A 72,089-nucleotide genomic window follows, 5' to 3' on the forward strand; every position below is an offset into this window, starting at 1 on the left:
TCATTTCATTCATTATTATATTGTTGATTGAAATTTGAACAGAAAAACATGCAAAATCTGATGAACATGGTTGTCAGTTTACGGTTGCCATGGCAACCAGCAATATCAGACATAGCTAAATTATATATCAAAATGTTCGCAATAAGATTTTAGGAAAAGTCACCAAATTTGGTTGAAATCGGGTAAAGGGTGTAGGAGTGGCGAACGAAAATTTGGTAGGGGGGCACAATGTGCCCCCCCCCCCCCTTGGGCTTTATAGGGTTAAAGAAGCATTTGTCGATATTTTTTACGGGTATTCATCTTTATACTCGATTCCTTCCCCCATTGCATTTTAAAACACATGACATAAAATTTTTATCAAGGATAGCTGTTGAGAGGGAAAATTCAGATTTGTGTCACATAATTATCCATTCACTACCTTCATGAATCAGAATGTTGAGCACTGACCATTGTTATTGGGCCACCATGGCATGGTAGGCGAACTAATCTTGAATTCCGTTGAATGGGCCTCTTCTTGGTAAGACAGAGGGTCAGAAGATTGGTTTAATTATAAACATAAATCTAATTTAGTCACAACGTAAAATGTTTTGTGAAAGAAAATGTATACACTATGTACATGCAACTTGAAGCTGTAATTCATGTGATTGTGATTTTCAGATGCAGATTTGCGACAGGCTGGAGAAGGTCAAGATCAAAATATCGAGAGTGATAACAGACAGTCAAACACTAGTCTTATCCTGTTATAAATGAAGACACAAAAGGTACACATCTTTCAACAAATGATACACAAAAACCTACATTAGAATAGTGAACTACAAGCTAGGGTATTCCCATACAGGTATCGCTCAGCAGATAGTAGAAACCGTTATTGTGAAAAAATGTCCCGCATTTTTACTTATCTTTATTAAAAAATCAAATAAATCTCGAAAAATGATTGCTTTTTCCCTAAACGAGCTGTTGCAGAGGAGACTCAGTGAAAACTTGCTGACGTTTCAAAATAAGTGTCTCTCTCTCTCTCTCACGCATATTTTCGTCATTCATAGCGCCTTTTATTATAGCGAGCAAGTATTCCAGAAAAATTATCAGTAAATATTTTCCAGTGGATTCACCCTCCCCCCCCCCCCCCCCCCCCCCCCCCGTACTTGCTGATGTGTTCCTATTTCTGCCTTGATCAACAGTTGCTCGGCAACTTAATTTGTAAAAAAAGAAATCCAATGTCAAACGACATTGACATACATGCATTTAAACTTGGGCACACATGCAGCACTACCGCTGGCCTTGCCTAGACGACTTAAAAACATAACACAAACTATAGCTTTGTATAACAAAATGCCCTGTCCTGATGCTGTAGCATGTGAATCGCTGCCCCTCCTCCCCCCCCCCCCCCCCTCCAAAAAAAAAAAAAATACACGGGTAAACCTTTCAGGTGAATGGTATATCTATTTCAGTTTCAGAAGACACAAGTTCAGAAGCTGCAGATGCTGATCTCGACATATCTGACGAAGATTACGCACCAGACGTAGAAGATGTCAGTGATGGGGGTAGTTCCTCTTCTGATAATGATGCCAGACAACCGTCTCAAAACTCAATGACATAGAACAGGCGTGATGAATAAATAGAGCATAGACAATGATTCTGCATTTCATTCTTAAAGTGATGTACAGTTTGCCGATACATTAGGCAAACTCTGTTGTTGTGATCACAGTCGGTGTGATTCTGTAAGCAAATTTGTGACTCCAAAAATGATTATGTTTTTGCTGATCACTTTGATACCTTCTTGGAAGAACAGGAATATATCGGGGGTGTTTCATCTAAGTTTGTCGGTGCTGACAAGTTGTTATCACTGACAATTTTAGTGAAATCCTTCATTTTGATTGGCTGAAAATACTGGTCACTGACAGTTACTATGGTAACCGTCAGTGAAAGACAATTTGTCAGCGACGACAAACTTTGATGAGACATCCCCCTGAACAATAAAATGCATTGAATTTAAAGGGATGGTACAGTATTGGTGGAGATGAGAATTAGGCTTTTAACTTTTTGCAAGATACGAAGAAAACAGTTATGATATAGTACAGAGCATATTATTTTAAGAGGAATTCAAAGTTTAACTCTTTATGTGCCATGGTGGAAACCCCCTGTGTGCCACGTTATTCCGAGACACGAAGGTAGTCATGCTTTGAGAAAGAATTCCGTTTTTCTAATTTGTATAACCTCTTCAAATTTCTGTTAGGATGGGCGTAATAGTACTTAGTAGGCAAAGTTAAAGAGGAATGTCAAACTTTGTTTCGATATAAATTGTATGACGAATCTATTCTAAATTTCTCTTTCGAATGACCAGTTGCTACATTACTGTAAAGGCATGACTTCTGCACATAAAACCGTGACAGAAACTTAGAATGTACGAGCAAATCTAGTTGGGAACACCGCTTGATAGTCAATCATTATAGAATGCAAGCCGTGTATGAGAGAAACAAAAGCACGAAAAACGCTTTCATTGTGCCGCGGGATTAGCAGTGATTAGGGATTTATCGATCGGTTTTGGCGGCTTTGGTTGTTAAGCAGAATATGCGAAGTTGGCACGCCGTCGACTGAGCCGGACGTGCGAACGTGGCACATAAAGAGTTAAAGGTTCTGTTTACCTTTGGGAACAGTGATTTAAAAAAATTTCAAGATATGACATTTAATGTATATGTGTAGGTCTGTTGTACCACAAAACATCCTATCATACATGTATAAAATTTTTGCGATAAAGCCTGAAAATTAAGGAGATATTTGTATTTTTGCCAATAAACCGTAAATGTAGACAGTCTAGTCTGGAAACATTTTTATTATAACTATTGTTCACATTTTGTATATTTACAATACTTAACATCAATTTTACCGATTCAAATTTTGACAGTCATTGTTTCTATCCCTTACTCACATTTTAGAACTATTTTAAAGCACTAATGCTGTTTTTGTTGTTTCATCTGCAAATGGTAAATTACGTCTTTAATTGATGAAAATCGGGTTCGGAATGACTGAAACATCCAAAAACAAAGGAAAACAAAGCGATCGTAAAAAAAAAAAGGTGTGGGTCCCACACTTTATTAGAATCACTCTTTCTTGGATATCTCAGCCATTTCAAAAACAATTTTTATCAAATAAACGTTGAATTCCTCATACAATTACATGCTCTTTCATATTTCATGAGAGGTTTCTCATTATCTTACCAAAAATGTTAGAAACCTAAAATTAGGTCTCAACCAAAACTATACGATCCCTTTGAATTAATTCGATTAATAATTTCAGATTCTATTTAACATTGAATCGATTTTCTAAGACTATGAATTTTCAAGAATTCTTAACAAATCCATTTTGATATGTTGGGAATGCGTTGCTTGGATTTTGGATTGAATTGAATGAAATAAAATTTATCTGGCGATTTAAATGATAAATTGTGATTATCTCATTTGTTTTGTCTTAACAATAATCATCAATGCAATCATTAATTTCATCTATAATGTTTTTTTCACTATGGATATGTGCCGTCAATGTCTGTTTTGGGAGATGGGCGTGTGAACGATGGTTCTGTTTTGAAGTTACCGATGAACCGTGTAAAGGAGAAAATTGATATTAGAATGTTGACAAGATTGCAATAATCTTCATAATCACCATGAACATCAATTATCATAACAACGACTCAGCAAAATCCTCGTAACTCATTCAGAGTTGAAACTAAGAGCTCGTATCTCAATTTGAATAAAAGGTAAAAAACTCGGATCTCAATTTCGATAAAAGTCAAAACCTCGTAACTCAATTTCAAAAATCAAAATAACCATTTTATGATATTTCAATAATGATATTTGAAAAATAAGAAATATTCCACTTTTAAAAAGAAAGAACGTTATCACAGCACGTAATTTGTTGAAACAGGAATGTTTTTTCCCTCTCCTGAAAATTCGTGATTTTTGAGATACGAGGTTTTGTCACCCCACCGACGATATATTCATAGTTTTGTACAGTTGTAAATGTCGGGTTAATGTACATTATGTTGTTATGGTGCATACGTTATTATAATGAGTGAGTTTCATTCATATTCTGTGTTATGTCTGTGGTGTACCTGTGATGTATTGAACGTTTATTTTGTTGTGATATCCGATGTACATAGAATTTCCGGAGTGGACAAAACAAGTAATCACTCACTCACTCACTCAATCAATCAATCAATCAATTACTTACTCAATCAATCAATCAATCAAGCAATCAATCAATCAATCATTTAACTGACATCCTGACACAAAAGAAACTAACTAGGATTCTAGTTTTTTTTTTTATATTAGGAAATGGAACTAAACTTACACATCTGCATTCTTTCCCTCCTTTTCTTTTCTTCTTCTGTTTCTTCTTCTCCTTTTAATTGCAATTTTGATCTTGCCGAGTGTCCTCGATCAACTAGCTGTTTGTTTATACGTCACATAAAGCCGCAAAGGTCGGCATCGCACATTGCAGTAAATTACTGTGTTCTTTTTTAATAAAGTCCACAAGATGATCTAACATTGTAGTAAACTGTATTCCCCACTCTAAAGCAATTGCTTACACCTAGGAAAAAAAGTACTCATTTTTTTTAAACAATGTTTCTGGTTATTTGCAAGGTGGATCAACTGAACTGATATCATATCAGTGATATTTGTTAAGGTGTGCAGACAAATAATTCCACAAATAAGAGGGTAAATGTTTAGGGTCTAGATCTATAACGTTACGGGTTGCGGCAAAAGTTACTTCTATATTTACTCATTAAATTACTGACATTACTTAATACTTTAGGCCTAGGGTCCTACTAACTGTTAGACTAGATTTAGCTCTAGATCTAGGGGCGCTAGTGTACTTTCGCACCTGTTTGTCAAATGACCTCCAAACATGCACACACTCACCCTAGTTATTCAGTAACCTAAATACTTGCATGTGAGTGAGATTCAAGTCCAATAGAATTTCACCATTTTTGTCACTTATCTACTTCTCGGAATAATCTCAATCTAGTAGAGCGGTTAAGCCCTCAAAATCACGAGAATTGTGCAAAATTTGACTAAAGCATGAAACTTTCACCAGTGTTAGTACATACCATAAGATTTATTTTAAGATCGGGAGGTAAGTCTGATTTGACCTCATGACCTCCAGAGGTAAATGGTAAACATTGTTAAGATGTACAAAACAAGCATATCTGTTTCACAATGAAATTGTCTTCATATTCTAAAGAGCAAACAGGTTTCTACCTTTGATGACCTTGAGAGGTCAATAACCTCAGAATATCAGAATATTGAACCATGACATCATTGGTTGGTAATAAACATGGTAAAGATGTACAAAACAAGCATATCTGTTTTTACAATGACATTGTCTTCATATTCCAAGGCAAACAGACGAGTTTCTACCTTTGACCTCTGATGATCTCGAATGTATCAGAATAGTATCAGAATAGTTTGGCATCAATGGTAAACATGATGTTCTAGAGAGCACTCGTAGGCCCTGCTTATTAACGAGCCATTACCTTTCACTTATGAAAATCACACAAGGTCAAAGATCTCTAATGAAATGTGATGATATTGATATTGATATTGCGATAGTTAATAGTTAATTGTTTATAATGTAGGGCTTACAAACCATGCATTTCTGTTACCAAAAAAGTGGCTACTCATTCTGCAGAACTTTTCAGGTAATCACCTACATCGGGTATGTTCACAGAGCAAGTGGTGTCGATCTGTTTTCACATGGGGGGACGTGGAAAATATGTGTAAGCATAAGTCCATGGTGCAAAGGAGTGGAGCGGAGGGGGAGGGGAGGGTGTGGATGGGGATTGGATCTTTGCAGTTTTAGACCTGAAATCAGTTATCTAGTGCAGCTCTTGTTTAACATGTGCGTCATCACTTATATGAAAGTTGATGGGGTGTGGGCGCATCTCACCCCCCCCCCCCCTCCCCGAAGACGAAGTTTTTGAATTTTTAGAATCTGATACGTTTTGGGGAACTGATTTGGAAAATTATGGATCGCAAAAGTGTACCAAGTTTATATGGATGGGAACCCAACAAGGACAGCGTTGGCGAGGGTAGGATATTCCACTCCCATTCGAGAGAGCTCTTGTATTTTGAGAAATGAGATTCAACGATCTGGCACACATGCACTTTTGAAGGAATATCTCGAAATTTGTCTCAGAGAGGTGTAGTAAGTCAGCCATCTATGGAAGGAGACCAATTGAGGGAAGGATGTGGGTGGAGGTATCTCCCTCCCACATTATGGAGCTTTTGCATTCTTTTGTTTGCAATTCAATGATCTCGTGCCACTCTTGGTTGAACTACCATTTTGAAAAAACAAATGTCCATGCCCAAATCTGTAGCCATAATCAATGCATGGAGGGGAGGTTGATATAGCAAGAGGAGGGTATGAAAGGGGCCATCCCCAACCCTTCCCATGCGAGGGAGCTTTTGCATTAAGAATAGAAATAAAACAAAAATCTTGTATACACATTTATGATGGAATATTTGGGAAATTATCAGTAAAAGGAGTTTACTGAATCTACGGGTAGAAACCGAGGAGGGAACAGTTTATTTAAAGAGGATACCCTACCCCCTCCAACAAGAGGGATTTTCTTTAATTCGTTGGAACTGAAATTAAAGATCTAGTACATACTTTTTGATGATATAGAAACAAAAATGGTTAATCTCAAAAGCACTAAGTGTATATGGAAGGGGACCTAACGGAGGATAATGTGGGGGAGGGGGTATGCAAAGGAAATTTAGCATTTTAATCTGGTGCATGCTATAGGTGAAATGTTCAGACAATTTATTTTCTATCAAAAAAAGTATTAAAAAAAAAGTCCGCATCTCAGGAAATACTTGGAGGCAAAGTCATGTCTCCACCACTCCCCCTCCCATATTTTCTCGGAAGGCGAGGCAACTGCCTCTTGCCCTCAAAGATGAACATTCGTGCATACATAGGGAAATTATCAATCCCCAAGAAGGAGATATCCCCTCTCACAGAAGGGAGATTTTGCATTTCAGAATTAAATTTCAACAATCTGATGCACACTTAAAGTGAAAAACTTGGGTAGTTTTCAGTCTAAAAAGCAAAAAAAACAAAACAAAACAAAACAAAACAAAGTTCACATCTCACAATTTATTAGGGTGGGGGTCAACTACCCCTGCCACCACCCCACCCCTCCTCCAAACTGATTCCCCGGTATATGCATGTGTTTTATTCCACTTGTTGAAAAGAAGAGAGAATTGTAAGAAACAATATTGTTCCGTGGTTGCTATCCCAGTCAAGTAAATTGTTCATTAATAAGGTGATTTCCTTCACCTGTATACCTTAGGTTTGGTGTAAAAATGGCAGAGGTAAAAATGGCAGGTGTAAAAATGGCAGAGGTAAAAATGGCAGGGGTAAAAATGGCAGAGGTAAAAATGGCAGAGGTAAAAATGGCAGGGGTAAAAATGGCAGGGGCAAAAATGGCAGAGGTAAAAATGGCAGAGGTAAAAATGGCAGGGGTAAAAATGGCAGAGGTAAAAATGGCAGAGGTAAAAATGGCAGAGGTAAAAATGGCAGGGGTAAAAATGGCCCATTTTTTCCTGGTCTCCCCTATTTTACTTTCCGGCATTTTTTTTTCCTCCCGGATACCCTCTGCGTTTTAATGGAAAGGACCAAACCTCCCACCCAGCCCCCAACGTCTCTAAACTATTGCCAATGGAGCATGTACAAAAATTGTCCAGAATGAAAACTGCAATCCTTCACGACCAATAGGGCTTACGTGCATGCACAAAATATTCCCCTCGTTTTCCTCACTTAAACAGGTAGAATGCATATCGCCTCACCTGACCTCTTTCTGGTTTATCCGAAACATTTTCTTGGGGCTATGAGATGAGAGTGCATAAACCGTGACGTAAAACGATGTATACGTTATTATAAACATTAAAACGGCAAAAAAAAAGGTATACATGCGCGAAAAAAAACACGCGTAAAGGTTTGAAATTCTCGGATCACCACAAAAATTTAATCGTTTGTTACTTGTGCCATTCTCAACCTTTCCTGCAAGTTTCATCTCAAACCGTTAACTACTTTTTGACTTATTTTACACACGGACAAACTAACTAACTAACTAACGAACGAACAAACCAACGGTAACGAAAACATAACCTCCTCCCTTGGCGGAGGTAACTAACAAACTAAAAAAGCACTCTCAGAGCGCAGACCTCCGTAAAGCATGCAGCTCATTTCCACCATTGATCATGTTCTTCGATAGAACATTAAAAAAGAAAGGATTGTGAAATTATCTTGTGTAAATTAAATATGGCGGGGTCTAAGACTCTTCATATGGCTGCGTACTACAGGCCTCATGAAAATGACGAAGAGAGTCTTGCAGAGCTTCAGCGATCCCTGTCTAAATTAAATCGCGATCATATGGTAGTCATCGAGGCGGTGATTTCATTCTACCTGGATGGGATTGGATTGGATTTTCTTACTGTTGTTGTATAACGAGAAAACAACATCATTTTCGGTGGCTGAATCTACCAATCTTTAGCAACACACCATGTTGATAGATTTACTACGTTAAATATAATGGAATCTGACTTCGGGAGCAACAGCTAAGTTTGAAAGGCATCAAACATTTACATTTTTTCGCCTGCGGATTCGTTCGACAATGATTGAAAAAATCCCATGGCAAACTATCGGTTTTTACTCTCACTTGAACAGTTTATTGCAAAAGTTCGTCTCCAGTTTTAATAAGCATAAGTTTGTTAAGTGACCACAAAGTGTTCATTAAACTTCGAGATATTTGTTTTTGCGCCATGTGATACTTGAACAATGATATAAAATATTTTGCAAGAGCTTACTTATGTCTGCCGATACATCTGCTGTAATAGTTTGTTATTTTTGCGTTTTGTATCTTTATTTCTACATTATGTCGTGATCAGGCCTTGTGAAATAAATAGCCTCCTACGAAACCTGAATGTGAGAAAATAACATAGAACAGGTGAAAAATTAGCAGTTTGCTTTGACTACTGAAGATATCTCGTTTACTTCTTTACACTAAACAGTGAAAAAATGAAAAATAATGACAATATACTAGCCTGGACGTGAGCGGAATTCGTTTGTGTAAGAGTGTGTATGTGAGAGTATGTATATCTGCGTATAGAAGTATATATGTTTATACCAAAAGTGGGTTCGTGAGTGTGTGTGTGTGTGTGATAACTTCATTGGGCGAAACAATATAGGATTATACTGTTTAAGGGTTTTGCAGCATTGTTGGAACCCCCTTATAATGATAGATAATAGTAATAAAGATAAAAATAATAATAATAATAATAATAATAATAATAATAATAATAATAATAATAACAATAATAACAATAATGATAATAATAATAATAATAATAATAATAATAAAATTTTCCCATAGGCCTACTAGGCTCTTAGCTGGTTTATTATTCCTCTGAACGGACAGATTACGCCACTGCACTTGAACCAAACTCAGAATAATGAGAGTGCTCTAATCTTTTTAAAACATAATTCAATAAATATTCTTCAAACCTGCAGTTGGAATTTGATAATTCGATACAGTTTGCTCTGGCTAGGTTATCAATCAAAACCTCTTCATACGTTTATCTCTGACGAAATCACTCTCATTAATTCTGACATTTTACCTCTGACATTTTTACCTCTGCCATTTTTACCGCTGACATTATTACCTCTGTCATTTTTACCTCTGCCATTTTTACCTCTGTCATTTTTACCCCTGCCATTTTCACCCCTGCCATTTTTACCTCTGCCATTTTTATCTCTGCCATTTTTACCTCTGCCATTTTTACCCCTGCCATTTTTACCCCTGCCATTTTTACCTCTGCCATTTTTACCTCTGCCATTTTTACCTCTGCCATTTTTACCCCTGCCATTTTTACCTCTGCCATTTTTACCTCTGCCATTTTTACCTCTGCCATTTTTACCCCTGCCATTATTACCTCTGCCATTTTTACCTCTGCCATTTTTACCTCTGCCATTTTTACCTCTGCCATTTTTACCTCTGCCATTTTTACCCCTGCCATTTTTACCTGGCACCATACCTTAAGATGATGATGTAGGCCTGGTATTTGCTAATGCTATGCATGTTATTACATCTATTTCTTTTTCAGTATTTTTATTTATATTTTGATGTGAAAGTTGTTCACTTTGCCATGGTTTTATTTGTACACGTAGAAAAAAAAGATAATACAAGACTGAAAATGAAACTGATATATTACTAAACTAGCAGCACCCGTGGAAATCCACGGGTCTAAGGGCCCCATATTTTTCGTCCCGTTTTATTAGTTGAAGCGAAAGAACTTCCTGTTTGTTTATGTTTTTTTTTTTTCTGCACATGAGTCCTTTCTGGCCCCCAGAGACACACATCTTTTCTCTTCATTCGTAAGCTTGAAAGAAGCTTACATTGTATGTCATGATTCATACTTCTTTTACCACATTTTCATTAAAAAAAAAATATTTTCCCTCCCAACGCAATCCCATCTAATAAGTTGTCGTCTGTTCCTAATGTTGATACGCCTGTTTGATCGATCATTACACACGCATAATAACACACACACACACACCTTTTCGGTTCAATAAAAAGATGCAAATGGTTATATCATCATTTATATCTCTTTTCCGGCATTTTTATTTAAAAAACCCGTCTGTGCTCCTTCCACCCGATGACAATCTCATCTGAGGGTTATGACTTGTACCTGAAATGCACTTGATGGATCATTCATTGATTCCCCCCTTCTATCTCTCTCTCTCTCTCCCTCTCTCTCTCATTCTGATGTTCTTTAATTTCCTCTCGAGAACATGTGTCTATATAGACAAAGTCAGACTTTTCATTAAACCACCCCTTCATGTGACTCGGACTTTTGTGGTATTTTCTTACTTCATGTTTTATATATTTCATATGTGTTTTCATTAAAAAAAATTGTGGTGTTTTGTGTTTATAGAATATTGTCACTGGAAGTACGCTAAGAATTCCACTGCTCAGTTGTACAGGATATAAATAAGAGTGTGAGAGAGGGTGAGAGAGGGAGAGGAAGAGAGAGCTCGACAAATTTCCAGAAAATATTTTCTGCCCTCTTTCTCTGTCTTTATCTTTTTTTTTTCTCTTCATGAAAAAGCTAAAAAGTGGCGTATATCATGAATAATATTCAATTTACCACTTCATAAAAAAAACCCCACACAACGACAATATGTTTACATATCCTCGCCCGTTTATCTGCTTCAGACTGTACATTGTAATTATTATCATTATTATATGAATACTATTATTGTATCATCATTTAATAAATATTATTTTGGGAGGGGAGATGATAGTCATTATAGGTTTAATAAGTAGGCATCCGTGGGTATCCATGGGTCTCAGGGCCTCATACTTTTTCTTTAATATTTCTTTTCCCACGTTATGGGAGAAAGAAGAACATTTCTGTCGTCATTTGCTCCCTCTTTTTTATTTTTATCACCAAAACTTGGTTTGATGCACCATAGAACCACACATTTGATGTCCACTTGTAACTTCAAAAACTGGCGGTCAGCAAAGCGAGGGTTTCCCCCGCGTCCGCTCGTCTAATGAATATTTATGTTAACAGCAGCCATGCAGTAAACGAATGAACAGCGGCGCGTGTACTCTGATATGGAAGGGTACGATCGGCAAGGACAAAATTTAAGTAGATATTTAGCCGTTCTGAACAGTCTGAGTACAATGATACCCGACTTGAGAGTAAACTAAATGACGTACCTGAGCTGCATAGTATCCTGCAGTTGTGCAAAATACAATAAAATAACAGCATTCGTTCTTTTCATTTGGGCACGCGAACGTCGCTGTACGTAAATGCCCTTGTACTAACAATGACCGCGCCGTGTATTGTACCATATATGAGTGTCCATATCACGCGCACGCAGATAGAATTTCGTGTAAGCATCGTCAATACATACACAGGCGCAGGCCACGCACTGGCATACCGTACCCGAGAGTACATTGTGTGCGTGCGTGCGTGTCCGCCGGAATATGACAGAGATTTCGCTGCACGCCATCATCTTTTTAACTTTAGTATCCCCACTGTCTCTGCAAGCTAAAAGATGGACGATCGAGAAAGCAGGAGTCCAGCGCAGGATCGGTGAATATTTAAACGCTCGGCTCTGTCGTCACGCACAGAAATGCATTATGCATCTATCTAATTAATTTCTCTTTTTCGTCCTCGACATCGACACGGAGGCGGAGCGCGGACGAAACCCGGTCGAAGGCACGTAAGAGACCCTCCCGCTGCCGACGGCACCGGTCTCGGGGGCCCGGAGCCGACGGCTCGGGAGGAGATAGACAAACCAGCAACGCCGGAATAAAACAGGAAATACATAAGGCCCCAACAACAACAACTTCGCCTTTTACTGTTATAGATGATTGGCATGATGCACATATTGTGTATTTCTATAGCATTAAAAGTGAGCAACTCAAAAGGTGTGTACATGTACTCATTTCACATGAACATTAGCGATTATCCTCTGACCTCTGGAGGATATTGAAAGATATGCATCGAAATATAAGAATATTGATGTCTGGTCTCATTGGTTTGTAATGGCTAACTGTTTATGAAATAATCTGCCGAAAAAATGCATTTGTGTGTGTGTGTCCAAAATTGTATGCAGAGTACTCCACACATTGTTCAATTTTGACTTCCATCTAGGACAATGAGAGTTTTTTTTGTTTTTTTTCTCTCTCAACTACACTGTAATATCAAAATCTATTGAAAAAACACGGTGGTGGCTGGGTCTAACACATTATCATTCTTTTGTGTTGGAGATCCATGCCAGATGGTCAAAACAAACATAAAAAACCCAGATATCTCAGACCTAATTGTTATAACAAAGCATCATATCCTCATAGACCCAACCCAACCCTCTATGCTCAGACAAATTAAACCACCCCAAGGACTTACTTGGAGCTTTAGAATATCCTTTGCCAACAGAGACATCCGAACCTCTGCAGCGCCGGCTAAGATCTACCATGGAACTGATTGGTATTGGCTCTGCATCATTGACAGCAGATCTCTTTTCCTCTTCTCTTTCTTCTACTATACTTCATCGTCTTCTTCTTTACTGTACTGTGTAATCTTGTAATATTTTGCCATGGAGCCTTTTCTTTCTTGGTTAAGAAAAGGTCACCAAAGAGCTATATGCAGCAAAAAAACAACAACAAACAAAAACAAAAAGACAGACATCTGTATCTTTAATAACGTAGCTGATTATTGAGTACCTCTCTCCTGTTCAGTGTTTCAAAGAGATACAAGAGACAGTGGCCTAGGGTAGCGACTTAAACCCTCACCCCCCCCACCCCCCCCCACCCCCCCCCCCCAAAAAAAAAAAAAAAAATGAAAAAAACTTCTTTGGGAGTAGGCCTACTTTGTGTTCTTGCAAATGATGCCTGACATTTCTGGTCATTGGCCCTTTTTGAAGAATGCAGCAATGGAGCCACAACTTCCTGCGGAGGGGATGTTGTGGAGTTCTTGATGCAGAACATCATCGCTGAATTTGCCTGTGCTGTACTTTCTTACGGGGATTGCCATTGTAGTTTTGTTTTGTTTTGTTTTTTTAAGTGTGGCTGTAACACTGCTTGTTTTGCATGTGATGGTCATTGCAGCTGAAGAGTGCATATCTTCTCTGGATCATTCCAAACTTCATGATGTTTGCCTGGGTGAATAGATCCCAGATGATGCATGCATATTCCAGGACAGTCCTGAGCAGTGTGGGGTAGTAAAACACCTGAACTTTATGATATCTTCGTCTGGAGACAGTCTTTGGTTGAAGTATAGCCTTTTTAAGCTGCTGTGGTGATGTGATTCCAGCTGAGCTTCCTATGGCAGTAGACTCCAAAATATTTTGCACAATCCGTTTTCTCCATGGTTTGCCATGAATTCTTATCTATTCCCTCGGTAGGTCTCGGATGGCAATAGCTAGTTGCAAAACACAGGATTGCTTCATGTGGAATGCATGTTGAGCCTCACAGTATGTCAAAGTTTTCACGATGGTCCATGATGTCGCAGCTGTGGACTGTATACCCCAGGACCATGAGTCATTCATTGCAGTCATACTGTAACAACCCACAAGCTTGACACTGGCCGATACAGGTCCACCAGCTGGAAACTGTGCAAATATTGCCCATGAGCTTGACACTATAGGCAAACCAGTCCCATAATGAGTCCGACACATGGGGGAAAAAGGTCTATGAGACCTATACACTGAATAGATTAAACGCTCTGATGTATATCAGTCTCGTGGGCCTTGTTTTCCCCGAGTGTCGAGATAATGGTCATATTTGCCTATATTTGCTAGTCTGCATTCATAACTAACCCAAACATAAAATTTATATTTCAGGTCACTGCCATCACTGAAGACACTTAAAAGCTTTATTTCTGAAGTAATTGACCTCTCACATTCCAGAGACCTGTTACTAGTACTATAAACCAATGCTCTGTGGAATAAGCATACATACTTACTGATCAAAACGTTAAGGTGGGATTTGTACATGATTAAGCATTTACGATTAAACCAATGAAGCCAAACATCAATACAGGTAAGCCTACACAAATTCTGATATTCTAAAAGGTCAGTGACCTCTCATTGTCGGGAGAGATCACAGTTGGATATGATGCATAGGGTAATGACCAATGTTCCATGGAATGACAAGATTCTTCTATAGTATTATAGCATAAATGCTAATAGCATAATGCATGATTGTACAACGGGTATAAGTTGACCATTGACTATACATAAAATGTCAATATTCTGATATTTTGAGGTCATTGACCTCAGCGGTCAAAGGTAGAGACACGTGAGTAATTTCTCTTGCTCTGTGGAATAGGAAAACAATTCAATTGTAATACAAATGAATATGACATCTTAATATACAAATGATGCACAGGATAGAGTGCGTTAGTGGAGGCGTAGCGCACTCGAGGGTATTTACAATTGTGAAACATGCACTACATTGTAAATACCCGAGAGTGAGCTGCGTCTCCACTTACGCCACAAAATAATCCTGTGCATCATTTGTTTTATAAAATGGGTCGAGAACTAACAACATTTTTCACGTACCTTTGTGGATCAAGATGTCCGAAGATGTTCGTCCCAAACACGTCACACTCGGAAATCCCGCACATAAGTAGGCCTACTGTACGTATAAGAGTATACGTACGCCACACAGGTTATGCACACAAGAAAGGCCGGCCGGCAGCCCGAACTAGAAGTTGTTTACAGGATTGACAGCGCGTATAGTAGCGCACGACGCACTTGTAACAACTGATTGAGTGCGCACTGCTAGCGCAAACATTGTGACGTACGTCGGCGGTGGATCCGGATGTTAGTGAGAAATTAATACAAGCACACGTGACTCATTTCAGCGCTTCCAATTGGCTACATTCTTGAACCCATTTTAATAATCATGTTTATCATCAACCAATTGCACCAAATATCAATGTTCTGATATTTTGAGGTCATTGACCTCATCATAGGTCATCTGAGGTCATCAGAGGTCAAAGGTACATGTAGAAACCTGACTTGAAAGGCTCTGTATAACATTGAGGTAATTCCACTTATACAAAAATTAGTTTTTAAGTACAAAATTATTGCGTTTCAGTTGCCAGTGACGCATTGAAATATCAATTTTCTGACATTTTGAGGTCATTGACCTCTGGAGGTCATCAGAGATCAAAGGCAGAACCCTGTCAGGGCTCTGTGGAACATGGAAAAAATTCCACTGTGACAAAAATTAAGTTTTAGTACATCATTACTGCATGTGTTTACCATTAACCAATGACGCAAAATATCAATTTTCTTACATTTTGAGGTCATTGACCTCTGGAGGTCATCAGAGGTCAAAGGTAAAAACCTGTCAAGGCTCTGTTGAACATGAAGACAATTTCACAGTGACAAAAATTAAGTTTTAGTACATCATTACTGTAATACTGTGTTTATCATTAACCAATGACGAAAAATATCAATTTTCTTGCATTTTGAGGTCATTGACCTCTGGAGGTCATCAGAGGTCAATTCAGACTTACCTCCCGATCTTAAAATTAATCTTATAGCATGTACTAACAATGGTGAAAGTTTCATGCTTTAGTCAAATTTTGCACAATTCTTCGGCTTATCTGCTCTACTAATCGCAGCTACTCGCTCGGCGATAACTGCGTTGCACAGGAGCACTACCGAGCAGACAGCGCAGCACGATGTACAAAACACACGTACAGCAGCAAGCACCGCGATTGATCTGAAAGTAGCTATCTCACAGTGACCACGGCAAGTTCTTCTATGGTGTCTTTAAAAAGAAAATACTTTTTCCACCTTTCTCTTGGCTTAGTTCAAATGAGTCGCGGTATAGCGATTAGGATTGTGGTTGGTCATATCGTGTGTGTGTGTTTGTGTGTGTGCTTTGTGTTATATACAAAATTCTTGATTTACGTTAATTTACCGTGATGTTGAATCAAGGTAAATCAAGAATTTTGTATTTGATATTGACAATGTAGAATTTATGTTGCTATAAATTATTATAATTATTAGTGTTATTTTGCAAAGAAATAATTTGTATTGTAACAAAATTGACTTAAAACATAGATCATGCTTAGAGTTACTCCTTCCATAGGAGTGGAACACCCAGAGAACAGACCTACTATGCTGTACATGACTGTATACTCCCTGACCCAAAGCTAGAATGTACACTGTAGCAGTGTGTGTGTGTGTGTGTGGACAAGAGAGGGGTATCCTCCTTGCATGGTGAAGGGATGTTGGGCGTAGGCAGGGAGCACCTCCCTGGTGCAGGGCTGTGTACACTCAGGATTATGTAACTAACTAGATAGTAAGAGAGAGGGAGAGAGAGTGACAGAAGGAAAGAGAGAGAGGGGGTAAAAGTTGCATCGGTCACTATAAAAGTCCGAGTAACAGGTGAGTGGATACACTCTCTCTCTGGTTGTGGCACACACACTCTCTCTGGTTGTGGCCCTGGTGGAAGAAACCTATCTCCAGTGGACAAGTCTGTCTTTGTATTGTACTGCTGATCCTTGCCTGAATAAAATCAACAGCGAACGGTATGTACTTGTCTTGCGACCTACTTTATTAAGTCTCTTCTGAGATGACTTGGTTACTGGTGATGGTGATTTGAGTACATGACTGTGGGCGTGGTTATGGCATGATTGTCATGAATGTGCTGTGCAAGTTAGAATAAAGGGGGTGCCTTTTCAGCCATATACTTTGGCGAGCAACCCAAGCAGATTTTACATCGTGTTTCCTCGGGATAGTGTGCTTGTTGGAGAGAAGCATTTAGGCACAACTCTTTCAGGACACAAAAATACGCTACAAATGGTGGCAGCGGTGGGATATTGTGCACCAATCCCTTTCGATAAATTAAATTGTAGTGGAGGACGAAGATTTTGTGCACTTCACATTTTTTGTTGTGATGTTCATGTGCTGTGACTGTGGCAGACCCACAAAGGGAATGAATGCTCAGAATTGATGCATATTTCTACATGTATTTCGACCTACTATGATCCCATGATGACAAATGCTCAGATTTGATGCTTATTTCGATAGCCATGCATGAAGATAAATGCTCAGATTTGATGCATATATACCAAGTAACTTCTAGACATACAAATGCTCAGAATTGACGCATGATATGCCAACGAGGGAGGCAGGTGCTCTGTACTGACACACGATAAACCAATTTATGGAGGCAAATGCTCATAACTGATGCATAGAGCCACAGAACTACATGTACATGACCTGTAACAGGGAAATTAGCTTGGATGTAATACATCCTAATGTGTTTGTATTTATTGATTGAATGAACACGAGCCATGAACCAGAGCCACGAATCATGAGCCACAGAGCCACGAACCAGAGCCACGAACCATGAGCCACGAATCATGAGCCACGGAGCCACGAACCATGAGCCACGAACTATGAGCCACAAGCCACGAGCCATGAACCATGAGTCACGAGCCATGAGCCACTGATTTTTAGCTTCTCAGTGAAGTATGATAGTGACAGTTGTAATACTTAGACTACAACGAAGATGTTGATACAGTAGTATGTAGTGGATATTTATTATGACATACGAGTGGGAAGAGTAACAACTTTTTATTGGAGTAGTGACATTAGCAAGGCACTAGTGAAATTTGTTGGCATTGAAATAGAATTACCGATACAGACAGTATGGATAAGACAGGGGTGGAAGCATCAACGGAGAATGAACTACAGAAGCTGAGAGATGACTTGAACAGGTCAAGAATGGAGAAAGAAATGATGCAGTGGGAGAAGGATAGGTATCAGGCTAAGGTACAACAGTTGGAAGCAACTGTGGATGAGTTGAAACTCAGGAGCCAGGGTACGGATTCTCCCAACAAAGTTTCTCCAGAAGCAGCAAATAGGGTTGAACAAGTTGACCCTGAAATTCAGTTCAAATTGCCTCCACGGATGGAAGGCGCCGGTGAAATGTCGCTCGAGGGATTTCAATGAACCCATGGTGCCATCATATGCTAGTCCTGTAGCACAGAGTCAACAAGTAAATGTATCTTCTACTCCCAAGATGCCTGTAATTAATCCAGTACATGAGACTCCCTACGTGGACGTCGCTATGGCAACAGGAATCCAACAACGCCCTTACATCACCCCAGATCGCTACTATGGAAAGACACCATGGCTGGAGTATAGCCAACACTTTGAAGCATGTATGAATGTCAATAGATGGAATGAGGAACAAGCAGCCACCTACTTACTAGCAAGCTTGCAGGGTACAGCATTGAGGGTGATAGCGGATTTGAGCAAGGAACAAAGAACGTCATACAGAGACCTCATGAAGTTGCTACATCGGAGATTTGGACCAGGCCAACAGGCCGAGAATGATCTGGCAGAGTTACGCCATCGCAGACAGGGACAGAAAGAAAGCTTGCAGGAGCTCGGGCAAGCCATACACGAATTAGCCGTACAAGCCTACCCGGAAATACCCCCAGAAGCGCGTGATAGATTGGAGCGCAATCATTTTGTCGACGCAATCGACAGCCAGACAATAAGGGAAGGCATCTACCGAGCAAGGCCGAAGTCATTGGATGATGCTATTCAAGCTGCAATGGAGACGGAAAGCTTTGAGAAAATGGAATTTCAACGCCGTAGTGAGCGAAAGCGACAGGGGAAATTCATCCGCACATTGGACGATGAAACAGAGGATCGATTTCAACAACTCGAGACACTATTGTCAAGACAGGCGGAACAGATGGAGGCAATCACAAGCATGTTGACAGCACAGAAGGCAGGAACCACTCAAACAAATCTCCCATACCAGAAAAAGCCTTCTCAGAAGAAGTATGGTGGACGTCAAGGAAATTGTTATAATTGTGGGAAGGCAGGGCATTATCAGAGAGAATGCAAGGAGCCAAGAAATGACAACCGCCATATGCAGGGAAACTCCAATCAGCTCCCCGGGGGATCCACGGAGGAGCGCACAAAGACCACGGATCCAGTAAACCAGCCTTCCCCTCAGAAAGAAGCACCCCGGCAGTAGGTGATCTTGACATCACTTTACCAATATCAATAGGTAATGCAAAGCACGGCTTGTATGTTGAAGGGCAACTGAGATCAAGACGCTGCAGATTTCTCATTGACACAGGAGCTACAGACACGATAGTGGATGGAAGCATATACCACTTGATGGAAAAGGAGCAGAGACCTGAACTTAAGCAAGACTTTGCAGCTGTTAGACAGGTGGATGGGACTCCACTTCCTAGTTTAGGAGCAGCATGGGTAGAAATCCAAATCGGCAGAACTAGGAAGCTGGTAAAAGTCATCTTTGCTGAACTCAGTGGTATGAGTATATTAGGCATGGATTTTCTGTTAACTGCTGGTGGTAGTCTGGATTTTCAGACTTTAACTTTGAAGCTGAATGGAGAAGCGATCAAGTGTACAAGTCGAGCTGGAAGGTCATTCGTGGGGAGAGTGGTAGTGACAAAGACCATGGTTGTACCTTCAAGACACGAGGCTATCCTTCCTGGCAGAATTTCAAACAAGAATGCAGAGATGGAAGGCCCAGCACTTATTGAACCACCGGAAGGCGGCGGTGTATTAGCAGCAAAAGGTGTCATTGTGGGACGAGCGATGGTGGAAGCAGAAAATGATGTGTTACCAGTACGGGTGTTGAATCCCGGTGAAACTGAAGTCATCATACCCGAAGGCACGACTGTTGGACTTCTCACACCTGTAGAGCTGCAAGAAGCCCCCCTGTGTGCTCAGCATGAAGATTCACCCCAAGTCCCCATCCACCTGAAAGATTTGTACACAAGAAGTACAGAAAATCTGGATCCAAATTTTCATGACGACGTGAAACAATGTCTGATTGACTTTCAAGATGTTTTCTCCACAAACAGCAATGATATAGGTCAGACAAACATTGTGAAGCATAGCATCAAGACAGGCGATGCTAAACCCATAAAGGAGAGGATTCGTCGTCACCCACAGTGTAATCAAGAGGAGATCGACAGGCAGGTCAAAGACTTGGAGAAGAGGGGAGTGATAGAGCCTTCCAATAGCCCCTGGACCGCAAATGTTGTACTCGTTAAGAAAAAGGATGGAACGAAACGGCTATGCATTGATTATAGGAAACTCAATGCTGTGACAATCAAGGATGCATATCCAGTGCCTCGTATCGATGAAACATTGGAAGCCTTGGGAGAAGCCAAATGGTTCTCGACGCTTGATCTGTCGTCAGGGTATTGGCAGGTTGCCCTCGACGAAAACGCACAAGAGAAGTCCACCTTTGCTGTCAGAAATGGTCTCTATAAATGGAAAGTCATGCCATTTGGCTTGACTAATGCACCAGCTACGTTCGAGCGTCTCATGGAGAAAGTGATGAAAGGCCTGCAATGGGACATACTGTTGATATATCTCGATGACATAATTGTGTTTGGGAGATCAGTCGAGGAAGAGATTTCACGGCTCAGAATCACATTTTCACGTCTGCGTGAAGCTGGATTGAAACTGAAGCCAAGTAAATGCCATCTCTTTCAAACATCCGTGTTGTACCTAGGACATGTTGTGTCAGGAGAAGGCATATCTACCGACAGTGACAAAGTGAAGAATCTACCGACAGTGACAAAGTGAAGACTATCGCTGAATGGCCAGTCCCAAGGTGCAAAAAGGAGCTTCGCAGTTTTCTTGGACTAGCCTCATACTATCGTCGATTCATCAAGGGGTTTGCGGAGATTGCGAGCCCACTCCATGATTTGACAGCAAAGATGAAACCTTTTGAATGGAGTGAACGCTGCCAAACAGCATTTGAAGAGTTGAAAAGCAGATTACAGACTGCTCCAATCCTGGCATACCCACAGCCAGAGGGCAATTATCTGCTAGACACTGATGTGAGTGCAGACGCCATGGGTGCTATCTTATCTCAAGTCCAAAATGAAGAAAAGGTTATTGCCTATTTCAGTAGGAAGTTGAGCAAACCTGAGAGAAACTACTGTGTGACAAGGAGAGAACTACTTGCGTTGGTAATGGGGCTGAAACAATATCGTCAGTACCTCTATGGGCGTGAAGTAACAGTCCGAACAGATCATGCATCACTGCGATGGCTCATGAATTTCAAAAGCCCAGAAGGACAGATGGCGAGATGGTTGGAGCAGATAACAGAATACAACCTGAAGATCCAACATCGTCCTGGGAAGAAACACGCCAACGCAGATGGTCTCTCTCGGATCAGGTGCCAGCAATGTGGTCGTAATGAAGAGATAGATGACGCTGCTAGACAATCTGACAATCTCAGATCACTACAGGGGGAGGAGAGTGATAGGATAGTCAGGGGCACTTTATCCACTCCTTCAACAACTCCAGATGACATCCAACCAGTACAACCTACAGAGGTAATATCACGGTACCTGAATCACCAAAAGGACACAGATGAACATGCTGAACATTCTGACAATCCCAGATCACTAATGGGGGAGGAGAGTGATAGGATAATCAGGGGCATTTCATCCAGTCCCACGATGACTTGGCAAGACATCCGACAAGCACAGCAGGATGACGAAACACTGCGGTGGATTTTGGAGGCAAAAGAGCAGAAAGAAGAGAGACCTGCATGGGAGGAAATCTCACACATGTCTGCGGAGGCCAAAACGTGTTGGGCCCAGTGGAAGCAGCTGGAAACCTATCAGGGCGTGCTATGTAGGCGTTGGGAGGCAGAAGATGGAAGATCTCTGCGGAGGCAAATAGTGTTGCCAAAGAAACTCCGAGAAAACGCAATTGTAGACTTGCATGCCGGGCCGTTAGGAGGGCACTTCGGGCTGAAGAAGACTTTAATGAAGGTCAAAGTGCGGTATTATTGGCCATTACAAACTGCAGATGTGAGATCTTGCCTGCGAAAATGCAATCTCTGCCAACGACGGAAATCCCCGCCCAAGAAAAGAAGAGCTCCCTTGCAACAATATCGAGTTGGTGCGCCGATGGAACGAGTGGCTGTCGACCTGCTAGGACCGCTACCCAAAACAGAGCAGGGAAATCAATGGGTGATGGTGGTAGGGGAGTACCACACAAAGTGGATGGAGGCGTATGCCCTCCCCGACGCAAAAGCCGAAACCGTGGCCAGGAAACTTGTGGAGGAGTTCATTTGTCGGTTTGGAGTCCCCCACGAGCTGCATTCGGACCAGGGGTCCAATTTTGAATCACAGGTATTTGCACAGACTTGTCAGCTTCTTGGAATCAATAAATCAAGAACAACAGCTTATAACCCAAAATCAGACGGCCTTGTCGAAAGGTTCAACCGAACTTTAATAAATGTTGTTGCAATGATGTTGGAGGAGGACGAACACAGCAAAGAATGGGATAAGAAATTGTCATACGCTACGAGTGCATATCGAAGCACTATGCAAGAATCCACGGGTGAGACTCCAAATATGCTTATGTTAGGCAGGGAAGTTCACCTCCATATAGACTTGACAATGCCCTCTGCACCAGAAGAAAGTGGTGAGGTCATCTGTGATTTTGCAGAAGATTTGAGGGCTCGCCTCCAGAACACATACCAAGCTGCGGCCGAAACTTCTGGGAAGAGTGCGGTCAAACAGAAAAAGCAATATGACTGGAGGACAGCCAGCCCAGAACTGAGGGAAGGAATGTTCGTGTGGCTGTACGATCATTCCAAGAAAAAGGGCGTCTCTCCAAAACTACAGCTGCGATGGAAGGGTCCCTACCTTATCGTGACTCAGCTGTCTGACGTAACCTTCAGAGTGCAAGCCTCAGAAAAAGCAAAACCGATCGTCACTCACTGTGATCGACTCAAGCCCTATCGTGGAGACGATCGAAAAGCATGAAACTACAAACAGCCAACTGTCATACTAGAAGAGGATATCTTTCTACCACCAGCCCCACCTCACGATGACAAGGCCCCTGAAGTCATTCAATCGAATGCAAACACCCCTGTCCATCCAGTACCGTCACAAATTAGCCCTATACAGACTACTGAAGCCGAAAATGTAAATGCTAAGATAGCTAGCAAAAACAGTCGGGACGTAAGTCAAACTAAAGACATGGAGGCACGTAACGCAGAAGAAAGGCGTTACCCAGTGCGGCAACGTAGATCTCCACAATATTATGGAAAGCCGTGAATATCCCATATTACATGTTCTGTTTACTTCTAATTTTGTGTACAGGATGGAGACTCACCGTGTCATTCATGCTGGGGGAGAGAGGAGGCGACATGTCTGCAGGCGATGCGGAAATTCCTATGCAGAGAGACGGAGTCTGGATTTCCATCTTCGGCGGAGTCATGGCATCCAGCGGGGGCCATCATACAAATGCAGACTGTGCCACTATGAGGCTTCTAAGTCCAGCAATCTTCAACGGCACATAAGGTCGAACCACCCGGGCGCCTCCTCCAACCATCCCCGCTACCGTTCCCATTCCCGATCCCGTTCCCGATCACGGTCTCCCCTCCATTCTCAGCGTCAACCAGCAACGAACCACACTCCAACCCCATCGCCACTGAATGTTCCAACACCGCCTCTGACAATAACTATCCCGAAAGCCAACATAACGGACCCATCCCACACCGACACCATCAACGACCCCCATGAGCCTGCCCTGTCTATAATGGCGCCATCCCCTCTTGGTGTGTCCCCGGCATCAACCCCATCAGTCCCTACGACCCCATCCAGTGGGAAACTACGGTCGATGATGGAGCAACTTCGGGACCAGGAAGCTGACTCTGGCAGCGAAGGAGAATCAACTAACCAGGAAGACACCCCTGCTCGCGGAAACAATTCTGACAGCGCACCAGTCGGAACGCAGCAGTCCCAAACAGCTATCGCGTCCGTGGTAGAAAAGACTACCACTCGTTACTTTATTGGTGGTTGCTTAGTCAAGCAAATTGACCACATAGAGACATATACGAAGGTCGTCCCATCTAATTGGAACAATTCAGTGAACTGCAATGAAGGTTTGCCAAAAGATAATTAGAAAGAAGTATTTTGTTGTGTAAATGCTGAGCCGATGAGATTTTGGAACAAAAACCTAAGCATAATTTTTGTTGTTATTGATAAGTGTAACAGTGGTAACATGTGTTTCAAAGGGGAAAAAAAAAAGACACTAGATTTCATTGCTTATGCTCAGCTTGACCCAAATTGCAGTTCAGTGAGTGCAAACTTGATTACATAACATGTTGTATTATATGTAATGCATTAACGTTTTACACTGGTCAGTTCCATTTCCCTCTCCTCTATCCATATCTAAATGCTTTCTCTTTCTTTATTTCTATCCTCTATCAAACTATCTCTCTACTACCTTCCACCTTCAAGAACTGTACTCCAGTGGTGTGAGTTATTACAGATAAATGTTGCATACAAAATATTGCAAAACAAGAAATGGATACTTGGTGTCATGTGTTCACATAAGTTTTAATATATCTTCCTTCTATACCTGTCACTATCTATTGTACTCTTCTGAACTATTTTTTTAATTTTCTCTGTGAAACTATCCCTTTTTGATCCATTCCACTTACTTGAAAGTAAACAATGTAATTGTATTTGTACTTTTGTGATAAACATGTACATAGTGGTATTTTTATAATATAGCAGCAAATATGGGTCGGTATTTGTGTGAAGACAGTTTGTTGTACATGTAAGCTGTTCCTACATAGATGAGAATAATTATTCTCATGCCAGCAGCTGAAGTTTTGATACTTAACAGTAGTATGGAAAGATTTGCCAAAGAACTACGATGTTTCTTGTACAGATATGCATGTATCTTTCTTAAGATGCAGTATGATATTTGATGTTGTTTTATGCTTCTATTGTGTACAGATGTAAACGGAAATGAATGTGGAAATTGAAAGCTGAAGCATCAGCCTTTGTTTGATAGTGTCATTAAATGAAATGCTCATTACTGTACACAGTAATGGGATCGAGTAACGAGGAAGGAAGTTTTTTCTGTTGAACTCAAAGGATGGTCGGTAAATGATTGAGGTTCAAACATACCATTTAAAGCAATTGCGATGGTAAAACAATTAAGGATATTTCATTTACAGAAGGGCATTTTGCATTTCAAGAAGTGAATTCTTTCTATACATGTATGTACTTTGATAGGCAGGAAAGTTACCTGTGCCTATGTTTTGTTGTCGTTGTTTTGTCTGGTGGTATCTCCATTATTCTTGTCTTACATTTCTTCCTTTATCAGATTACTGCTTTGACTTCTTTTCGACCTGTTCCAGATCCTCCTCAACCTGTCTGTATCTGCAGCTGTATGTACACTTTGGCTCCTTCTCTATCACTCTATCTGTGCTCCCTTTCCCTCCTACAGGTCTGTGTATTACTGTACCACACATGACAGGTTATAACTGTGCTGGTGTTCGTTGTATAGGTTCACTAGCTATGGTGATAAGAGAGTGGATTAATGTCATTACCTAATATTGTAATATTGACATGTGTGCCAAATTTCTTTGTGTATTGTATGTCCTGATTGGATTTATGGACATACGAGTTTAATGCAAGCATACAGTTATGATAAATGTACCTCTCCAGTCAGGGATTAAGGATGTGCATGTAACAAATAGTGTACAGTGTAAATATGTTCGTTAGTGTAGCTTTTATATGCTCAACTGGGTATATTTTTATACTTTTTAATTACATAACCGTCCAATTTTGTTTGTTATTCATGGAATCGTTGAAACGAGGACGTTTCAAGCTGGGTAGGGAGTTATGTAACAAAATTGACTTAAAACATAGATCATGCTTAGAGTTACTCCTTCCATAGGAGTGGAACACCCAGAGAACAGACCTACTATGCTGTACATGACTGTATACTCCCTGACCCAAAGCTAGAATGTACACTGTAGCAGTGTGTGTGTGTGTGTGGACAAGAGAGGGGTATCCTCCTTGCATGGTGAAGGGATGTTGGGCGTAGGCAGGGAGCACCTCCCTGGTGCAGGGCTGTGTACACTCAGGATTATGTAACTAGCTAGATAGTAAGAGAGAGGGAGAGAGAGTGACAGAAGGAAAGAGAGAGAGGGGGTAAAAGTTGCATCGGTCACTATAAAAGTCCGAGTAACAGGTGAGTGGATACACTCTCTCTCTGGTTGTGGCACACACTCTCTATCTCTGGTTGTGGCACACACACTCTCTCTGGTTGTGGCCCTGGTGGAAGAAACCTATCTCCAGTGGACAAGTCTGTCTTTGTATTGTACTGCTGATCCTTGCCTGAATAAAATCAACAGCGAACGGTATGTACTTGTCTTGCGACCTACTTTATTAAGTCTCTTCTGAGATGACTTGGTTACTGGTGATGGTGATTTGAGTACATGACTGTGGGCGTGGTTATGGCATGATTGTCATGAATGTGCTGTGCAAGTTAGAATAAAGGGGGTGCCTTTTCAGCCATATACTTTGGCGAGCAACCCAAGCAGATTTTACATCGTGTTTCCTCGGGATAGTGTGCTTGTTGGAGAGAAGCATTTAGGCACAACTCTTTCAGGACACAAAAATACGCTACAGTATATATTGTTTCTATGAAAAAGAAAGAAAAATAAAAGATTAACAAAGACAACAAGAATCTGCAAGAATCTTCAGTCTATTGAAGGAGGGAGACTTAATCAGAAGAAGAAGAAGAAGAAGTGTGTGTGTGTGTGTGTATGTATGTTAATTGGTGTGAATGAAAGGAGATTTTGAAAATGTGGTGATAAGACAAGGGTGAAGAATATAAGGGAAAGGCTATTAGAAAAGGGGGAAAGGAAATAAAAGAGAAGATACACTGTATTCAAAAAGTTAAACCAAAAAAAAATGAAACAGAAGGTTTACAAAATAGAGTGTTCAATAAAAGATGGAAGCTTCCATCTTTTATTGAACACTCTATTTTGAGAAGAAAGAAGAGAACCTTGCATCATAAAGGAAAGCAAGGGAGAGATGGATAAGTTTGAAAAGAAAAGAGGAAAGCAATTAATATAAAGAAATACAAATTGAATACAACAAAAAAGATGAATCAAACCTGGATGAAAGCAAAGATGAATATGAAGACAAGAAAGAATTATACTGATTGAAGAGGAAATAAAGGGAAAAAAGAATCATAAGAACGACATGTAAGGAAAAGATTGGAGAGGATAGAAAAGAAAGACCCTTGTAATTGGAGGGGAAATTAAGCCATGAAGGAAACAAAAAATAGGCAGAAAGTAGATCTATACAGTTAAAAGAAATTGAGAAAGATAGAGAAGAGAGAAATAAAAAAGAAATGATTGCTAGGATTGAAGGGGGAATATCAAAATTCTACCTGAAAATAAAAGAAGAAAAGAAAGAGAAAGACACAAGTGGCAGCATACACTCGCGCACACACTCAACCGCTGCCATATTAAAGCTACAACCGCTAACGGAAAACTTGGCCGAGGACAAGGAAAAAAAAAAAGCTTTTCAACGACACCATAGAAAAAGCCGCTGTGTTGCTACATTCAGACCAATTCGTAACTGTGCTTGTGCACAGAGTAGCAATTCCAGCGAAAGTGATCAATATTTTGCAACGATTTTGCAACGACTTGTAAACGTTAAAAGTGTAAAAACTTGATTTATATTCGATTTTGGAGACTCAGATGGAAGTATTCTAGGTTACTGAATAACCAGGGTGAGTTTGTGCTTGTTTGGAGGTCGTTTGACAAACAGGTGCGAAAGTACACTAGCGCCGATCTAACAATTGTTAGGTCTAGACCTATTCTTCTTCTTCTTCTTCTTCTGGGCAATTCCGCGGTTAGTAACGTTACATTTGAACAAATTTAGATATTTGTTTTTACCGCTAAATTACCATTTATTCATTTCAAGTCAAAATTATGTCAAAAACATGTTCATCCTTCCCAGGTTTATGATACAGAAAAGAATGAACCCAATCCAAGAAATATTAGAATTGCTATAGCAACTTAAAGGGCTGGTTAGTAACGTTACGAAAAAAGGACATGACAAAAAAATCAATGTCTTGTAGAAAAAAGTGTGCAAAAATTCAAGTTACTTCAAACAAAGTGTTGCATTAATTTCAATTATTGCATCATGACAAATGTTCATGCAAAATTTTTTAGCAGTTCGACCGATAATTTTTTAGCTAGACCCCCAAAAGCATGGTTAGTAACGTTACGGTTAGTAACGTTACATTTGTCCGGAGTAATTCCGCAGGTCATTTCACCCTTTTGTAATTGACAAAATGTCACATGACTTCTGGAGTATTTAAAGGTATTCATCTTTTACCCTTTAGCAAAACTTTGAGGAAAAAATTTCAAAGGAACCCACTGTAATTTGCATTTAAGTGAATTTCAGCATCCCCAGTCCCACATGTACATTTTAAATGATGGTTTTAGATCTCGCAAAATCAATAAATACGAAAAATAAAATCTACTGAATTTGAAAGACCCTAATGATTGGTGAACATCCATGGCATTAGTTGATACCTAGATCAAAGGGTAAGATAAAGAGGCACATTTCTTTTATCCATGTCATGTCCACCTAACTGCGGAATTGCCCTTCTTCTTCTTCTTCTTCTTCTTCTTCTTCTTCTTCTTCTCCTCCTCCTCTTTCTTCTCTCTTTTCTTTCCTTTTGCTTTCACAATATTGAACGTATGGGACTACACTCCCTAGTAAGTAGTAAGATTTGCCTAAGAACATCGTCAGAATCTATACATGAAAACGAGAATTAGATATAACAACCAGTAAAACGACTTACCCATTCCATGCCAGATCACCAACGGAAGAGTCGTGTTATTTGCACCCTGACAAATTGTCAAGAAGGCTGCGAAGCACACGAGCGCGATTCCGGATTTCATGGTTCTTCGTTTTCTCGTAAGTTGACAGTTACTCAATAGGGACTGGTACATTGTTGACAGAGTCGAGAGCTCCGCTCGGCTTGCTTGCTTGTGTGTGTGTGTGTGTGTAGAGTTGAAGTGCACTTGCAGAGTCAGCTGACCTTGATCATGTGACCGGAATTTGCACGGCACGGAAAATTATTAGTTGTGGAAACCGCCACCGACGTCCGCTCGTAAGCAATCCTTTGGTACTACACCTGTAAATCGTATCAGGCCAATTACTACCCCCGGCTAATTACTGGTTCAGCTAGAGTGCAAATTAGGGGGATTAGGGTTAGACTAGTCTGGGCTCCGTCCCGCGATTTTTTTTTCCGTAACCCTAACGCGTCGAAATGGCCAATTGTGTCACTTGAGCAAAGACTATCAGTGTACTGGCTGGTTTTGTACGCATGCGCTTGGACTTAATACTGTACAGTATGTACACATACCAGTGGCATGGTCGTCTGCTAACACAGAATCAGATTCGAATGTGAATGGCACGCCCTTCAAACATAACAACGGGTTTGTGTGTAGGTGTGTGTGTGTGTGCGTGTGTGTGTATGTGTGTGTGCGTATGTGTGTGTGTGTGTGTGTCTGTGTGTTTAAAAAAGAAGGTGATTCAGCAGCACAAGTGTGTGCGTAAGGCAGATATGGATTGGCTTGAAGTTACTAAGTAATCAGAAAGCCTTTTCTGAGATATTCATGCAGAATTCTGGTATACGCTACGCATGGTATGATGTGTATATATAGGCCTATATTATACTGTGTGTAAGAAAAATATGATTTAGAAGCACAAGAGATAAGAATTCAGCTGCTTATTTTTGTTCAAATTAATTTCATTGTAAACATGGGCCTGATGAAATATGGATGAAATTCTAATGAAGAATATCATTTCTGTATTATTCTGTTCGCACTGCAAGTATACACTCAACACCAACACGTTCCCATTAATCGAAGTTCCAGAGGAAAATGTGAAGTGAGGACACAAGTCGTACATGGTAAATTGGAGCTTTATTCGAAGACGTTTCACATGAGCAAGCCATTTAGCAAGTATATCAAAACTCAGCACTCAGTATATCGGTACAACATAAGTAGGGAGGTGACTCACCTTGCTGGTATATATTAGCAGGGAGGTGAGACTAAAATTCTCTCACCTCCCTGGTACACGGGAGGGTGCCTTTTCCAATCAAAGTTACAAATCACTGATCACTTTCACTGACAGCGATCACTTGTGTTCAGATTATTTATGGGCTGCCTTACGCGGCAGCCTCAAAAGTGGAGTGAGCGTCAGGTGGTGTCCGTTGACAAGCCACGAATTATTATTATTATTTTTTTTTTTTTGGGGGGGGGGGTAGGATAATAGTGCTGCTTTATATAATGATGTGTACATAGACCGTGAGGTAAAAGAAATTTCATTTCAATTCAATTCAATTCGATTTTATTGTCCGTTTCTGGAAATTTGTTTTAGCATGCACACAAGTTACATCGATACATATTATACAGAGCACACGTTTAACATGGATACATAGACATGATAAACACACAAGAGATATACAGCAATACTATGTCAATGTCATTGTCAGAAATATTTATGACATTAAAGAAATATCAATCTGTATAAATCAACGTTGTGTTGGGTGTGGTGTGCATTAACATACACAAGTGTGTAAATATGTATCAGATTTATAACAAGTATATAAAACTTTTAAACAATATAAATTAATACATCTTTACGTCTAAATAAGTGATTGTATATATCTCGAAGGCTATTTACGCGCGTGTGTGTGCGTGTATATGTGTATACGTGTGTGAACGTACAAAAATGTAAATGTTTTTTGACCAAACCTTATATAAATTACATCCATACGATTGTTCTTTTTTTTTTTGTTTTACAACAGCTGAGATAATAGTGATTTTCTAGTCAACTGTTAGGATGGCGTTAACAGCTGTCTGTGAAGGGTTAGTGTATAGGATCGCATTTGTGTAACATAAAAAATCTACGGTTTAAAGATGTGAAAAGCAATGACAGTATTCAATGAAACATTGTGCCAGCATCCATGTGACGTTTACATGAATGGTTAGTCCAGCGTGGCACGACATAACTACGTGCATGTATAAGGTTGAGCCAACATTGGTTCGAAACCAAGATGTTGACTCCACTAGGAATTAATCACCTGCACAGTGTTCAAAAATTCATTCTGCCCCCCTCCCCCGCAGAAAAGTGGTGTTTTGATGTGCTCGTCACTTAATTTATGAAGAGTATTTTGATAACTTTCTCCTTCGTAGGCATTTGTAAAGATATTGAGAAATTTATTTGAAATGTATTTTCCATGATGCTTTGATGAAGTAATAGAACTGATGTCACAGAGGTTATTTGTAAAATATTTGGAGTGATTACTAAAGAGGATGAATTTAAAATGGAATACAAACATGTATTTTAAAGGTCCTGTTTACCGTTGAGAACAGTGATTTAAAAAGTAATGTTCAAGATATCACTTTTGATGCATGTGTAGGTCATTCCACATCCCACCATATAAAACGTTTTCAATAAAGCATGAAATATAAGGAGAGATCACTATTTTCTCACTAGACCATAACTGTAGACGGCTTAATCTGGAAACATTTTTATTATAACTATTGTACACATTTTGTATATCTAGAAATACATAACATCGATGATAATGGTTCAAATATTTACATTGGTTGTTTTTATCCCTAACGCACATTTAAGAACTACTTTGAAGCACCAATGCTGGGTTTTTGTTTCATATGCAAAAGGTAAATGATGCCTTTACGTTAGAACAAGGAACTTGTTTGAAGCTCCTTGGTTAGAATATGAAATTTTGCATACATGTACTTTCTTTTCTATTCTCTTGTATAGGAAGTCGCTGGAAACGTCATAGATTGCCTGATTTTCTTGATCGATTATAATTTGTTGAAAATTAGAATGATACCTTTCTTAAGAAAGTTTTCCTCAATCTTTAACCAATAATATTTTATTTTCCACTTGAGGTTTTTTTTTTTTTTTTTTTTTTTTTTTTTTTTTTTTTTTTTTTTTTTTTTTAAAGAAGTTATCTTTAGTTTGGACTTCCCCTTACTTTAGGTTTCAAATACAGACCTGTAAATTCATCTATTTCAACGTTTGACGTTGTATCTCAGATCAGCAAAAGTTGTCGATTTCTACAGCCTGGATGCATTAGGATGCGTGCAGAAAATGCACAGAAATTGGTTAGGAAAAACATATATCACTAATACTAAAGTAGTCATATGAACGGTTGAATTGGCAGAAAGGGATGGAACAAACTTTATGAACATCCCAGCTAGCAGACGGAGGTCAAAAAGACGTCTCAATTTGGTCGCAACTACATGGTCAAAGTTGTCGCAAGTCTGAAAATGACCAGAAAATGACGTGATTTCAACGTCTCTTTGAAACGAATTTATCACGTCATGTTATGGATCTCTTGATGTGTTACGTCAGTTTTGCGACGTATTTATTACCTAATATTGGTGACATATTGATGACGTAAAATTTACGTCAATTTTGCGACGTAAGTTTTACGTCACAAACACGTATTAATGGCGCAATCTACGTTGGTTTGCAACGTATTCATAGCGTTATTTAAATGACGTCTTAATACCGCAATATATACTTTGTTTTACAACGCATTTATGACGTCATATCAGCGACGTATTAACGTGAAATTGCGACGTATTTGCGACGTATTTATGAAGTCATATTAGCGACGAACTAAAGACGTAAAATTCAAGTCAATTTTGTGACGTATTATTCATGTCGTATTTACGACGCATAAGTGAAGTAAAATTTACGTTGCTTTGCAATGCATTTATCACGTCATAATGACGTATTACAACGTGAAATTTAGGCTACATTGTTTTGGGACGTATTTATGACGTTATATTAGCGACATGTGAACGTTATGTTCCCGTCAGTTTTGCAACGTCTTTGTGACGTCATATAATTAGGCCTACGAATTATAGTTTTAGTTATATCAGTTTTTTTGCAACGTGTTTATCACGTCATATTAATGACGTATCATAACGTTAAATTAACGTTGATTTTGGACGTATTTATGACGTTATATTAACGACATGTGAACGTTATGTTCACGTCAGTTTTGTGACGTCTCTATGACGTCATATAATTAGGCCTACGAATTATAGTTTTGTAGAGTTACATGTATATCAGCTTGTTTTGCAACGTATTTATCACGTCATATTGATGACGTATTATACCGTGAAATTTAGGCTACATTGTTTTGGGACGTATTTATGTCGTTATGTTAGCGACATATGAACGTTATGTTCACGTCAGTTTTGCGACGTCCTTGTGACGTCATATAACTAGCGCCAGTAAATAGAAGGGGAAACCGTAGACGATTCGGATGAGGTTTGGATCTGGTTTATTGCCGTGGCCGAGACACCTACGGCAGGCCAATTGTGCACAAACGTAGATTACTACATACACTGTATATAACACAACCAATACTGGTGTGACTTCTTCTTTCTTCCTCTGTTCTCTGACAGCTTAATCATTACTTTCCATTAGCAATCAATCATATGTTTATAAAACCTCAAAACTTGCCTCCGTTACAAACACTCTGAAAAAACTGAAAGTAATCATTAAGTAAAACCACAACTGAACAATTAGCATATCACCCATCACTGTGATAACAATCACTATACTGTAATTAATAACAAAACTCTATCGCTGTCAACAAACAATTGATAACCTTATGCATAAACACATTGATCATACAGACTATCAATGTCCAACAAAAATCTTGCGCATTTAACCTCTGCATACAAGTATATCGCCACACAAATGTAACTTGACTTGCTTTACGATTTTCACAAAAAACACAAAATCATCATATTCATGTAAACTACCGGTACACTGTATTTGCACCAAACTCCACTCAATTACCAACATCATATTGTTCCTAGATTTCTGACAACAACTGAACACAAATCACATTTCACAACAAACTCACTATTGTGTACTGTATCCCAATATCTTCTCTTCCCCCATCAATTAACTAACTACGCTAACATGACACTAGTGAAGCATAACAAAATTGAAAAAGCCGTATACATGTATACATCATAATCAGATACATAAACTATACATGGTCATCTGAATAAAACATGAAATTCCTCACTAAGTTGAGCACGTGCAACGTACATGGTACTTATAAAAACATAACTGGATGTGGATTATAACATAACCAGGGCAGACCTGGAAAACACTGTTTTGTTTTCATGAAGCAATCCTGCTCAATAATAGTGAATAAACAATCCAGACAACCACACTATGTAAAAATACATACCGGTAAGTATGTTTAAGCTGTACATATATGTGCCAATCTTATGGGAAAAATTAACAAAACTGTGCTTATAAGGGGCATGGGCATGATAACACTACAAATCTGTAATACTGTACTGAAAACATACAATGTATACAGTCATACGAGTCTAATTTACCATGGACAGTAATCAGGCAGCAGGGAAGTTTGCCACCGTTTACCAACATTAGTATTAAACAAAAAAATTCATAGTTTTGATCCTCCATGTTTACAAAACAACATACAATGCCTATAGTAATAAATGAGTATACCACATATATATCCGAAAAAGCGAACTGATAAATACAAAAGTGTACTGTCTTTAAAAAATCATACATACCAATATATTCCACTCATGTGTCCTATACATTAGGTCAGTAAACAACCTATGACCATCAATAAAAACGAGTGACACATAATATAATCTTAGGCTAGCTAAATACGACATCAGCATGAGATATTTGTATGTACTTGCACAGGCTGCAAAAACAAACTTATTGTGAGTCAAAATGAAACTGGTGAAATAATGAACATTAAAATAACTACACGGCTTGTGCATTGCCATACACAGTCGACGATATGTTGACATCAACCCTGACAAAAATCGTACATGTCCAGTCTATCTACATGTCTGGTTAAATACTGGTATAAAATGAAATACAATGTAGTACATAGCTGCCATACTAGGAACACTAAAAACAAAAAGGCACCATATTCCTGCCTGATAGCCAAAGTGGTAATAATTACAAAAACACACATTGCATCCTTAGTCCAAAGGGCAAAAACCTTTACTTGAACAAGATTCAGATCTCGAAAAATCAAAACAGAAAACTGTACGAAAAAAAAGGGGTTCACAAAATGATCAAAACATCACATGATACCCAAAGAATTTTACAAAATGTAAGTTTCCCTACCGCAATGACAAAAAGGTGGGTATAAAAACGTACGATACATACAGTTGATGCATGTGGAAATATGTGAATTACAGAAACACACACCTTAACACTGTGCACCTTTATACACACTACAAACATGGGTACAGAATACAACTGAAATGACCAATTAACCTGGAGGAGATAGGGGCATGGGAGGACCACGGGTTATCGCTGATGGGCGGGAGGAGTCAGGGGGTGCTGAGGGATGGGGGATCCAGAGCACGCAGGGGAGTAGGACATCCATGATACCCACATCAGCGAAGCCATGGGTAGGAGCTCGGGGATCATCAGATGAGTGTTCGGTGGGGATCATCTGGTAGAATGCACGCGAGTCTCCATCATCGGGAGAGGGGGAGGGATCTCCTTCGGACCACAAACAGGACAGGCACAGGCCGTTGTGCCATGCATGGTGGAGCCTTCCAGGTCGGGTGTGTGTCATGATTGGCGAGGCCAACGTCATCCATAGGGAGGTGGAGGCGAACAGCATCGTTGTAGGCAGGAAAACCCTCTGGGTGGATCTTGGGGACCACGCTAAAGACTATCATGAACTGGTGTTCACTGTCTGGCGGTGTGTACGAGGGAGAGGCATCAGCAGGAGTGAGGTAGTTGCCAGGAGGAGAACCTGTAGAAGATGGTATTTCACCCTGCACTGGCTGATGGGTGAATGCTGCGGTTGTCTCCTCCACACAGGTAGAACCATGGCTAGCACGATGTCGATCCATGCCAAATACACGCATGCCAATATGGGTTGACACCTTGGGTAGAGGGACATGGTCTGTGACAGGAAGAGCGTCCTCACCTGTCTGACTGGGAAGAAGCTTGGAGAAACCTTGAGGTAAGGTAGCTTCCACAAACTGGTACTGCTCATTGTGACTTTGAGGATCATTGTAGGTATTACACCAATTGTCAATGGGCGTGTATTGACCTTGGTTGTTAGACTGTGAGTGTATGTGTGAATTCACTTGTGGTTGGTGTGAAGTGTCTGTGAATGTAATGTCAGTGTCAGTGTGAGGGTTTGTATTGCCCATGAAAATGTTTGTGCTAGACTCAGTGAAGGGAGTAACAGAGCTAGGCTCAGTGAAGGGAGGAACAGAGCTAGGCTCAGTGAAGGGAGGAACAGAGCTGGGCTCAGTGAAGGGAGGAACAGAGCTGGGCTCAGTGGAGGGAGTAACAGAGCTGGGCTCAGTGAAGGGAGGAACAGAGCTGGGCTCAGTGGAGGGAGTAACAGAGCTAGGCTCAGTGAAGGGAGGAACAGAGCAGGGCTCAGTGGAGGGAGTAACAGAGCTTGGCTCAGTGGAAGGAATGGCCATATTGGGACTCTCAACACCACAGACTTCAATGCCAACCACACCTGCAGGAACAAAAATCCATGAATCACTGTCAGAATTTGTCCCATATTTCTGTTCACACTCAAACCAATCACCTTTGTCCACAGCAGTGATCTCACTCTGTCCATCATCATAATTCAGTAACACACACTCTATTACTTCATCTTCCGTATTCCCCATCTCACATTCAAACCCTGGATCCTGCACTTTTGTCTCTTTCACCATTAAGCCCACACCAACACCTTCTGGCTGCATGTTGTGTGAATTACACTCTGCTTCAGCATCCTCTGTACTTTCCATCTCACACTCAAACTCATTGTAATCATGCGCACGTATCTCCTTCTCCATTACACTGACATGAACGGCTTGTGCGTGATGATTGCCACGTGAATCATAGCCAGCGGATCGATTGCTGACACTATAAGTGTACATAGTATCATCTCCAAACATAATCTGACCTTTCGAGGGACGAACAGCAATATCATTTAGCTCCATGAAATCTGCACCTGCGAGCACATCGACACCGTCATTCATCACATGATCATCCACAACGAAACCGTTAAACATCAAGTCACACTCATAGTGGTATAATGTACACGAAACAATACCAACAATATCAAGCTCTGGAAGATCACCTGAGTGACCAAGGGGTACATCAATGTAATCCTCATATCCAGACCCATCGACAAGGATTTCTAAACCAAGCATATCAGCTGCAGTTTCACTGATCAGACTACAGACAGAGCCACTTCGAACTTCAACCTGTATGACCTGATTATCATTCCCTTGCCCTGTAGCAGGGAAGTGTGGAGGTTCACGTTTTGTCGCGTCTGACAACGCGGAATGCTGGCCAAGGCCAACCTGCTGGCCCGCGGGACACCCCCGCTTGGGTGCCTCAGCGGCCGGGGCTGCGCGTCGCTGCATCGACGGGGAGCCGGTGGACCCGCCCACGGCGGCGCATCGCTTTGTTGATGCAACGTGCATATCACTACATGGGACTACACACTATAAATCGCCCAAATACTATATACGTCACCCGAATTATCACTGTAAATTACAACAGAACGCCTACTCCTGCGTATATCAGGCGAGATTCTCCTTTCTCTTGGACTAGGGTAGAGCAAATTAGTGGCGTTAAATTCGCATCCAGCTGCCACCACGCCAGTAAATAGAAGGGGAAACCGTAGACGATTCGGATGAGGTTTGGGATCTGGTTTATTGCCGTGGCCGAGACACCTACGGCAGGCCAATTGTGCACAAACGTAGATTACTACATACACTGTATATAACACAACCAATACTGGTGTAGGCCTACGAATTATAGAGTGTTATAGTTATATCAGTTTGCTTTGCAACGTATTTATCACGTCATATTAATGACGTATTATGACGTTAAATTTACGTTGTATTGCGACGTATTTATGACGTTATATTAGCAACATATTAAAGTTATGTTTACGTAAGTTTTTCGACGTCTTTATAACGTCATATAATTAGGCCTACTTATTATAGAGTTATATCAGTTTGCTTTGCGACATACTGTCGTCAGAATGACATTTTCACGTCATTACTGTCGTCAGAAAGATGTCGAAACTGTCAACAATAAGACGAATTTTTGCTCAAATGGAAGATATAAAAATGACGTCATTATTTAGACTTCAGAAAGGCGCACAAATTGTAGTTTGTTTAACGTAAATAAGCAAAGAAAGCAGACATCATTTAGACGTCTTAGACTGACGCCAGAAAGTCGTATTTCTGCTCAAATGGATGACGTTTAAAAGACGATATATTTGTGACGTCTTTCTGACGCGATTTTGACGTCATTTTGAAGTCGTGGCCAGTTGGTTTATCAATATTTTAGTTTAAGATCTAATAAAGCGCCCATGAGCACCTCAAGGTACAATCATAAAAATCTAACCTACCCTACTCCTGCAAATGTCCTAAGCCTTATATCTACGTCTACCACCTATTCATATATAGTTGCTAGCACTGTTGTATCACGTTTTTATATAAGGGGAAAAATTTGTAATGCTTAATGACATGGTTACTAAACTAGGTCACAATAGGCTCAATCTTGAGATATATAAATATGTGTTCATAAAACACGCTGAAGTTTGAATAACAAACATTTTTTTTTTAACAATAGAGTGCACAATTTCTGACACTTTTATGATTATGACCAGAATGTTTACTTTTTCAGACGTGAACAACGACCAGTTGTGACCTCGCTTTCATTTTCTTTCAGAATAACTCTTGATTACGTTTTTTACCTTAGCATACACGAAACTTTGCAAGTAACGATATACTGCACACCTACCACACCCACACAAACACATAACACACAAACACATAACACAAATTGCACGCACTCGCACATACACACAAAGACACACACACGAGTTTTCGGTACAAAGAAAACCAACACACACACACACACACATTGCAACATTGCTGATAGATTCCGTACTTTTGTACAGGCTTGGTATGGAGCTGTATAGGACACCATAATAATTATGATGGCTATCATCGTTCAAACGTATAGTGATATATCAGTTTCCTATAAATGCATATCATAAAAACGCGTAAGTAGCGTCTGTGACTCAGAACAGATGCTTGATGTTCCAATGAAAAGACCTTTGGCTAATATCGGGTAGATTAATTTTCTTTTGGTTATCCTTCACCATTAGAATAAATGAAATTAATTTGTGCCAAATAACAACACATTATAAAACGATCGTTTCAAGTCGCTTCCACAAATGTGTATTACTCATAAACTCATGAACCCACCTGGGAATCTGATACCAGTTAATGCCAGGTGATTGTTTCTATAATCGATCATGAAGTTTCATAAAAAGTTATAACGAGTATAACAAGAACTCGAATTTTGGAGCGGTAACCAGCTAACACGTGTGAATGCGGCTAGTGTTCTTACAAACAAACAAACAAACAAATCAGTGTTTTAATATTCAATCATTAATCTTCATTTCATTGAATCTACTTACAATAAGGGTGCTAGGCCATGTGGGCATCGAAGGGAGGATCGAGTAGGAATATATTGATAGTCGCAATGCTTATTTGGACTGATGATAATGATGAAGCTGAAAATATGCAAGAGATTTCGTGAAGTTGTTGATGGATTGGTGACATGAAAAAAAAAGTATCGACAGTGCAATATGGTGGAGGATAGATTGCTTGTGGTAATATGTATACGATGGTAATACGAGTAGCAATCATGATGATGATGATGATAAGATGATATCCAGTTGTGAAATGATAGTAATAATGTTTATGGTAGTGCATAGTAAACTAATTGAAGCAATGATGGTAGTGATGAGTGGTTGATATTAAAGGAAACCAAAACCCAAAAGAGCAATATGGATTGAATGAACGCAGCAACATCATAGTGAAAGTTTGAGGAAAATCCGACAATCGATGCAAAAATTATTCATTTTTATAGTTTTGGTGTTGTGATCACTGGATAAGGAGACTACTAGAGTCCATGACGTCATATGTTGACAACAATGTAAAGAAAACATGAAGAGAATTCCACAAAGAAATAATTTTTCATGAAAATTACACATTCCATCAACTTAATTGATACTGACATAAGTTATGTTACAGGCAGCATCATTCCCCCTACATTCTGAAAGCGGTTTTATAGTCAAATGTTCTTTCATTACGCAAGAAAAGTGAAAACATGTTTTATGATTTTCTTTATATTTTCTTTATGTTGTTGTCCACACAATGATGTCATGAATTTAAGTATCCCCTTATCCAGTGGTACCAACATCATAACGTTAAAAATTCATAACTTTTGCATCTTTTACAATTGTGCGATTTTTCTTTAACTGTCACTGATGTGTTTTACTAATGTTGCTGCTTTCACTCCATCCACTTTTCTCTTTGGGTTTGGGTTTCCTCTACTGATGGTCGTTTTGGTAGAGGTAACGAGGTACGTGATGAGGAGAACTTATAGGGTTGGCAATGATAAAGTGAACATCAAAAAATATAGACCTATATATTTCTATTGATAGATCAATTCAAACCGTACGTGATATTAGAGGAATTTTAAATGAAAATGAGTTGCTGTTTGCTTTATAAATGCTGTTTCAAAATGCCTTTATAAAGCTGATTGAATTAATATATTGATATAGAGATTTTATCGATCGAAATCGATGATCACTCTCCCCCAGCTTCTCTTCCCTCCCCATCTTCATCTTGAATGTTAGTGCATGAGAATTTAATAATATATCTTGATCTACATGAACCTGAACTAAAAAGGAGCCTACTACGCCTTTCTGAATCATTTTTTTAAAACACAATCATCGTGAGGTTGGAGAAGTATAAACCCAAATTAACCAAGTAGTGTATTCATGTTACCCAATTAGACCTAATGCCCTCTTCGAATCTGATTCTGCGTGGCTTAATAAACATGATCAATGTTAACAATAGCAATTGCTGCAGCTGTACGCCTATATAGGCCTATATAGGCCTATATAGTACTTATATAGTACATAATTATATAGTACATAATTCAAAAAAGCTTAGATTTCCAATTTACTTTTGCAAGATATTGATGAAAACGACAATTTGTACTCCATGACTGAATTTCTCTCTTCTAATTTTTTCTTCGAGACGCTCAGCGCTTAGAAACATTGTAATAAGCGCTTTATAAATGATACTTATTATTATTATTAACAACGTAAGTCTTGGCAGACAAGGGAAAAGTGTCAGCAGACGGCGAACAAAACCACAGGAATACCAGTAGTGTAAGCAGACGGCAAAGCAGAACGCGATGCCGATGGCGAACACGCACACACACATACACACACACACACACACACACACGCACACACACACACACACACACACACACACACACACACAAACCCGTTGTTATGACAGTTCACAAGGCGGCGTGCCATTCTCACATTCTAATCTGATTCTGTGGTTTATAGCAGACGACCATGGTACTGTATACAAGAAAGCAACACAGTATGCCGAACTCCACGCGCAACCAACTAGTACACTGATAGTCTTTGCTCAAGTGCCACAATTGGCAATTTCGACGCGTTAGGGTTACGGAAAAAAAAATCGCGTCGCGCGAAAGTTTCAGTTCCGATCGGATTTTGACCGAACGCGATAACTCCATTCGCTCTGACAGGTCCCGCCCGCGTTTTTTTTTAAAGACGGCACAGATTGGGGCATGGCGCGTGTTAAACCTATGGGAAAAACGTTGGGTTAGGGTTTTTGGTTATGTTTATGGTTATGGTTAGGGTTAAGGGTTAGGGTTAGGGTTAGGGTTAGGGTTAGGGTTAGGGTTTGATGGTTAGGGTTAGGATTAGGATTAGGGTTAGGTTTAAGGATAGGGTCCCCGATAGATTTTTAGTTTCCCCAATCTGTGCCGTCTAAAAAAAAAAACACGCGGCGAGTATGGTAGTAGTCTGTTTAGCCAGTCTCAGTAAATGGAATTCGCATCTATCTGATTTCGTATGTGATCTATATTAATGACATGTAGATCCATATAGGTCACAAATTGGTTTCAGAGTATTCAATTCTTCTGAAGAAAAGATACAGTACCTTTTTCTTCATAGTAGGCCTAATACGAACACATAATGCTGAATTTACTGCTGAAATTGGATTAGACTAGTCATCGACTGTTCTAGGTATTACACAGTTCAGTACCTTTCTCCCAACACCCTGCAGATCTGTCCTTGGTCTCCTCACCATGGGCGGATGGAGTACTGCATGCATGCATTGCATAATTATGTACCTTACCCAGTATAAGCAAGGAGGTGATACCTCCTTGGTATAAGTGTTTAGTTTGGCCATGGAGCTAAAAACGAATGGCGATCTACGATCGTTTATCTCTAGTGATTTCTCTCTAACCGGTACTAATGTTTTTTTTTCAACTTTGTACAAAAAATAGGGCCCAACAGTAGCCATGACTGCTCGTATCATAATTAGAAATGTTCTTGATTTTGCGATCTTGTTTGTGCAACAGGATTTTGTAAGAGAGAAGTATTTCAGTCGGCTGCACTGTGTCCGACGTCCGAGTGAATCCATAAACACTTTGAAAATCGAGACACTGATTCTAAATATCAAATTGATATTAAATGCAAATTGACTGGGTATACTACGACTGCAGTCGACTGTATGTTGTACTTGTGGGCCAATCCTATAAGATAAAGCCTTGAACTTCTGGAATCCCTTTTTTTTTAGCCAAGTATAAACGTAAAGTAGGTTTACAATTGGATTTCTATAGTATTATGTCTGGAGAACAATAATTCACAACACAACCACAATACTATCAGCATAGGGCCTAAATACCACGCAATTTCAAATAAAAACATCCACAAATCTTTCTGAGTGTGGCTCTGACGATGAAATTACTAGTAATAAGTGATTTCATCGATGAATAGCCATCAAAGCTTTATGTGTTATGAAATATAACAGGTTAGAATACAAAAACACGCTTTGATTACGCGAGCATACAAAGGTTTACCGCGTTGAGCTTCACAAGGAATAGTATTTTATCAGTTTTGATTAAAAAAAAATAACCTGGTATTTTCTTCAGACCTAATTTACCAAAGGAAGATAAAGACATCACATGTTTGATGGAGAATTTACGTGGCAAACCTTATACACGCTATAGTAGTGTGTAAGGGTCTTTTCGATACCAATTGAGGCGCTGTTTTGAAGGATCACTCGCGGAAAACAATAGATAATCCCCTAGAGAACAATAGCGATCCTCAAAAAGAACAATAGGAGGAAGGATCTCAAGAACAATAGGAGGCGCAGGATCTTGGAGGAGAGAATAGGAGGCGCAGGATCCTCCGCGGACTGAGAGTGCGCTAAACTGAGACGGTCGGTACCTGTACTGATGGACGTGAGACAGTTCTCTCTCTCTCACTTTTTTTTTGTTTTTATTTGAACGCATGGGTTATATCACCAGAGACAAGAACAGTAGGGTTTCATCATCACGTACACTTGTATAGTGCTGGGATTTTGTTCCACTGCCATGTTGGCTACAATAATGCTTCTGGTTAGGTTAATTGACAAAATGTCGTATTGCGTTGTGAATGGTCATTTCCGAATATATGTCATGTTGTTGTTGTCGTTGTTGTTTTAAGTTGAAAAGGGATATTCCATTTTGGACGTAAAGGTAAAAAGAAGTTGCATCTCATGCACGTTAAAGTATGATTTTTTTTTCTTTTGTTTGTATAGCAACTCCTCTATAGCGATTACCATTTGGCATGATGAAATTGATTGTACTCCGAAACAGCTAGCTGGCATTGCCATTGTTAGCAAACACTCCCACAGATACACAACGATGAATGATATTCAATGAAAGCATTCATCGCGGGCTAACGACATAGATGTAGTTGAGAAAGAAACTACAATGAGGTTCCTGATGTCGCAAGATGTGTGTCTCTTATACCACCTAAATCATTGTCTTCTTAAGTAGCGACAGTCTCATCCGCGAAAGGCCATCGATGATGGTTATAATGTTTCTCACTGAAAAAGTTATTCCCTATTTCTATTCGTCGATTTGTCACAATACTAGAATTGTAATTCCAGTCTGTTGGGGTGTAGGTTTACACACCCAGCATCTCACTCGCAGTTATGTATACCACTCCGAGGATATATACACACATATTATGTGATATATATATATATATATATATATATACACACATATATACGTTCCGTTAGGGAAAGGGGCTTGTAACTTCTGAGGCTCTGTTTTCCCCCGTCATGTTCCAAAGTCATCGTCACAAGGTTGTTGATATTGCTATAGTTACAGGTTATACGTTAAAAGTTCATTAGTGACTGATAAACCCGCTTGTTGCCGTTGTTGTTAAGATATTTGTTGATTGGTTCGCATTACTCTTCTTGAGGAACGATAGAACGACCTCATCTCTGTTTTATCACTACAATGTGGCTGTTCAGCAGGTGTTGAATCAGATATTATGAAAATGTTCGACGTAGTGGCCCTTCCAAAAGAGTTTCCAACCAAAGCGGCTAAGAGAACCAACGAAGGAAATGAGTGTCAGTCAGGTTTGTCGTTCTTGTAAAGGTGACAACAAAACAGTTCCATCGCAGTTATGTATATGCTCTACAGACAAAATCGATCGGCAGTACCGTTTCACCCTCTATTCTTCCATTATTTGATGGGCAGTCAAAGTGTCCGAAATAGAAGGACAGCGCGGGCGCGAGGTCACAGCAAACCTCTCCTTTCAGTGCCTTTTGTGAATGAGACACGTTGAGACGTGTTCTCGAGGTGTCTAAATAGGGTGTATACAAACAGGTCGCCAGGATCGCAGACGTCTGAGCAGGTAAGCCATATAGACCAGCATCTCATTTCATTACGAATATGGGATAATCCAAAATTATCCGCAGCTATCCCGCAAACAATAGTCATGTAATGGTGGAAGAACTAACGAGATTCTCGCAAACGGTGCTTTCATCCAATGTCCATTGTTTTTAGAGTAAAATGCGGGGAACCTCCGATCGGTGTATGCATGGGCAGTCACGTGACATGCTTTAAGTTTGTGACTACGAGTCAACGTGAACGCTGTTGACAGACTGTGCCACTCGATTATACATTCATAGTATTGCGTTGACAGGTTTAATCTGCACTGTGACCAATGTTTCGTGCATTATAGGAATGTTCCGTTTAAGCAGCGATTGACAGCTGCGAGGCCGCATAAACAAAATAGAACTCATAACGATGATTGTAACGCAAGCGACGATATTTATAATGAATCTGCTGATAATGCCGGATATGGAGACTGTGCGCCGTTCATTTTTGCAGTACTATTATACACTGTGTTGTTATGTAGTCAACAACATTATACAGCGATAAACGAGTTATTTTACCCGTGATACAAAATTAAATGTCGGGATAGAGGGACCATGTTATTTACTGTGCATATGCATGACTGGGCAATGATTGTACATCACACGCAGACGACAATGTCAATGGTCTTTACCGACAAGTACAGTATAAGGTAATTACAGCCTTGCAACGGAAGAGGGTCAAAGAAATACACTCGTTAGTATCATTTAATAGATATGTCAGTATAAGACAACCAATAGTGAAATGAAAACGTGAAGTTTCGTACATAGTTGAAATGTTATTGTGTCATTGCTTGTTTTCAGAGATTACGGAATTAATGTACCAAATCGGTCAGTGTCAGCGATAGAAATAACGTCCAAGTAAAGAAAATGATTGGATGTTGTGTTCAGTTGTTTAAGCATGTTGTATTAGCTGAAAATACGTCTCAATAATGATGAATGGGAAAAATGGTCTTTAAAGGCGCCGGGCTGATGATGTTAAATGCGCAGCTTGTGCAAAACACGAGCTACATGAACAGTAAAGGTATAAGGATAATCAATTCTTGTAGGCAAAGTTAAACAAAGAACACGTCCCATTTTAGCTCTTCCCACACCAGACACAGACCTGTCGCAGTCGGCAAAGTACATTCGCATTGAGCTCCAATTCAAGAACGCTGTCGCCAAAACTAAGTCATGTACGTGTATTGTACTGTCGTGTATATATATATATATAGGTTCCATATATATATATATATATATATATATTTCCTTGTTTTCGTTTTCCACTTCGATATTATGGCATGGTGGCAAAAAAAAAAAAAGAAAAAAGAAATATCAGCTGTGTTGGTATATCTATATGTCATTTCTTAACAAGGAATGCTCTAATTGCATGTAAATTTACTACTAACGACGCAGCTAAGTACAGACTAACGTTTATAGCACAGTACGTATTGATTTTGTATAAACACGTTGCCCCTTCTTCGAGAATTCACCCACTCAATCAATATTCTGAGCGAAGGGAGTGTGTAGAATACCCCCATTGAGGGAATTGAATGAAAGTTCTCTGGACAGTAATATGCAAATAGCGTGTGAAATGGGTGTATTGACGTACTAGGGTATCGGCAAACTCACTGAACCATAAGGGCTATTTGTTGTTACTATATAAACAGATAAAAGCTCCTATATATTACACAATGCAGACACCTGCATCATCACTCGAGCTCTGCATCTTCGTGTTCACTCTGGAAGACAGAAGGTTGACCATCTGATATACATCATCTGTAGACAGCTCCAACTAGACACCGTGAGAAGTATCAAGCAATTTTACATGTTCTTCGTTGCCATGGTTGCATTTCATCGTTTAACAGGTGAGACGGAAACGTGTGGTGCGTATTGAAATATTAAACCAGGCCAACAGTTCCCATTAATAAAGCTTAGCACGTGTGCAGAGGCATATGCATGTTGTGACGGAGGCAGGGAGTATATTGGTAGATTAAACGTGTTATTTTGTAGAAATATCTCTGTGTTCAGTGTTGCGTATACGTGTACCTTGTTTAGCATGAACAGAATGGTCGCAAAGACATGTATATTTGTTTTCGTCATCCTAGCATATCACGAAGAATATCTTTGATAAGTAGAATTTCGACAAAAATAATGATAGTTGACTGGTTTCTGTTCGTTTGTCTTATCTAATATGTCATAGACCTGGTGGGAGAAGAGAGTTGTGTATACCTAGGAGTGGCTCGTAACGTCATCACACTTGCATCCATCAAGCTATTCTTGAGTCCAACATCGAGAGATTAGTCCGGTAAGTCATATAAAAATCAAGAATTATATTGATCAGTGTGTTTTAACGTCACATGAATAGGCCCTGCTTTCAGTTATGGGTCAGGTGGTTATACCCATTACGCTCGATATATAGCTATAATTGGTAGATGAGTATAATAAAAAAAAAATGAGCAATAACACAAATAATATGATCAATGCTGATTTCGTCAACATGTTTGAGGGTTACTTTAACATAACTTTGGTCCACGAGTCATGCATAGTTCACGACTTTCATTTCGAAATCTATGCGGAGTTAGCTCGTATACTCATGAGTGCTAATCACATTTCTTTTTCTTTTCTCGGTAGGTTATGTAGGCTTAACACTCGTTAAGAAATGACAAAATGCACATTTGTGGAATTCATGTCCTACCAAAGAATGCATACTTAGATGACCAGAATGGTCGTTGTATCAACAGTTGGAGCACCATACATTATTATTTCATTTCATCGATTTGCATTGAATGCATGAAACATGTTCGTCAATTAACATTGGGAACTATACCCAGGATTGGTATGAGGTAGCTTGTGCTGGCAAGCACTTCATTTGTAAGATCAGTTGAATCCATTGCATCACTTTATTATGCTTATGTCAGTCAATTATGATATACAAGCTATAATCGTGTAAAAAAGAGATCAGGTGCTCACATTTCGCACTACAGGATTTAAAGGTTGTGATCATGACACTTGAATCGGTGGTCGGATATGTTACAACATGAAATGATCTATGTTTACGCAGACGAATTAGACTGTGGCATCTCTGATGAGAATACTGTACGTGTTTATTTTTGATACTGCGACAATATAAGCGTCCTAATCACTGTTGTTTATTAAATCAAAATCTTAGGCTCCACGCACTTGCAAACGAGTCTTATCATTTGAAGCAGTTATTGTTTGTCATAGTCGTCGTTGTTTGTATGTAGTGTAAACGAATTACGAACTCTATCACATAATCTCCCAACAGAGCAAAACATACCGGAAATTATCCGAACATCTTTTGTGCCTCATTAATCAAGGAAAGCATCGGTGCAAGAACATGTAAGTATATCAGTACATATGAAAGATGTATACATAATATGTGAAATAGGGTAGAAAGAGCTGTAGGAGACCATGTTCAACGCTGTGAAATATGAACAACGGTAACAAACGGTGACATTTTGCTTACAAGTGCTAATCGAATACTTGATACAGGGTGTTAAGTTCGGCGATGAGCTATGGGTTCCTGTGTCTATCTGCGTGTATAATCATGTTTCTTTACGTCATTATGAAATGCATTGACTTGTAATCTTTCTTTAAAGTATTTATACAATATCATTACATCGCAACATTGAAGGGAAATCCGTATTACAACCCACATCTTTTTACATTGTACACAAATATGAAACCCAGGTTAACGTCCCTTCTTTGCCTTGAACGCATGTAGGGTATAGGTGATACATGCAATATTGTATCCCGCAGTACAGTAGGGCGCTCGGATCATGCATAGTCATCCCAGGATATTAATGCACATTATTGTTGTTGTTTTCTCATTAATCCAAAACATAACATTACAAGTATAGTGTGTAATTTGCCTTTTTTCCCCTTTTTAATCCACCTTTGCATATTCACCACTCGACATCTCCAATATATTTCGAGTCTTTCGCTTTAAATCGGTGTTTGTTCGCTTTACTTTTGTTTATGCTGTTTATGACGCTCTCAAAATTTAATGTAGCATGTTTCACAGACATGAAATGATATATATGTATATATATATATATATATATATATGTATATATGCATACATATATGAGGTATCGACGTGGTGTGCTGTCCACTATATAATTTGTTTAAATCATATCAAAAGTAACATTGGGAGGGAATTACTTAATTATTCATAAGCCGTGATGTAATATTATGGGTATTAGCATCCTGATATCATACAACCTAACATGATAATAATGTAACTTGAAGCGTGACGTTAACTCCATCCACTCTCAAAAATAGGCGTGGCCTATTTTATTTCAATTGATTTGATTGGCTGCTACAAATGAAATGAATCATCTGAGGATCTATAAGAAGGTGACTCAGTAGGATCTCATCTCAGTTTGTCGTTTTTCAGCTGTACCATTCGCATCGTGAAAGATTTGTCTTATCTCAAAACGGTGTGGTTCTACTCTAATAAAGACACACTGAAAACAGATTCGTGTCCTCTCGTACATGATACACTGTAAGTTGACTCATGATGTATGATGTACCACCATATTCATGCTGTGGTTTGATGTTTCTTTGAAGTAAAATACGCTTTTCCACTCTTATCTATACAGATTACTCGGGAGAGAAGTTCGTGTGCGTCTATTAGCCAACACTCCAATCATCATGCCTGCCATCACGGAAACCATCAACTGTCACACATGCGGAGCAGTCTTCCAGCACTGGACAAATCTGTATCGCCACAAGAGGATTTACCATCCAAGTGATAAACGTACTCATCACATGTGTGATATTTGCGGAAAGATATTCTATCGACGCGACAACCTTTTGAAACATACGAAACTTCATACCTCAGGGATGGAGAAAACCAGAAAACCAGAATGCCAGAAGTGTGGAGCTAAATTCTCCCGAAAAAGTGACGTTTTGCGTCACGAACGTTCTGTTCATCCGTCGGAGATGTACGTTTGCGAGATTTGTGAAAAAGAATTTACCCGGAGAGACAATTTGCTTCGACACCAAAAGACTCACAATGGTGACCTCCGCAAGACCGACGACTGCAGGGCGACACCACCCCAAACAGACACCGACGATGATAACACATTGCCGATGGAAGCGGATATCCTTGCAAAACATCGGAAATTGATACAAACTTATTCACGGACATCCAACAAGGTGCGACATCTTTTTAATTTTGAACTGACAAGCTTTGATGACGAGGAGATGAAACAGTTGGCGAGACAAGTGTTTGACAAACAGAGGACGGCATTCAAGGTGAACGTGGCATTTGGGTTCATCTTACGGAATAGCGAGACGGGGGAGTTAAGATATCACTACGCCTCTACCAATAATCGATTATTCCCTGCTCCCCATCAGATCATGGACCAAACATCTTTCGATTCCTTTTTGAATGACCTCGAGAAAGCGGACTACCTCGAATACGCGAGACAACAGAGACCAAATTCAAAATGGACCGTCCAGCGCATCACCAACCTGTCGTTTTACATATACCCATTGGGAGATTTCCCCATCTGGTGAAGATCCAGGGAGAGTTGTCAACAGTGTGCGGACAATATACCATTTATTACCTCGTCCATCGCTCTAGAGGAAGCACTCTCGGAAACATAGTTTCTCATTTCAGTGGGGACACCCATTGCAACGACCATTACGTCAGAGACTTTATCAACCACTTACTATCGAGTGAACAAGTCGGTATATATGATCAATGATGATCCCAGCATAGCGTTTAATCAGATTTCCGGGCTTTGTTTCGATCCTGATTACCTTTGTATCGATATTAGAGTCGGTATATATGACTCGATTTGTATCATACGGATTGCTGTGTTTGCTGCGATTGGAAAAAAAAAGAAAAAAAAGAGTGATATGTACACAGAACGAACCTTGTGTTGTTGTCTTTTCATTTCACGCCTCTTGTTTATACGGTGATCATACATAGATTAAGAGTAAGTTGTATCTCATATATATATAATATATATACATATAGGTCTCCAGCGGGCACTGAAAAATCCCCCCCCCCCCAGAGAAAAGCCCCGTTAAAGACCCTGTGTATAGCAGACAGACAGACAGACACGAAGAGAAAGAGATGGAGAGAGAGAGAGAGAGAGAGAGGCGAACCATTATTAAACACTATGTCCATAGAGGCTACACACTATACCAGGGACTCCTCACATAGAGAATAAGGAAGTCCAATCGCACTCATTGTTATGCTAATAACGTTACATCATCGCACCCATTGTTCGTGCTCACTTAAGCATTTGGGGCTGATTGGACTTCCTTATTCTCTATGTGAGGAGTCCCTGGTATAGTGTGTAGCCTCTATGGACATAGTGTTTAATAATGGTTCGCCTCTCTCTCTCTCTCTCTCTCTCCTTTCTCACTCTCTCTCTCTCTCTCTCCATCTCTTTCTCTTCGTGTCTGTCTGTCTGTCTGCTATACACAGGGTCTTTAACGGGGCTTTTCTCTCGGGGGGGGGGGGGGGATTTTTCAGTGCCCGCTGGAGACCTATATGTATATATATATATATATATATATATATATATATATATATGAGATACAACTTACTCTTAATCTATGTATTGTAGCAAACTGGTTGTTCACCTAAAGAGACTGAAAATTGAATGAACTTACAGAAAGCTTCATTCATGAAATAATTGTTTTCGAAGAGTTCATCGAATCAAAATTGTTATTTGATTCTACATTAATTTTGAAATTCATGGAAGTATACTGAGATTTTGGTAATCTCTGATAAAATTAGAAATTCGGGCATATTTTGTGCCATGATACCGTAAAACTAATGGCATCGCGCACTACGGATTCATGCGCTCATCTACTTTCACAGGCAAATTCCAAATTTGTAGGAATTTGGTTAGATTTTTGGAATTTTATTGAGGAGGAGGAAGGGAAACTAAGAATATTGTGTTTCCATGGGTTAGAAATGGTTTGTACCAACAACATTGCTGCGAAAACTTGATAGCATTAAACCATTTGTATTTTCCTTAGATTGTACTTTCAGCCGTAACATTGTGAAACCAAAATTGCCAGCCTTCTGCATTTTGCGATATCAGTAAATGGTAAATGATTTGCCATATATGGCCAGGAAAGATAAACAAACAAACAAACAAACAAACCTCCATCTTCCTCCTTGAGCAGCTCCTCAAGATCGGTGACGTGATAGTATCATTATCTTCTCCATCATGTCCATGTGATACGCCCGATTTAAAAAAAATCCTCGTCACTTATCCCAAGCTTCAGATGCTTTGACACTCGAACGTGTCGAGGATTTTTTTTTTTTTTTTAATCGGGCGTGTCACATGGACATGATGGAGAAGATAAAATAGTCTATTTTCATGGACACAATAGTTGTCAAGAAAATCGCAAGATATTATAAATATAGGAATAATATGCGTAAGTACCAGTAACACATCTTTAATTTGTTAGGTAATTATAAGTCATTCAAGTTGCAAATACAATAAAAGTTCTGGATGACAGACACGCTATGCACAGGAAACAAGTCAGGCTTACATCCACAGCAACTTGGGATAAGTGTTAGTGACGACATCAGCTTCAGATGCTTTGAGAGTTGCTGTGGATGTAAGAGAGTAAGAGAGATGTAAGAGAGATGTGAGAGTATATAGATCAACCGATCTGAATTGAGCTTACCAAATATAGAATAAAAGGAAAGATCACATGACGGTACATCACTTTCCTAGCTACACCCAATGGACTCTTGGATATAAAGGCAAGAGAATAAGTGACATAATGAGAAGAATTGAAGGATACAAGCTTGTCAGTATACGTGCAGAACCAATGACCAGAATAAGGCACATTATCACGAAGATTCTAGCAAGAAGAACTGCAAAATGTTTTTTTTTGTACAAAACAAAATATAACAAAGAAAAAAAGATCGGTTAACCAAAATTTTGATATTACACTTCATAAATTCTTCAAGAATAACTGAATTTGATAAGTTGTCTCAATACAATTACGAAAACAAGGTAATGCAGAAAGAATTACAGTATAGTAAGGATATTATATTTCATTAATCAGACATTTTTACAAGAAATTTCTAAATATGAGAAAAGATGGAAAAAAGTAAAGGATTGAAGGAAGGAGGACTGAATTACGATCATTCATATTGGAGGAATATCATCATTACTCTCTAAAAAAATCGAGTGAAAATATTCACTCCTAAAAGAGTGAATACAAAAAGTGAATTTAGAGTGAATTGGAGTGAATTTGGAGAGAAAATGTTCATTTTCACTCATTTTGGAGTGACCTCAGGGATCACTCGAAGATGTTGGAGTGATCCCTGAGGTCACGCTAAAACGAGTGAAAATGAACATTTTCACTCAAAATTCACTCTAATTTCACTCTTTTTTGTATTCACTCTTTTAGGAGTGAATGTTTTCACTCGATTTTTTTTTAGAGAGTACATATTATACAGTCATTAGAATTTAAAAAAAAATTGCTATACTAAACGAAAGATATGGGAATAATCTTGAACAGACTAAGTATTTTTAAATATAAAGCAAAAGCACATCATGGTAATTAATTATTGAAACATAAACACATATATACAGCAGTATCACAGTTACGGAGTATGATATACACGATATTCTATTTCAAATGCAAAAAAAAAGATACAGTATATAAACATTCATATCACAAGTACAATCACGGCTATGACAACACTATAACACAAAGACAAAACAAGATAAATTTATTTACAGTTCACTTATACTTAAGTATTTAATTGTGAAAGCGATACAAGACTTAACTTGTGGGATTTCTAGATTTAGATTATGCAACATCATTTTGCGGTTAAAAATTTATATTCAAAGATAGGAGTTGCAAGGCTGATACATCTGGCCCATGAGAATAGATAGAATTTCAAAATAGGTGAAGTTCAAACATGATTGGGACAAACGATTAAACGTTGTTCCAACACAACTAAAATCGAATTGATGACAGCACGTTCTTAACTGTCGTGCATAAATGCGTCATGTTAATTTGTTAAGGTCAGGTAAAGAATCACAAAATTATGTTTATTGAACATGACTATAGCGGATATGTTCACACAATATAAGCACAATGAGGTCTTTTTTACTATACAACAAATAGGAAATATCCGATATTAAATATCATGATATCAAATTAGAGTAACGTTCATAGCGTTATAAACATCTTGCAACAATCTATGAATTTATTTATTTTATTTTATTTATTTTATTTCATTAATGTATTTACCTGCTTCGTATAGAGGCTGACCGATGGAAGCCCTCTATCTATACTGACGGGGTCATTTCATCGACTTCGCATCTGGTGGGCGTTTGCTGACTCTATTTTGCGTGTAAGTCGTCTATGGTAAGCTCAGGGTAACACAGTATAAGCATGCAGTTGATAATATTCGAGATGATAAATTACTAGACTAAAGAGAACGGAAAAAGAATAAATTCCTTTTCAGGTATAGGTGAGAGATCCAGAAAGAAAACAAACAAACAAACAAACAAATTTTATGAGGTGAACAGCGCAGCGCCATTTGTAATGTCAATGCCTTCCGTTATTTACTGTTAAAACTGTGTTATTAAAAGAAATAAAAGTGGTCCCATGAAGACGCTCTGAGGGACTCCAATTGATATTGACACAGTAGAAGGATCAGTTTCTCTCATCTTATAGATAACGTTTTGCATTCTAACAATAAGGTGTGACTGCCTTTCACCATTGTAAAGAAGCCGGCTTTGATATTCCTATCCTTCTTAGTTTTGCCAAGGTTAAACTCTCATATCAATTCAATAGAAAATGGTCACATAATGTGAGCACACAATCATATTCACTGATATCATGATAACGTCAGGGTGTGATGTCATAACGTCTATGGACCAGGACGAGTGGTCAGTATAACGCGGGGTGTGCCAGTCAACTGAACAAAGATGCATGTAGAGACATTAAAAACTCCAGTTTTGTCTGCATAGAAGAAATATTTCATACAAAATGGAATCTAAAGCCCGCCGCACACTACACGATTTTGCCCCGATTCACCGGTCTTATGACCTTAAGACTAGAAGTGTGACGTCACAGTCTTGCCATTTTCTAGTCGTACGACTGGGTCTTAGCGCCAGTTGTAGAGATTTGACATGTTGAATTTCTACGAGTGGTCGTAGGCTTTCAGCCATTCACAATGCAGTAAAATGCAAGCGCACGCTTTACAGTCGGGTCGCATAGTGTGTGGTGTCCGGTCGGACATAATTATGTCGTACGACTGATCTTAAGACCCAGCTTGGCTTAAGACTTTAAGACCAGTCTGATCGTGTAGTGTGCGGTGGCCTTAAGTCGCCTTATACAGAAGCGTCAGTGTGTCTGGTGCACATGAACAGTTCACGAACTCTACAGTGGATTTGAGTTCATTTAGAAAAAACAAACAAACAAACAAACAAACAAACTGTAAGAGCACTTCGAGAGAGCAGACCTCCGTCAAACAACCATGATTTAAAATCGCCATTTCGTAGACAGTCTTCAACACAATGAAATACTAGTAAAGAGACATCTACGCATCAATGCAATAAATTGGTGAACCCGTGACCATGCATTTTTGGGTTATTGAGAGATTAAGGTTATTTCATGTCCTTCATGACCCCATGACCTTTGGCTTCGTGCACTTAAAAAAAAAAAAAAAAAAAAAAAAAAAAAAAAAATCCGGGTCAGAACTGACCCGAAACCGGGTCCGTTGGGGTCACACCCAGTTCCGGGTCAAAAATGACTTGGAATTTGGTTATGAAGACCCGGAATGGGGTCAACCTGACCCAACTCATGACTCTGAATGCGGTCAAATTTGACCCCATTCCTTGTCATTTCTGACCCGGAACGGATGTGACCCCAACGGAGCCTTTTCGGGTCAGTACTGACCCGGATGTTTTTAGAGTGTGACCCCATATTAGATTGCTTCTTTCTTACTTTATAAGAACACGTACACCCTACAAGTTTGGTGAAAATACGATTATCCGTTCTTCAGTTTAATATCATAAATATGGACTTAAGTAAAACGATTACTTTTTATCCTTTATGTCCCCAATGTAAGTCTGACCTTTCATCTTTTACTTGATGATCTTTAAATTAAATATAATTTATTTTCTTTCATTTCATTATAAACACACCCTGCAAGTTTGGTAAATATCCGATCACCCATTCCTGTATGAGTTATTGGGATATTAAGCTTATTCTATATCCATTTTGACCGCTATGACATTTGCCCTTCAACCTGATAACTCCCAAATTTAATCGTTTCTTTCTTACTTTCTTATAAACACACCATCGCGGTTCGTTCACAGACAGACATACAGACAGATAAACATTAAGTACCGAAAACATACTGGTAACCTCCGTCTGCCATACTAATCCATGGGCTAGTGGGAGTCAACGTGCACCCCCTCTGCACTTAACATTCATTGTTGTTTCCATGTAGCCCTTGGTCTGGAGAGTCAGAAAAGTGATGTTAACAAGAAAAAAGTTGGGTCCCAAGACCCGCCCCGTGACGTTTTGTGACGTCACTTCCGGAACGACCTTTTCGCAAATACGGGGGAATAGCATTTGGGTATTATCCTAATAAAGTGGTCCTCATGCCTTTATTTTTCAATTATAACCAAAGATTTTGGTATTTCTAGATTTCTCAGAAGATGGGAAATATGATGCAAAGCAAAGTTTGGCAATATAAGCCCTCAGTTTGTCGTCATCGACAACGAAATGGGCAACAATGTCGACAAAATTCAACAAAATTTTACAAAATTTGTGCAATTTTCAAGTTTCACCATTTAAGTTTGTATATTTTTGTGAAAAATGTGTTAAATGACTTGAAATTAAGTCTGGATATTGAATGAATATCCCTTTTTACGAAAACGAAAACAAAAGATTTTGGCCCAATTGTGATCCGATCTTCTTCTGTAGACATTCGAGTGCGCATGCGCGGTTTCTGGAAATTAGCCTCCCAAAAATGCCCTTTTTTGATGTCCAGTATCAAAAATGAGTTACAACGAATCTTTTTATCATGTAAATTCACAACTTTAATCAATTTTTGAAATCAGCAATCACCTGATTGAATAAAAGTTGCCTTAAAATGAGAAATCAAAGACGACTATGGTTCTTTGATGATGACGTTCGTCACGACATCGAAGATGAAGACGACGTCAAAGTCTAGAAATACGACATAGCAGGTATTCGTTTACAAATCTCATTTTCAATTGATTGATCTTAGCGATAAATTTACAGTAAAGGAAAACAAGATGATGAATTTTCAATTCTACTGGCATTTTATTTCTTTGCAATAAACTCAAATCCTGCTGAAAGGGGAAATCCAATCTAAAAATAAGTTAGTCTGATAACAAAAGAGTAAAATCTTACGAGTTCAATGGTAAGAATTTGACTGTAATCTGATGAAAAATAAGGAAGTTACTATTTTTTGCTAATTTCTGCAAAACATTTCTTGTACAGTGGATAAGAATATGCAAATGAGTAACCTGACCATGTCATAACCTCACAATTTTCCATTGATCGTGTACAAAAAATAAAGAAAATGTAACGTTTCAGTCATTGAAGTCTGACAAATGATGATATTCCTGGTTGCATAAGTTGGTAATAGTGATGTTAGATATATCATGATTTGAGCCTCGAGCATAATTGCGTTTGAATGAAAAACTGGAAATGTCAAAATTTTATGTACAAACTATATGGGAAGATGTGAGGGGATGACATGCTCACTTTATCATTTGCATATTCATATTGACCGTTCAAGAACTATTTCCTCAAAAAAAAAAATAGCGAAACTATATAGCGATTTCGATCAAAATCTTAAAATTGAACTCGTAATATTTACTTTTTCTTATCGGACAAACTTTTATTTGGACTGGATTTCCCCTTTAGATAAAGGCTTATAACTAGTTTCACAATTAAACACTTATCTCAACTACGCTGCACTCACTGGCACGTTTCTAAATACTGTATCAGGTGTGGATAATATTTTGACATGATTTTTCCTCTATTTTCTTCAGAAATTGCATCCACATTGAACTTGTCACCGAAATGACACTATACATGATGCATAATAGAGACAATGGACTTTAGATGTTTTTTTTTTTTGTTTTTTTTTTTAACTTGGGAATGCTAACTTGTGGGTTCTTGGCGGTTCTGTGGCATAGCGGGTAAAACTTTCGACTCCCGATCAGAGGACCCGAGTTCGAGTCACGATTCAATCACGATGTGCAATTCCTCGATGGTAATGATTACATTACCATCATTTTCATTTTATTTCGAAAATTTGGGAATACGGACTTGCAGGTCATCGACAATGAAGTTGGCATACATGAGGTTGACAAACTTAAAAGTCCACTCAGTTTTTTGCAAGTTCTCACGCTAAAACATCGAAATATCCATTATTTGTGTTTACATCATTAAATGAAATTAAATCTAGTCTGGATATTAGATAAATAACCATGTTTAACAAAAAACAAAACAAAAAAGCCATTATCTTAATTCAGGCATCTTCTGTAGACATCTAACTTAAAGTCAATACTTTTGTTAGATCAGAAGCTGACGTCCAGAAGCTGACGCTGATTCACCGGGTGCACTTCATGAGTTCAACACCCACGAATCATACAACCCATGAGTCATAGAGCCCGCGAGTTATACAGCCTGCGAGTCCTACAGCCCATGAGTTCGACACCCTTGAGTCTTACACCTCGCCAGGCAAGCCAGGCCCACGAGTTTGACACGTAATAAACAAGACCCACGAGAAAAACACATTTACGGCCATGCGATGTAAATATCGAACTCGTGGATCGTTCTTAACTTGTGAGGGGTCTTTTTCTTTTTTTTTTTTGGGGGGGGGGGGGTGTTGCTTAGAAAAGTGTCAAACTCGTGGACCTTGTTTACCTAGTGTCAAACTTGCGGGTCTTGTTTGTATACGGTCGGACTCATCATGGGCCTTATTTGCCTGCTGTCGAAGTCATGGGCTGTACGACTCGTTTGCTGTATAATTCGTGGATGTCGAACTCGTGGGATGACAACGAATCACTTTGCCATCCTTTCAAAGTCTGAAATTCTTTTGAGCTCGGAATCGAATTCCAATGTCACCATCATTGTTATTTTATGAGTGTATATGTTCAATGAATTCATTTTTGCTCCTGTCACTGCTTCTATGCCAGTATCGGGCTTCGATACATCAGCCATGGTGCCTTTCAGAACGTCCACAAGCTGATGCGCGCGGCATCACCTCCCCTGAGGTGAAGTCAACAGAGGTCGCATTAGATCTTCATTCGTCGTCTATCCATGATCTTCATTTTGGTCCGTTGCTAGCTTCCATATTCTTAGTTTGATAATTGCTACGGAGGACATGCTGTTCAGAGACGTCTCTGAGAAGCCAGATCAAAGTTTTTGCCTTTGTAACATAAATCATTTTACCGCAGACTGTATTGTCAAGAATCGCAGAGCATTCACCTCCAAATTCTTCTGTTACCATGCAAAGCACAGCAAAGTATTTTCAGTTCATCCATCACCTTAGCTGTCCCATTTCATGATTCAGCCCTTGTATGTACATAATTTCTAGGACTCCACGCATTTACTGGCTGCAATATCACTAGTGCCTTATAGGTAAGGGGAAGGTAAAAACAATGTCGAGGCTGATGAGTCATTTCATGTTGTATTTCCAAAGCTTGGTGAATCTTGAAATGTTAAAGCTGAGATGATGATAAACTGGAACGATTTACCTGTGCCTTGTATGTTAACGGAAGAAGGTGAATGCCCTCCAAACTCTTTACAGTCCAAGTGCGGTGAGATGGCTAATGTCACAAAGGCAAAAAACAAACAAACAAACAAACAAACAACTTTGATCTGGCTATGATACCGCCCTGCTGAAAGGTTTTAGAGCAGCATGTCCTATCTCATATGCAATTGTCAAACAAGAATATGAAAGCTAGCAACAAACCCAAACGAAAGACATGGATGGACAAAGGATGAAGATCTAATGCGACCTCTGTGGATCTCAAGGGAGGTGATGCCGCGTCAGCTTGGGGACATGCATCCTGGAAGTCACTGTGGCTGATGAATCGGAGCCGATACTGGTATGGCAACAGTAACATGAGTAAAAATGGATTAATGCAACATATACCGCACTCAGAAAATGACCATTATGGACATTGGAATTTGATTTGGTTCAGAACTCATGCGCAAATGCATATCAGACACTGACAGGATGGGGAGATGATTCCGCATCAGCTTGGGGACATCTTGTTAGGCACCATGACCTATGAATCGGGGCCCGATACTGATAGTGACAGTGAAAGTAGTGAAAATTAATTCATTCAACCAATAGAATCACAGAGGTGCAATGATAGTGACATCGGAATTTAATTGTAACAGTGTTCATGGGCAAACGAGTGTGAGACTTTGAAAGGATAACTTAGAGCTGGTAGATGACTTCATCAATTTCAACATATCGGTATTAAACCAGTGGTAATCATTTGAAGCATTTCAATGTTGGACCCCCAATAATTTCATAGGAAGTAAATCATGTTGGAAAAAAAATATATAATAATTAGCAAATAATTTTTATGAAACATCTTATAACCAATTCTACTGTGAACAATGTTACATTTACAAAGTTTCTTTATACTTTCAGATGAAATACAAAAATTTAAAAAAGAGGTATTAAAAATATAATTGGTTAGTGTTGACTAAGTATGAATGCTAATGATATTTTCAAAGCATAAGTTACGAAACCTGACTAAACAAAAAAATACTCTTGAAAAAAAGGCTATTGGAATTTGAGTATCTAACAGCAACCAACTTTTATCAAAGAATGAATGTATTATATGCCTCATATGATCTATGAAATCAAACTCTTATTACTGAACTATCATTGTCTAATAACCATTTCAGATAATGTCTCATGAATTGGGGAATTGCTTATAATAAACATGCCTTTATAGTCACATTAAATGATTTATCTTGGTAAATTATGATAGAATTATGTTGTCATTATGATCAATAGAAAGGGTGACAAGATATCTGTACAGTTTTCACTTAGTTATTTTCTTTTACATTTTCTTTTAATGCAAACACTTGAAGTTTCTGACCTTTGACGAAAAACTGATTGCTAGACAGCAGAAAAGAACTTATGGCGGCTTGTTTCACACACCTTGCATGCACACTAAACATCTTAAAAGACTTCAAGATTATAAAAAAAAACCATACTAAATTCTCTTTAAAGGATTCGAGTTTGTTGAGAAGGCAAAATGCAAATGTAATCAAAATCTTCTTTTCCTCATAGCTAATGGTGTTAATGTTTGAGGGTCGTCTTAAACTAAATTATTGCTAAATTCAGTTGAATTTGGTATTTAGACGAAACTCCAATGTGAATTTTTTTCATCGACGCCGCTGTCTTTGCCGTCATCGCTGAAGTCAAATGTATTTCAGCATGTGTTTGATGATTTATATAAAATGATTAAAGTTCCGATTCTACTTGAAATATACTAGTTAATATATCAATAATTTACTACTCACCAAAAGGGACATTTTGTTGGTTCTTATTTCGCACTCCTCCTGCCCTCTTGAACATCTACAGAAGAGGCCAGGATTAGAATAATGGCTCATTTATTCTTTTTTTAATGAAAGATGGCTGTTTATTTAAAGAAAAAGTTCAACTTGACAGACATGTGACATGTGGATTGAGTGAATACACCAATATAGTAGAACACATCAAGGAGAGTTTGAGGAAAATCAGACAATCCGTTCAAAAGTTATGAATTTTTGAAGTTTCTGCTCGCTCACTGCTGGAAGAGAAGACTAATACAGCTTGTGATGTCACTGTCATGTGTAGAACGATATGAAGACAATAAAAATAGAATTCAACATATTTTCACTTTTCTTACAAAATAAAGAACACTTGACCTGTCTCTGTCAGAAGGCAGGAAGAATAATATCCTTAATATAAGTCACTGACATGTCAAAGATTTTGTAGAATTCTCTTTATATTTTCTTACATTGTATACATCGTTCTACGCATGTGACATCACACGCTGTGGTAGTATTCTCATCCTGCAAATGCAGATACTTTAAAAATTCAAAACTTTTGAATGGACTGTCCGCTTTCCCCAAACTTTTACTGATGTGGAATTCTACTAATATTGCCGCATTTACTTCACCTACATGTACACGAAGCTGGACTTATCCTTTAACATCCAGACTAAATTCCAATTAATATAATGAATTAACCACAAAGTAATGAATATCTAAATCAGCATTAGAGCTTGTGCTGACTTAGTTTGTCGACCTCACTAATGCCCATTTCGTTGTTGATGACCTGCAAGTCTTTATTGCCAAATTTTTGAAAGAAAATAATTAAAAAAATCAAAATAGTTTAGGTCATACTGCGTATTAATCAAATGAATATAAATTCAGTGAAATCAACGGAATAAACAAGCAATCAGATATTGACGTTGATAAAATCATTACCAACGAGGAAATGTACATATTTGACTGACCCAATTCCAAACATGACTTACAATATTTTATGAAATTTTAAAAGAGACTAAAACATATCTAAAATAATCTCTGCTATGTCGTAATTCTAGTCTTTGACGTCGTCTTCATCTTCGATGTCGTGACCAACGTCATCATCAAAAAGAACCATGGTCACCCTTGATTTCTCATTTTAAGGCAACTTTTATTCAATCAGGTGATTGCTGATTGCAAAAATTGATTAAAGCTGTGAATTTACATGATAAAAAGATTCGTTGTAACTCATTTTTGATACTGGACATAAAAAAAAGGCATTTTGCAGGCTGATTTCCAGACACCGCGCATGCGCACTTGAATGTCTACTGAAGAAGATCGGATTACAATTAGGCCAAAATCTTTTGCTATCGTAAAAAGGGATATTCATTTGATATCCAGACCAAATTTCAAGTCATTTAACAATTTTTTTTTTCACAAAAATATACAAACTTAAAGGGTGAAACTTGAAAAATTGCACAAAATTTTGTAAAATTTTGTTGAATTTTTTCGACATCGTTGCCCATTTCGTTATCGATGACGACAAACTGAGGGCTTATATTGCCAAACTTTGCTTTGCATCATATTTCCCATCTTCTGAGAAATCTAAAAATACCAAAATCTTTGGTTATCATTGAAAAATAAAGGCATGGGGACCACTTTATTAGGATAATACCCAAATGCTATTCCCCCATATTCGCGAAGAGGTCGTTCCGGAAGTGACGTCACAAAACGTCACGGGGCGGGTCTTGGGACCCACTTTTTTTTTTTTTGTTAACATCACTTTTCTGACTCTCCAGACCAAGGGCTACATGGAAACAACAATGAATGTTAAGTGCAGAGGGGGTGCACGTTGACTCCCACTAGCCCATGGCCTATACGTTTCGCCTATAACAGACGAGGAATTCATAAAGAATGTAGCATGTAAATACAAAATAGCCCTACAATGAAATGTTGGTGAAATAGATCTGGATATTTATTAGCATGTTGAAATTGGCTCCTTTTTGTTATGATATAGATTCATTTTCATTCATTCATTCATTCATTCATTTATTTTTCATTTCCAACAAAAACATATAAATATATTACAAAAATTGAATACAGTGCATAAATTTCATCATAGAAAGTAAAGGATAAATTTACAGAAAACTTGTAGGTATAGGAAAATGTTGGAAATGGGGAAACTAAGACAAAAAGACCTATAACCTAACTTATCCGAAACAAAAACCCTGAACAAATCCCTACACTAAGTCGCTGTCATGCCGGAAAAGAGAGGAGAGAAACAAAGTAGTATGTGTGTGTGTGTGTGTGTGTGTGTGTGAGTGTGTGTGTGTGTATGAGAGAGAGAGAGAGGGGGGGGGGAGAAAGCAGCTTAATGCGTGGAGTGAAGATAAAAGACAAAAAAAAAAAATAGATGATCATTATGGGCGCCACTACCACCTGAATGCGGTTCTAGTATCAACAGTTTCATCGCGAAACTTTTCATTAAGACATAATAAAACGATGTGACGAGAGACTGCGTTACAAATCATGTGTATTCACTAAACATCTGACATATAGAAGGAAAACATACTCATTTCGAGAATATTGCGATTGAATCTTTCCGTCTAACAGAGACAACTTCTTATATACTGAAAGTACGGTCGTTCGCTGAGCATGGTTGGCTTACAGCATCTTTTGATGACTGATGAGAGGTTACTACTGTCGCTTTGTGTATAAACTCGACTAGTCTTACTCTGAGATATGCACGCCGTAATGGTGCTGTCATCACAAGAAATGTGTCTGAGCTCAGTCTTCTTCGCCTCCCACCTATAGAACATGTATTTTCATCTATTTTGTATGGTGTAGTGGCGGCGGTGGCTGAGTGGAATTCCATTCCTGAATAACATTCACGGTGATTAAGCTCTTACAGCTATTGCAATGGGAAAAGAATGTGTTCCAAAGGTTTGAAGGGTCCACCATACCAATGTAAAGTAAATTCGGCAATAATTCGAGCGCAGTAAGATCCTTTTGCATTTCATCATCCTCAGCACTGCGCCATTTGCCATACTTATCCCCGAAACGTAAGTTGAGCAGAATCTTTGTTAAAACGTACGGACGGTTGTCCTCAAGATGGAAATTTTCTCTTATTGGTGCCTTGATGGAAGACTCTTCGGTTGGCAGCGATACAACAATTCTACGATCCCTTTTTGACAACAACTCAATCAGGTCTTTCCAGTCGCATTCGTCAAAACATTTAAGATCGAATTGTGAAGTTTGCATCAGTTTTTTTAACCCTGCTATATTATTAGTAGAGGGGTCACCTTGCTGGTTCAACTTGAAATGACATTTGCAATCCCCACGTGGACAAGATTTCCTTTTGATGTTATAAAGGGCTGCAAAAATTATTTCATGCTTTCCACCGTTTTCCGGATGAGGTAACCTTTTTATTAGGTCATCACAGCAGCTGCCCCTGGAACCAGCTCTCCCATGGCATGGGGAGTTGTTGATGAAGATCTTGATGTGTCGTTTAGGTGATTTGTCATCTTCAAGCCAATCGAGAAGAGCCTCCTCTGCATGTTTTCCTCCCTTGATATTCTTTTTTACTACAACTGTAGCAAGCTCGTTATCTCGTGTAACTACACAAATGGCGAAAGTTTCATTGGGCCAGTCTTCCTTATGTTCCTCGCCATTAGTGTCAAAATAGGAATGTAACCCACTCTTGATAAACGTCTGCAAAATTGTTTGGCCGTTGTCAGGAACTTCAGTGTCAAACAGATAAAATGATGGCATTTTTTCCTTAATCGCCCCTGCCATCTGTTCAGAAACAATTGCAATGAAAAGAAAATAAAAAATGAGAAGATAGGCAACCTATAGGTTATCATGTAGAAATGCACACCATACACACCTACCATTTCCTTCCTTAAAGGGAAGGTGAACCCAAAAAGCAATGTGGATTGAGTGAAAGCAGCAACATTAGTAGAACACTTCAGTGAAAGTTTGAGGAAAATCGGACAATCGATGCAAAAGTTATGAATTTTTAAAGTTTTGGTGTTGGAACCGCTGGATGAGGAGACTACTAGAGGATATGACGTATGGGTGGACAACAATACAAAGAAGATATAAAGGAAATTCAACAAAAATTCACTTTTCTAGAATTATGAAAGAGCAATGGACCAACCTCTTTCAGAAAGCGGAGGGAATAATTGCTACCCTTAACATATGTCAATATCAAGCTGATGGAATTTGTAATTTTCATGAAAAATGGATTTTTGTAGAATTTTCTTTATATTTTCTTGGTATTGTTGTCCACTCATACGTCATAACCTCTACTAGTCTCCTCGTCCAGCGGTTCCAACACCAAAACTTTAAAAATTCATAACTTTTGCATCGATTGTCCGATTTTCTTCAAACTTTCACTGATGCGTTCTACTAATGTTGCTGCTTTCACTCAATCCACATTGCTCTTGGGGTTTATCTTCCCTTTAATTTGTAAATTAAAACTTCCTGTGGCTATCATAAATGTCAAGATGGACCACAACTGAGGGTTTCATGAAACTTCACAGCAAATTACAGAAGTAGCTAATTTTCCCTCACAGGTAAGCCGATCGACGATCATGTAGAATAATAATTGTAATCGCTCGTTAAAGTATGTGATATACAGCCGCTTGTATAACCACTATAACTACGTCAGCTCGACAGTAATAAAAGTGGTTCAGAAAGGGAGTGATCTTGATGCATTTGGGATTTCATCGTTTCTGTTGATTTTCTCCTGCGTGTCATTGTATATCTCTTTTTTTCTGTATTTATTGAAACGTGGTATGGGCTACAACAGATATAAACATAAAAAACAAAAACAAACACAGAAACAGAAACATGGGCATACATGTACATATACAATCATACATTTTGTGATATTAAACACGTATGCACCTGTAAACTTTGGAAATTGATCAACCCAATTTTATTCACTGTTTCCATGCACGTTCTGTCTTATTTTGCATTTTACCCCTCTCTCCGTCTTTTTTTCTTTCTTGGTTTCTCTCTCTCTCTTATTTTGTTTCTCTGGACATGGTCTTGATATACTAGTACACAGTAAAACAAGGGAGGGTATTGTTTTAACACACTGGTATGGTCCTGATGGCTCCCCAAAGGACATAAGGGGATTTCGCCAGCCACCAGGCAGGGGGAGTATACATTCCAAAGCCAGATTGTATATCTAGTGCCGGGATAAATTTGTAATGTACAAAATTGGATATAGTTTGGGATTGTAGTTGTTCAGGGGTTCATTTTGTTTCGGTTATGTCCAGAGTCAGAGATGTTTTGAAAACATCCACGTGGCAGCTGAAATAAGCTGATGTTATGGGATGGGGAAGGATAGGGAAAAGAGAAAAAAAAAAGTATTATGGGATAGGGAAGGTTCGGTGCATTTTGCACTGGTGGTGGGCTGGGGAATTCAGTTTTGATTCAAGTGTTCAGAGAGGAAAGACTGACTAAAGGAGTTGTTCTTTTGGAAACTTGGGGCTCTGTGTGCCCGGGAGGAGGAGGAGGGCAACATGGACTGATTCAACTATAAAGATATTCGTATAGGGATATAGGGATGTGGCTGTAGTTGAATTTAGGACTTAACAAAATTAATTATAAATCAAAGTGCACTATAACAGAATGTTAATTATGTTTTAATAAGTAGATTGATAATTATAAATTTGCAGGTATAACAATATGTCTTTAGTTACTTTTACTCCCTGTCAGTATAGCCCTGATTGCAGAATGGATGCCGATGTGAACACTTGATGATGATGAGGATGATGATGATGATGATGATGGAAATAATGACGATGCAGTGGATATAATGCCCCTGCCCCAGCTAACTACTAACTAATCTTCGAACTCAATCTACTTGAGGTTAAACAAACGAAACCCCACGTCTTACACACCTACCAATCACAAATCATATTAACAACAGTACATCTTGTAAATTTGTCTATTAAAGATCCAGTTTACCTTCGGGAGCAGTGATTTAAAGATTTTTCAAGATAACATATTTGATGCGTAGGTCTGTTGTACCACAAAACATCCTTCCATATAAATTTTGGTAATAAAGCATAAAATACAAGGAGATATCAGTATTTTTCTTAATAAACCATAACTGTAGACGGTATGGTCTGGAAACATTTTTATTATAACTATTGTTCACATTTTGTGTATTTACCAATACTTAATATCGATAATAGGTATTCAAATTTTTACAGTGGTTGTTTCTATCCCCAACTCACATTTAAGAAGTATTTTAAAGCACTAATGCTGGGTTTGCGTTTCACCGGCAAATGGTAAATTATGCCTTTAAAAGGAACTCTTATTCTCATTCAGGGGATTACTCTATAGAGAACATCGACTGTTTTTTAACCCTATTAAGCCCAAGCTATTTTGATCCCTCGCAGGCCCAAGGGGGGGGGGGGGGGGCACATTGTGCCCCCTCCCCCCCCCCCCCCTCCATATAACTCTTTTTTTTATTATTTGATGTATAATCGCCATATTTGGCACATAGGTAGAGTAACTCGTACTCTACGTGACCGTACATTTGAATTTTCTCAAGGTCACCCATGGAGGGTGCTATTAACCAAAATATAAAGAAATACATAGGAAATATGCTAAAGACATTATTTTTCTGTATAATTTCTTTATCCAAATTACATATGTCTTATTGTAGACCAATCATTTTCATATTTGCCACAAATAATAAGCAAGTGGAATCTTATTATTTGTTATGATTGAAATTTCTCAAGGTCACCACATGGGGGCGCTATTCATATCAACATAAGGGTACATTATGAGACCTGCGATGAAATGTGTGGGATGGGTACATGTATAGTTATGACATTTCATATTTGCATAATAGTGGAATTTTGAGATAGCAAATTGATAACATGATAAACTTATGATATTGATTAGAGGCATAACTTGGGTGAAGGAATCAAAATAACTCAAAATAGAAGGGCAATCTTTACAAAATATCATTATTTTACAATTATCTCTATCATATCTATTGTTTTATGCCTTTGTCACACAAAAACAAAGGAAATGATAAGAAAAACTATCCAGGACCATAATTACTTCAAATTTGTCTCCTTCAACAAATTTCAGCCAAGAAACACCCATTTCAATAACTGTAATGCTGTTAAATGAAATGGGAACTGAAAAAAAATGTAAAATCTGACTGACATGGTTGTAAGTTTATGGTTGCCATGGCAACAAGCAACATCAAATATAGCTAAATTATATATCAAAATGTTTGCAATAAGATTTTAGGAAAAGTCACCAAATTTAGTTGAAATCGGATTAAGGGCGAAGGAGTGGCAAATGAAAATCTGGTAGGGGGAGGGCACAATATGCCCCCCCCCCCCCTTGGGCTTTTTCCCCTCAATAAATGCCATATAAATGTACTTAGAATAATGACTACAGTAACCCATGTAACCCATATACTTCGTTACTTATTATCTAGTAGTAGCAATTTTTTTAAGACGGGACGTCTAAATCCTGGTAAAAATAATCTGTCAACCTGAAGAGTGATAATCATGATAGTGGCAATGAGAATAATGAGAAAATTGTACACGCATTCCACGAGTTGTGGTCGATATTGTTGATAAGCGGCTAATTAGAGACCATCAGAATCGATTATATTCACCGTTTATATATCGGTGTGTGTGTGTGTGTGTGTGTGTATAAGTGGTGTGTGTGTGTGTGTGTGCTTTAGGTGATACGCTATCAGCGTATCACCTATTGTGATTGTCAAAATCTCTCTTTATTTTTAGGTGATACGCTATCAGCGTATCACCTATTGTGATTGTCAAAATTTCTCTTTTTAGGTGATACTCTATCAGCGTATCACCTATTGTGATTGTCAAAATTGTTTTTTTAGGTGATACGCTATCAGCGTATCACCTATTGTGATTGTCAAAATCTCTCTTTATTAGGTGATACGCTTTTAGCGTATCACCTATTGTGATTGTCAAAATCTGTCTTTTTTCTTATTCTTCTTTCTTTCTGGCCTATTTTGTGTCGTCAATATCTCAAGAATGACATTACGGAGTAACATGACATTTTCAGTCAACATGTCTCATGACAATATCTAGCCACAATAAGGTTTTCATGACAGTAACGTATCTATGACGTCATCTAGGCGCCATTTTGTGATTTTCGGACCATGTTACATGATCGATCATAACTTCATAACTAAAGGTCCTTTCTGTATCAGTTTTTGTGGACATAAAGTTCAGGTCACGCTCTATCTTTCTTTCTCTGATGCTAATTACCTAGGACGTCATCTAGGACGCGTAAGCGCGCGTCAAACATTTAAAAGACTCAAAACAACTTTCCAATGGAAAATCTCGAAGTTTTAGACAATTTTAAGCGTTTCAAACAATTTTGCGCGTGCGCGTCCGTCCGCGCATTTTCGCGCGCACAGCGCGTCAGTAACATGAAAATGCACATTTTTTGACTGATCTGGATTCCTGATACTTTGAGTAACAATATCCATTGATTTCTGATCGATTTTGACAAATAACAAAGCAAAGCACTGGCGTCAAAGTTGAAATTTCGCGTGCGCATCTATGTGCAAATATAGTGAAAAAACATGTCTTTGTTTATTTCGCCATAGCTCTTTAAAACGTCAGGTGACCCTATGTTTTTATTGCATATTACAAAAGCATATGAATTGAAAATAACGTTTCAAGTATCATTATTTCCATAATTACAATATGACGTCATCATATCGTCATCTGAAATCAAAAAAGTGGAATTAATTTTTTTAAGGTACTGTTTCTGACATTCATTTGCTCGTATCTCTGTTGTTTAAGCTCAATATTATCCCAAATTCAGATATGTTGTACTTTGAACATTTGCCTTTTAAGTCCATGTCATGCTTTTGATATTTGATGACGTCATCATACCTTAAATTGTGATTAAAGGTAAAGACGCAAAATCGGACAGGTTTACGTGTATTGTCTATGGGAGGTGATTTTTTTTAAAAGCATCAATTGACTTAACAACGTTTAAGCACCTTTATCTCAGCTGATTTTGCTTCATTTCCTCTGAAACTTTAATATGTTGTAGCTGAGACAATAAGCTGCAGTAATCATGCATTTTACTCTTTGAAATCTCCTCATCAGATTGACAATTTTGCAGTTTAAAACTGAAAATGAAAATGGAATGTGGACAAAACGATTCCCCATGTATCTTTCACATACATAAGTTTACGTTCCCCATATTTTCTCGTCGAGACGTATGGCCGAGTGGTTAAAGGCGCCGTCTCAGAGACGTGAGATTGCGGGTTCGAACCCCACAAGATCACGAAACATTTTTTTTTTATTTTACTTTTTTTTTCTTCAATTTTGTATTACATATTCGTCCATGTAGAAATCACGTTCGTATATAAACGCACCTATACACACACACAGACACACACACACGCCATATCCCTCTTTTTTGTGTGTTGGAGACCACATTGCTTCGACTGCAGCAACATTTTGCAGGTTGACTTTGTCAAACCGATCATAGTATGTAATGACGACTGAGGTGTTGTACTTTGAACAATTGTCTTTCAAGACGATGTCATTGTTTTGTAATTTGATGACGTCATTACACTGAAAATTGTGATTAAAGGCAAGGTATCAAAACCAGCCGATTATAGGTTTTATGTCTGCGGGACGTATTTTTCCCAAGTTGCCAGAAATGGCATAGTGACCTCAGTCGTTACAGGGCCGCTTCTCCGTTTAGCAATGCAATAGATGTTCACACGGCCACGTTAGTTGAGTGGGCATTGACTTTCCCCCTGTTATATCTATACATTGTTTTTTTTTTTTGTCTTACCATTTCCGTGGATGACCCGTGGCCGAGTGGTTACAGAAACGGTTTCGCATGCACGCTCAATATAACTTCAAGGTGCCTATATCACATTCTTTTCTTTGTCGATCACAGATGACCGTCATCTGATGACCACAAGCGTATCACCTAACTCGTCCTCAATGTGACGAGTTTTCATGTCTCGTTCTTCTTTCTTTCTGGACAATTTTGTGTCGTCAATATCTCAAGAATGACATTACGAAATAACATGACATTTTCAGTCAACATGTCTCATGACAAAATCTAGCCACAATAAGGTTTTCATGACAGTAACATATCTATGACGTCATCTAGGCGCCAT

The sequence above is a fragment of the Diadema setosum genome, chromosome 10 (assembly GCF_964275005.1).
Source record: "Diadema setosum chromosome 10, eeDiaSeto1, whole genome shotgun sequence".
NCBI classification, from domain to species: Eukaryota; Metazoa; Echinodermata; class Echinoidea; order Diadematoida; family Diadematidae; genus Diadema; species Diadema setosum.